This window comes from Vigna angularis, chromosome 3, assembly GCF_016808095.1.
Source record: "Vigna angularis cultivar LongXiaoDou No.4 chromosome 3, ASM1680809v1, whole genome shotgun sequence".
NCBI classification, from domain to species: Eukaryota; Viridiplantae; Streptophyta; class Magnoliopsida; order Fabales; family Fabaceae; genus Vigna; species Vigna angularis.
The window spans coordinates 6,238,598-6,308,954 of NC_068972.1; the positions used below are offsets into that span (position 1 = coordinate 6,238,598).

Here is a 70,357-nt window from a genome sequence, read left to right on the forward strand (position 1 = left end):
ATTATCAACATTTGCTTAATTTATGGTCATATTAGCCAAAACTTGCATAACACGTTTGAAGCATTAAAAAAAGGCAACGTTTAATATCATGAATACATCTCATTAAAATTCCTTTTATATATTAATTATTACCCATTATGAAATAGGTAACAAAACTTTGGTTAATAAAATCCATTTGAATCTCTCCAAACCAAGAATGAAACTCGGTACCTCAAATAAAAGGGTTTAAATTAAAGTGTTTTATTATTATTATTTTTTTCCTTGTCCTACCCAACACTGGTTTGATATTGGATTAATAATTCATTTTCGATAAAATTTTGTAAAAATAGAAAACTTTAATAAAAAAATATGAATTTTCTTATTCTGACTAATATGTTCTTTTTAAATTTTGAATGGATTAAATATACACAATATTTGTTCCCCACTCATAACAGACTTCCCTATTGGTTAAAACTAAAGTTATATATTTGAGTGCATTTTTTATGCACTAAAAATGCAATTTTTTATGGTTAACCAATAAAAAACCATGATATATGTGGTTTTTAAAATAGTTTTTATAAAATTCAAAGTTACCATTTACACTATATGGATTATTTTGTCATTGCAATCCAAAATTTGAATTTGAATATACGACATTAAAAAAAAACAAGCATTTAAAACCACCGACCAAAGTTCCAAAATACAAGCATCCGACAGAGAACACGTCGATGCAAACGTTCTACATTCACCCCGAACATGTAAATGTTCCCATTTCGAACCGGTAAAGACTACTTGACTGGTAAATGATAAACTAAAGAAGAATAGCCCAAAACTAATCTCCTCTACACTCTGTAAAGAACCAAAATTATCGTCTCATCATATTTTTCATGATGGAAAACACTTCTCAAAATAAAACCAACTACAGAAACAAAACTTATTATTCCTATATACAGTTACAAGATTTGGCTAACTCCTAAAGGGTGCAACAGCATTCATTTGTAAGAATCAAACTTTGTTTATTTGGATCTACACTTAAGGTAGCAGCATCAAACAACAGAAAATGTCACAAATGATGAAGACCAGATCACTATCAGATTGCTTTCTTTTGCTCAAAGCGTGAGAGACCTCACCTCGTCTGTTTTCCAAAGCCCTTCCTCGTACTTGTACCACCTAACCAATCCTTCGTCAGTTCTTGTTCGTTGGCACATGACGCAACTGTCATCCATGCATGTGAGAAATTCACGTAACCGAGAAGCCTTCTGACGAATAGTCACATCAATTTCCTTAACAATTCTTTTATGTTGAGGAGCTGGAAGGGCTTCCATCAGAACACAGTGTGATATATTGAGCACTTCTAAGTTTTGTAAGCTGTCAAGAATGAGAACAAGAACATCCGTAAAAAGCATTGAGCATCGAAGGCTCAAGACTCTCAAGTTTGGAAGAAACGCAGCCAGAGATGAAGCAAAGAAAACATCACATGGCCCCATAATCTTGAGTTCACTAAAGTTCTTGCAGTGGGTTGAGATTTCCTCCAAAATATATGGTGGATTTGCTATACTAGGCATTGTCAGGGACTCCAACTCTTTCCAGCACCGGATGGCCTTGCACATTCCTGTTTTCTTGATTCTGTTCCAAGCTGGCAGAACAAGTCGTTTGAGTCGCGGGCACCTGGCAAAGGGACATTATTAGCTCTTTCCACAAAAATACATATGCAATCTCTAATTTTAAGGTGTGTTAATTACCAACACTGGTTGTTTTGTCCCCTTCTTTTCTAAACAATGTAATACAACTACACCATCCTACTAACTTTCAAATGTTTTCCAGAAATCCAAAGGAAAGTTGATCAATCAACAAATCCTATTCCACAAGGTTATAAATATCATTGATTACCCTTCTGTGTGTATTCATTTCATATGGTTTATGCTAACTTTATACGTTTAACACATAGATATAATGATTTTGAAAGTTGAAGTTACCTTTCAGCGGTGTATGTCAACTGTTCATCACTTACGTACAAATTGAAATGGAAGATCAAAGTCATTATACTCTGCCGGCTGAGACCCAGGGAGATCTTCAACAATCGCGTTAATATCCTATCAGATCGTTCATCAACATAAACATATGGCTCTAATGGGATCTTGATGAAATTAGATTTTAGCATTGACAAATCTAGCGTTTTCCAAAGAAGTGGATCACAGCATGCCATGCGCCATGCACTACAAACACGAGAGATGCCAGACGTCAACTCAAAAATGTCAAGCAACTGAAAAATCTTCACCAAAATATCTATGTCCAGATCCTCCCATCTCCTTATGTTAGAGTCGTTGTCGTCCATAAAGTCAGGTTTTTCAAAATCCTCACTGAATTTCAGTGTAAAGAAATACCTACAGAAACCAAACCAAAAACCAGTTGCAAGATTAAACCATTAGAGTGGAAAAATAATAGCAGCATATGAAAAGGAATAATAAAAACTCAAAAATAGAGAGGATAACTGGAAATCCAAACAAGCTTTACAATCCCTGTTAGTAGTGTAACCACCGACACTGAAAACATTATAGCGGGATAGCTGTTCCAAAATTTTCTATATAGTTTACATAATGCAGACTATATGCATGTAAATACCATCCCCTAAATCCAAATCTTCTTTCTAATCATTTTCACTACTGTTTAGTGTTTTATTTTTTGTTCATCACGCTTATATATTTTTGGGTTCTCATCTTTTTCATTCCCAACCTTCCTCTTCTAGCCAATATGTCAAGTCTCCTTTCTAACATACTATGATATTGAAAATTAATAGATGCAGAAACATACAAAGATTTACTTTAAACAAAGATTACCAATATTATAAGCCACAAAAATTAAGAATGGTACAAATTTAAATTATTTAAGAATTTAAAAAATGAAGATTTTAGTTCACGAGTAAGTTCATATACCCATACTCTTAGGAGCCATTTTTTGGGAATATACAAGTACAGCTTAATCACAAATTGAGGAAGACAACTTTCTTTTGTTATTCAACAAATTAATGAGAGTGATACCATTCCTATACAGGGCACCTGGTATGCAAAATTTTATTTCTAACAACTGATGAATTATGTTTCTCAAAAATCAAGTTTCCAAGTAATCCTATTTTCCTGATATGTTTATCTTGTGCATCGCTAAAATTTACTCATCTTCCTCGGAATCTTGGATTTCTAAGACCCTCTAAAAAGGAATATTTTATTGAAAATTGAGAAATGGTTAAAATATTTCTCAATTTTTTTTCTTTAAAACATTTAAAAATAAATCATACAAATACAAAGTAAACACATTTGACATTCCCAACTCAAGATTTCTATGAAACCTAGAAGAATCCCCCTACCAAACACCCCAGCGCTAGTGTTAGTCATTAGTTAGCAGTACTAACTGTCATCATAAGTTCTGATTAATGTGAAGGGCTAATAATCTTTCACCCCATGCAAAATATTTCAGAGAGAAGTTCACACTCATCGTCAAGAACCACCATGGATACAACCCCGGCCAAAGGTTATTGAACTCAATCATTTCGGCCTGAACTCACAAATTAGGCATAAATGGAATACTAAATCACCAACATAGCATCTGCAGAAAGCAATTCACAATTCCCATAACCTCTTTACTAAAACATCATTAACTCCAGTCCAGGATTCTCATAAATATTAGATAAAAATCCTCTAATTCATACAGAATTTTGAATAGACAATATCATTGTAATCATTGTTAGAATTCATCTACATATCAGGATCACATGGGTCGGTCGGTCGGTAACATCAGCCGAAAAAAAGAAAATAAAGAAATAGAGATGTGAGAACAGAAAAGATGAACAAACCAAAGATAACAAAGAAACGAGTGGAGTTGATTATGCGTCCAAACCACATTCACTCGAAAATTAAAACTTTACCATTAAAAATGAAAATTGGATGTGAAATGAGTGGGAAAAAGAACAATTAATCAGACTAAACAATTGGCACTTGTTCAATTAAACTCTCCAGTCTAATTACTCGGGTTTCACTCGGACACTTACGCCAACTTACAAATTTCCATGACAAAACAATTACTCATGTTTCGCAAAGCATCATAAAAAAAAATTGTAACTCTCTCAGACCAGATCTCGAAAGCACCAAATCCGAAACAGAAGCAAGTGCGGGAACAATCAGCACCGCAATCATGAATTCTTGATCAAACAAATTCCAGAAACCCATAAATGAAAAGGCACAGAAAAAAACTCTTGGAATCTAAAAAAGTTCTGGGTCAATTGTTTAAGGTGAAGATCTAATCCTCCGCTACCCCAATTTTTCAACTTGTTTACAGACACAAACATGGGTATGTACTTTGAGATTTGTGTGTGTTTAGAGTAGGAAGAGGAGAGAGAGGGAGAGAAAGGAGACAGACCTTGAGACAACAGAAGTAGTGTGCGGAGTGGATGAGGATGTTGGTGTTGTTGTTGAGTAGCTGAGTTGAAGATGAACAAGTGCAGAGATTTTGAGGTGTTCGTTCTTGCTCTGCTTCTTTTCCCTTTTTTTATATTAAAAAAAAATCATGAAACATGTAAATTGTGAACAGAAAGGTGGATGTAGATGCGGATTCCAAGGGACCGTATGAAATTACGAGAAAAGCCTTGTCTTAGGTAATGTAATGTGGTTTCCGAAAAAACAAAACAGAACTTTTCTCTTGGAAAAAAAAGTCAAATGCAGATAATTAGATTTGTCTAGCACTGTTCTGTAATTAAATTCAGAGTTCCACATTCACAATTAATATAATATAGTAAATTTTGTATTAAAAACATATTGAATAGCGTATGGAAATATATTGCAATTAATTTTATATAAATCTAATGACACATTTATTTATTTTTATAATATTTTTCTTAAAAATTATCTTAACGTAAGTTCTTCTTAATTTACTGTGTAAAATATGTCATGATAATCACGATATTGTTATATAATATTTTAAAGAAGTAAGTGTAACGGCATTTAAACTATGATATTATAAATGATAATATGTTATAAATATTAAAACTTAGTTTATTTTAATATCAAAGGTTGAAAAAGTATATATAAAAATTTACTTAAAGAGTTTTATTATTTAAAATATATTATTTATTTGAGTCTTTTAACAATTAATTTGTTTAAATATTATAGACTTTTTCAGTGATTATTACGGCAAAGTTTTGAAGTTTGTCCGATCAATTCGTAAAAAAAGTAAATTAATTTTTTCTCTTATCTTTAGTTTACATTTTTCTTATTCTTGTGAAAAATTTAGTAGCGCATATGTCCTTTAAATTCTCCATAGTACTCTTTATTGATGAATGATCCTTAGTGTATCCTGATTATATTTTTGTAGATTGTATGGGCAGATAGAGTTTATCGGGCTAAGGGGATCATTCTAGATTCCTTAAAACAAAGCTAATTATCATTTTTTGATTTGATAAATTGTGATGAATATTTTATTAAGTCTAAAATTGATGTGTTTGTATGTAGAATTGTTGTTGTGATGGTTGATTGAATGTATGTGTGTTTTGGTTGTTTGATGTGAAATTAAGGAATTGAGAATCTAACCATTTAAGCAAATTGGTATTCATTATAACTTATAGTTTTTAATTATGCATGAATCAAAATAACAATTTGATCATTTGCATAAGTCCTTAGTTCTTCAAACCACAAAATTTAAAGGTGTGACTTTTCTGGTATGGCATTGAGCGCAATTTCGCTAAGCATATCAAAGTGTAAATGGTTTGACGTTAAGTGATGGCAGGCATATCTAAGCAACTGTTATCACTACAAGTTTAACATTTAATTCAAATTAATTAATCGAGTGAGAGGTTGTTAACACTGAATGAGAGAAAATGCAAGAGTTTTGACACTGAATTTGATATCTGTATATTTAGAACATAATAATTGCAATTATACCATGTATATTTCTCGATTTATTGTTACTCAATGTGTTAGAAATCTTATAATAGTTAAATACTATTAAAATATGATATTATATTAAGTAATTATTAATATCATCATATATTTTAAACAAATAAATTTGAAATATATATAAGGTATGATTTTTTTTTTTCAAACGAAGTCATGTTAGGTATTATTATAAAATTTGAAATCTTAATTAATATTTCAAAATCCATTAATTATTTATCATTGCATAAAATTTATTAAAAATAAATAAAAAAAATACAAAACATTAAAATCTACTTCAGATTCATAATAAGAAACATACCACAGAAAACATAAATAAACTATAACTATTACCAAAACATACAAATGAGTTTATTCGTATTGAGAGAGCAGTATCGATATTTGATGTTTGAATTAATTATATTTAACAAATAAAAACAAGTATTTATGAGAAATAAATTTAACATTTATATATTATTGATGCAAAAAAGTTAATTACTAATCAATAAAATATTTTCAAATATTATTTTTAAATGTTTTATTTTTTTTTTGCAAAAGTTGTATTGTCATAGCAACAACACACTTTTTAGTGATGGTGACATTTTTTTAAACATTTTATAAAATTGTTCACTCATTTTTTAAACATTTGTTAGTGTTCACTTGCATGATTTCACTGTTTAAGAAGATTGGGAAAGATGGATTGTTGGATAAATTTATGTTCACTTGCAACAATTTGAAAGGAAGAGAATAAGGTGATTTGCAGGATACAAGATCAATTTATCAACCGTTGATAGGAGAAGATTTGAAGGCCATTGATATAAAATATTAATTTTATCCTCGCTTTATTTCATTATTAATTTCAGGTGTAATTGATTTAAATGAATTTTATTTAAGGTGCAATTAAAATAATTAAAATTAATTAAAAAATCAATTAATCATAATAATATATTCTGTATAACTACTGTTAATAATAATAAAAAGGATTTAAAAACATTGGAAAACGTTTATTAAAATCTATTATAACAATAATATTAATTTAAGATGATAAAATTAATTTTAAAAATTTAATAGTCTATATTAATAAATAATTAAATAATTTTATTTTAATCTATATTAATAAATAATTATTTTTTTTATAAATATTTTTATAATTATATATAACATTAGTAATTATCATTTTACATTACTTTAATAATTAGGACATTTTGGTAATTTTCAATTTTTATCAATTAATTTTTTTTTATCTATCACATCAATGAAACACTAATCCTCATAAACGTTACTTCCAAATCCACTTTCATTTACCTCCCAATCCACTCAAATAAACAATAATTAATTAACTCTCAAATTTTCTCAAATACATCTACTCACTCTCCCCCAATTATTCTTTTCCAAGTGAACAAAGTATCATGGTTTTGGAATTTGAAAAAAAAATTAATAGTTAAGATGAAAAGTTTTATATATATTGATAAATATGTCAAGAGAAAATATATCGATGATTTTAATTAATTTCATAAAAATAAGATAAAATATAAAAAATCCTCACATCTTCATTTAATAAAATTCCTATTTATAACATTTTTCGGAAAATTATGTCACTATTTCAGATTTCTTTTGTGTAAAAGAAAGATGTATATAATGATCTTAATTAAATATTTAAAATGAGTCACAAATAGTTTCTCTCGTTTCTTTCGACTTGACAAATATAAAATTTGCTTTAAATATAATATACTAAGAAATATAGTAAATTTTCTTAACTTTAATAAAATATTTATAATTTTTTTATGTTATCTTTTAATATCCACATTATGTAAACTAATTGAATTGAAACTAACATTAATTAGAAATATTTATTTACATTATCTGATACTATAAGGATTAAGACGAACTTTTAGGTGCATTGAATTTGGTCAAACTTTTTTTAAAAAAAAGAGAGAAAATAAAAGAGGGTGGAATGTAGTCCTTTTCAAAAGTGGAAGAGAATACAAAGCTAAAAAAAAATTTCCATAAGATGCAATAATTATTCAATTTGATTTTTAAAAGATTTTTTTCATGCCATACATGTAAGCTCTTTAACTATTTGTTAGAAGCATACTACTAATTAAAATTAAATTTAAATACATACAAAGGAATTCTTAAATAATTTATCATTTTACGTTTAACTCCTTTTAGATGGATCTTATTCATATTGTAATTTCTCAATTTTAAGGGTATTTTTTTTAGGGTTATTATTTTTTAATTTTACCCATTCACAACATATTTCACTAATAACCTATTCTAGTCCCGTACATGAGTAAAATACTTTTCTTTCATTTTAACATTATATTTCTTTCTCTCTTTCATTCGTCGTTGTGAGAAGGTTGGTGGTGAAAAGAATTATCAAGCAGTCTCCCTCTCGTGGTGCAGTGTCGCTCTCGTGGTGCAGTGCGTGGAGTGGTGCAGTGCGTGTCGTGCTTCCTCGTATTCGAATAAACCTTGAAATAAAATCCTAAAATAAAAAACGTAAACGGAGGTGACATCCTTCAACGGATCCGTTTTTCCTTAAACGGATGTTGACATCCGTTGAAGATGTCACCTCCGTTTAAATGTTACGTTTTTTATTTTAGAGTTTGTTTTATTAGGAGACATCCGTTGAAGAATGTCACCTCCGTTGATGTATACTTCCTCATACTGGTTGATGCTCTGGACGCTCCTCGATGTTCCTCCACACTACGGCGACAATGGAAGCTTTCAAACAAAAAAAAAAACTGGAAAGAAAAAGGAATGGAAGTGCGGGAGGTGGAGAGGTGAAACCAAAATGGGGGAAAGGGAAGAGAGTTTTGTGGGTGGGTGCTGGGAAAGTAAAATTAGGGTTTCAAATTATATTTAAAATAAGGTAAAAGTAAAAATTTTTTTAATGTGGGGAGGTGGAGGAAGTATAGGGTGGTGGTGGAGGGACCAACACCCCAATTTTAATCTCCTTGTTAGGATGTTTATTTTCATGTGTCAGGAAGAAATTTTATTTTGCGAATTTTAATTGAAAAAAATGTTGATTTTAACTTAACAAATAAAATCAACTAAGATTTACCCAAAACATTATCGACATTAATATTTTTAAATTATTAATAATTATTAAATATTTAAATAATTAGTTTATGTAATAATAATTAAAATATTTTACGTAAATAAAAAATTAAAAAATGAAATTATACGATTCAAAACTTACAAAACTAATAGCACAGGCAAATGTATTAATTATAATTAATAATTTCATAACTGTTAAATAATTAATTTTATTTATCAATTAATACCAATCCACTTATTTTAGTTTGATTCAACATATAACTCATAGCTTATTATTTTTATTATTATCTTTACTATTTTGATTAAATCTAACTTCTTTTATATCATATCTTCTTATCTCTCCATTTTTTACATTCTCATTTCGTATTGGAACACCAAATTTATTTTTTTATTGATTATTTTACACTGTCAAATTTATTATTTTCCATTTATCTTTCCATTATATATTCCAATTCGTTTTCTTCTCCCTCGTACGTGTGTGAATTGTTGTATAATTTATTATACATAATTTCTCTTATAAAAGAATAAAACATATTCTGTTTTAGGCATGCAACCGACAACTCATCTCACACATGACATAAGTGGGAAGTGAATTGCAGCTAAAACTAACTATATTTAGATAACGAGTATTAAATTCTATACCTTAAAAGTATTACATTTTCAGCCAATAAAAAACCACGTTAATATGATTTTCAAAATAAATATTAAACGAAGAAACTTTTTGCATATACCCTGTTTGTAAATTGTAATTAGATAAAAGTGAATTGATACATGCATTGTTTACTCTTAAAAACATAATAAAATTTACAAAATTGATATCAAGTATAAGTTTAAAATCACATGCAAAGTTCAACTTTTCTTTATTAGTCTCGTTTAAATTAGAGGTTTTGTTCTTCGCATGCTTCTTTAAGTCGAACAAACAAATTGCAAAAATGCTTTACGTTTCGTGTCATGTGTATGGGATTTATGTATTGATTACTTAATTTGGTAATTAAATAAAGAAATTTAATTTAATTTTGAAAGTATTGAGTTACATTGCCCCGTTGCCATCCTCCATTTAACTTCTTCTTGTGGTAATTCAAACAATTCCATTCACGTCCGAGTTTGTAATAAGTAGGGGGAGAAAAAATATACTTCTCTCAATTTGATCCACTTTGTTTCAGTCCAATCCATTTAAAATTCATTTTATTCCATGGATTTCTATATGATATATATTTTATAACTTCGGATCTCCATCTGAATCCAGATTTTTAAATATGAAAAATTCAAACTTTTAATCTAAATTTTTTAGTTGGATTGACATGAAGGTTGAGATGAACCGGTCATAACGAAAGTCGAGATGGATCTACCCGAATGTAAGATCGAATCGGACAGGCCTGAGTCAAAATTTGGTTGAATTTAGCCGAGTCAAGAACGAACAAAATTTGACCTAATAACCAACTCGACCCGACCAAAGTTTGGTCGAATTTAGTTGAGTTATTTGTGTTGAAATTCGGGTGAATCATTCACGATTGAAATTCTTCTAAGTTTGATCGAGTCAGTTCTGACTGAAATTTCGTCGAGTAGGCACTAGACCAAATTCAGTCAAATATGGTTGAGACCAGGGATGACAAAAAATCTGCGCCCGCGAATATCCGTGAATAAAACTCGCGATGGATAGTTAATACTCCTGAATATTTGCTACATGCGGGTTACGGGTAGCGGGTATTTTAATACCCACTTATAAACGGGTCAGGTGCGGGTATTATACTATCCGTACCTGCGGATATCTGTTACCTGCAAAAAATAAAAATAAAAATTTAATTTATATTTTATGAAGTTAAATTTAATTAAAATTAACATTAATTTATATTTTATACGGTTAAATTTAATTAAAATTAAATTTATATTATATTATATATATATATATATATATTTTTTTTTTAATTTTAATTAAATTTTATGTTAATAATTTATAAAAATATATATTTTTAAATATTTGCTGGTATTCGCGAGTATTTTTAAGCGGGTATCCGTGCGGGTAGTGGGTCGGGTAGCGGATGAATTTTTTTTGTCAGGTCGAGTTGCAGGTTGGCACTATCCGTGCCTGACCCGACCCGTTGCCATCCCTAGTTGAAACTGCCTTGGTCGAAAATTGACTAAATCAACCTTAACTACTCGTATTTGATCGAGTTTGTCTAAGTGGAAATTAGGCTAATTCGATGCCAACTAAAATTAGGCCAATTAGACTAATTCTTATCAATATTTGATCAAATTCAACGAGTTGATCCTTACTGAAATTTGGTAGATAAACTAGCTTAGGTCAAAAGATTATACAATATGACTTAAATCAAGAATTGAGAAAGACTAATTTGGACCAAAGATTGATTTAGACTTACCAAAACCAAAAATTGGACTTATTGGACCGAATTGGAAATTGAAAGAGACTGAATTGAACAAATATCATAAGTTTTACAAGAATGACTTTTATTTGCTTTTACAAAAAATAAATAAAGATTTTAAAATTAAAACTTGATCCAAATATCTGAATCTAAATTTTAAGAAAATCCAAACTAATTCTGTTACAAAAATATATTTAGATCCAAAATTTGATCTAATGGTTTGGATCTAGATTGAATCTTTAAAAATTATATACATGCCCACACTACTAATATGTTATAAGTACGTGCGTCATTTTCACCCAGTCTTTTTTAAAAAAATGGAACATGAATCCGTTTAATAAACACATCTGTGATTGAAATTAACCATCGTTAACATGGGCACTATATTGCATAGTAGCTTTTTTAGAGGCAGAAACAATTTCCATTTCAGTGAAACAGTAATAGTTAATAGAATAGAAGGCAGTGTTGATCAATTTGATTTGAAGTCTTGGTTTTGGATAACTACTGATCGAAATATTCGACCACCCATTGAAACTATGCACATACAAATTTGTCGGTCTTTTCAATTTGAGAGGTCAAGTCCATTTCATAAACATTAATTATACAAATCCACCAGAGCCTGTGAAGACTTGAATGAATATCGTTGAAGATTTTGATTGAATCACAAACTTCCCATGCATGTTTGATGAGATTGAAACATAAAATTTCCATCACACCGTTCCTATTTCACTTTTAGAATGGATGGTGATCATATTCTACAAAGAAACACTGCGAGGGACACTCTGAGGGCGACCTTTATAAGGGAATAGCGTAAACAGACACGCTAAAAAGTTAATAGCCAAAATAAATGTATCTCGTAATATAAATAAATATTCTGAAATATATAAGATGAAATTATCATAACGTTGTTGCTTTTACTTCCGTAAGCTCAAATTAGAACATCAATATACATGGCGGTAAATAAACCGAAATTACAAATATAAACGAGGCAGGAGAAAAAATTGGAAGGTTTAGTTTGGACGAGTATACAAAAACCTATGCAAAAGATTGTCTACACTCTACAACACTGGAGGAGACCCGAAACCAGCCTCTGCATAGTTAGTTGTAGCTAGTTACCAACTCAGTTAGTCAGAAACCCCTCCAAAAATAATTACCAAGCTTCTCCACTGCACCCTCATATGTAGCTAGTTACAACTATTCCGATGGTAAATATATTATACAGATAATATCTGGGAAGAGAAAATTCAGTCAAAAGTCTAAACTATTAAAATTGTCACCATGCAAATCCACTTTTTCTTATTAAAGGGACATATTAGTGACGCCAAAAGAAGCTAATTAGTAGTAAGAAAATAAAAATTAGTTAGCAATATCCCTTCTTTAAGAAAAAGTAGAAAAAAAAAATACAAGGTACCTCAACTGCCAATTAATTTCTTTGCAATGCTTCTGGCATGTTTCAACAGGTGACAGCTTTTTGCACAGTCATCATCTTGTATTGCAGCTTTTAAGTTTAGATAGAAATCTTTGTAAGCTATACCAAACTCTTGAAAACGACAATGATGCGGTTCAGGCATAAGCTGTTCTTGCTCTTGCTCTTGACCGATCACCGGCGTATCCAATAATAGCTCCTTTCCCGATCTACTATGCATTCTACTATCTTCTAGTGCTTCTAATTTGGAAGCCATGACAAGGGCTCGACTGATGCAATGCGATGGCAACTGAAAAGAAAAAGATGTTTCCAACTGTCTTAAACGAAATTCAATATATAAGAAATTTCAACAATTTAATCATTTTGAGACCTCAGCGGTCAAACTCAAATGCCAAGGCAATCCCCAAATTTCCTAGCCCTAATGTTGAATTAACTAACACTACTTGAGGAGATATATCCATCATTGCCATCACATTTCTTTTTATCAACTTAGTAAAATCAACTAATGGCTCTGGCAGCAATGACTGGTAATACAACACACACATATATATAGATATATATTGACTTGTGTGAAATAATAGAGTATAATTTCGTGAATTTATTACCTGTGCAAGCTGGGCAACCTTAAATCCAAAACTCCTCTCTGAAACACCCGGTGCGAGCTTGTACAGATAAGTTATATCATCATCCAAGTTGGAATTTTTACTTGCATCATGTGAGGTAAGATGTGATACGTGATATGCCGCCACAGAGCCAGGAAATTCAGTTGACAAGCTGGCAATCTTTGGATAGTGAGTAACAAAGAGGACCATGCTTCGTTTTTCCTTCAGAAGATAATGCAATGTCGCGTGAGCAATGGCCATACCATCATGTGTACTTGTTCCTCTCCCAAGCTCATCAATGATAACCAGTGAATGTTCTGTGCAACAGTGGAGTATATGTGAAGTTTCACTTAGTTCTTCTAGGAAGGTGCTTCTCCCTTCTTGAATACTGTCAGAAGCACCCATTCGGGTGTAGATCCTATCCAGGACGTGCAGTTTTGCTGATGATGCTGGTACAAAGGAACCAACCTACAGAGATCAGAGATGTTTCAATAAAGCAACAGTCGGAAGTAAATTTTAGAGGGAGAAATACTTCAACAACTCTTTGCTCAAAAATGTCAGATACATTGAGTAAACATTGATATTGTTTGTAACAATATCTTCTATTTACCATATTTATGTTTGATTGTTATATATACTTGTATCATTCTTCATTATAAATATATTACCCTATGTGAATTTTAGACGCAAGGGAGATTAACTTTATACCTAATTTTTCACTACATTCAATAAAAAATACAAAGAATTTGAAAAAAAAAAGCTATGCTGATTTAAAAACACGAGATATCAGAACCTTTCACTTAGCTTTCAGTATTTACAAAACAAAGCGTAAGCACTGCACAACCTCAGCACCTTGTTGCATTAACGGCAGAAAATCAAAGCAGAAATACAGTAGACACCGCAATGGATCTACCTGAGCCATTATAGCAATCAGAGCCACCTGGCGAACATAGCAACTTTTTCCACCCATATTGGGTCCAGTAACAATCTGACAGTACTCTCCATCTGCATGCAAGTTTGTATCATTTGGGACAAAATTCTCTTGTAAGGTGGTCTCCAAAACCTGGAGAGAAATGACTTGCAATAATGAGCATCTGATTGCCAATCAACAATAGGAACTTGAATTCACTGAGTCAAAGTCAAAAGTATTGCACAACCCCAGTAATTTTGAGAGTGGAGCATTCAGATTCTGTTACACCAGATAGTTGTAACAGTCAAACAATTCTTCTGATGCACAAGGCAGTGCCTTGGCCATCCAAGAACCCGTTTGAAGGAAATAAATGCACATGATGACTTGTACTAAATACACAAACATCGAAACTACGAATATGACAAGCCAGTATTTGAAACTTAAATGGATTCAACAAAACATTCATTGAATTTGGCACAAAAAGTACAAGCAACAAAAGCCTTGTCCCAATGGATGAGGAATTTCATACAAAAAGTCAATGCATTAAATTCATACCGGATGTCTACCAGAACAAATTTGTATCTGAACAGGCTCTTGGTTATCTACAAACACAGGGCGAACATAGCCCTATCACAGAAAACAGACAAATTATATTACAAAACTACAGAAACATTTGAAGGCACTTGAAAATTTCTTTAACAAACCTTATTTCTTGAAAGAATGGCAAGTGAGTACAGACAATCTAAAGCTGCTAGTGCTTGAACAGCAGCTTGGAACTCAGCATAGTATTTACTGAAGTCCCTGAGAAAGCTATTCCAAGCAGCTCGGCAAGCAATGCTGAGCTCCTCTTTTGCTAATGATAACCTGTCCAATGCTGTTACTACTTCAGGAGGGTGATACCGAATTGTTTTCTTCGTGCTATTTACCTTCACCCAGTTTGAAGGAACCTTTACATCTGTTGATAACTGCAGCCCAAAAATATATTAAATGGCAGTTAAAACTTGTTCACAGCCAAGATTAACTCAATGGAAAGATACCATTGTTTGAAAACAATTGTAAAATTAGAGTTCTTAACTAATAAACAAGAAATGCGAAAATTGTAATTGTCTATCTTAAATTTAATAAAATAAAGGAAAATTAAATAGAGACACTTGGTAATGTCAGCATGAAAGAAGAAACAGTGTCAAATGGGTATTGAGAACATGAAACAAGCATTTTCATCCATCTTTAGTAGTATTTGACTGAATTTTGGGGCTTCTTTTCTCCTTCAAAGTAGAATTTTCTCAAGTAGCTTGTAAAAAAGCTCTATTTTTCAGTCTTTCGTGTATCACAAAAAAAAACTTTTAATTTAAGAGCTGTAGCAAATATGTTTGATTTGTCAGCTTTTAAGAAGAGAAGCCAAAAAAGGCTTGCCATTATCTTATCCCCTTTTTTGAAGTTAAATTGACTTCTTCAGTTTATCAATTTATGAATTAAGACACATTTGGAGCACAGGTCAATCACTACATAGTAATATTTAGTGAACATTTCAGATCAATTATAAAAATCAGTTGTGAATGAGCCAACAATCAGAAATGAGAAAGTAACAAGAACTAGAATACCAAATTTCCAGCCTCTGAAGCATTTAAATATTAAGGATATTCCTTCTAATTAGATTACCTCAATCAAATGAGTTGTTCCAGAAACAGTAATAAATTCCATTTTTTGCATTTTAAGCAATTTGCGATACAAGTCAATCAGTGAATCTAATTGTTCCACTGCCAGCTTGAAATCCTTACGAGCTTTAATGACCTACATGCATTATTATAAAATCAATATCGTTAAAGATAAAAATATGATTAAGGAAATTATAATTTTTTTTTTCACACAGAAAGGCATTGACAAACCTCTGGGAACTGTCCCTCCGAAGCAGTGATCAATTTTGTTAGATCTCCTTGATCAGCTGACTCTATGTTCAAAGATGACAACATTTTTGCAGCATTAGCAATAACACTGTCAGAGGAAGCAGTCAAAATTAACCTTTTTAACAGATTGGAGCGCAATGTGTTATTATTCCCCTCTCCTATGTTAAGTTGTTGTAGCTGTTTTCCAGCTGAGAAAATAGCTTGAATTACTGCAACAAACTGTATAAAGACAATTTTTCAAGTAATCAATGCCTAGCATCTTTCTGTTCAACTAAAATGCCTTGGAATAAATTGGTACCCATCATTATGATGAAAGAAGAATCCAAATGACTATAATTGTTCAGTAAAATTAATACAAACATTTACAACCATTTCCTTTGCACTGCAATAAAAACACAATAATTATCAACGAGAACATCTTCACACAAAAAAATCACAATAATTGCTTTACAGTTTATCACTTTCGTAAAGCTGAAAAATCTACTCATCTAAAAAGCAGTCTCATCTTTTCAAGGAACATCTAAAGGTCAATTTATTGAATATGCCTGAATACAAAATTTAAATACTCAAATTTTACAATTGGGTATACTCGTGTATTCCTTATCTTTGGTAAAGATTATAATATACTCATATATTAGGTCCAGGTCTCATCTAAACCACAGTCCTGTTACAGTTGGAAACACAATTGTGGTCTAGTCTAACTCACAAGGGTTTCCAAAGAAACATCCGAACATATAAATCTTGTCATTAAGTAATTAAAAGAATTCAACTCTCTTTGTCTCCCTATCTCATAAAGCCTACGTGTAAAAAGAAATTACAAGGATTCTTAGCATGTCTATTGTTCTTAAATTTAAAATGGAACAAAGAAGCATTCAAACATTTAAATCTTGTCATCAAGTAATTAAAAGAATTCAACTCTCTTTTTGTCTCCCTATCTCATACAAAGCCTACGTGTGAAAATAAATTACAAGGAATATGAAGACAATTGATTGAAGTACAGAATATAGGGAAATAAAAGAAAAGGCTAACAAGAAGCCATTTATCACCTCAGATGGGGAAGCAGTGCAATGGAAAATTCTCGTAATTCCACGTTGTATATCAGGTGCTCGGCCAAGAGTTGTCAAAACCAATGAAAGAATGTTTGCTAACTCAGGTTGCATGATTACTACATCCGGATTGTCTTCAAATTTTCCAAGATTGTTTGTGCCATTACAAGATCCCATGCACTCTGCAATTTCGGATACAGCATGAAGACGTGCAGAGATTAAGGTTCGGTCACATAATGGGTGAGATACCTGTATCGTGCACAAAAACAATTAAATAAGGGTCTCTTTTGGATGATTAAAAAAAAATCAACATTCAATGTCTGTATGAGGAATGGAAGCATATCATACCCATTGCCGAAGAAGTCTAGAACCAAATACAGTAAGAGTGTGATTCATAATTTGCAGCAAGGAACCAATCTCAGATCCATCGTTGTTATTTTTCAAAACCTGAAAATACAGCAAGCATTCATTGGCAGCAAGAAAAGGGAATATTAAGCTGGTATGAGGGGAGAAAACAACACTTCTAGCTTGTAAAAAAAAAACACAAGGGCAAAAAACATACATTTCAAAGTACACACATTGTAAGATATGAAATCATCCATTGTATTTTGACCCATTGTATGATAATACAGCTTATTCATGTTGTGATCCAGGACTTTTGATTGCTAGACCTTTATATGAATCTACCATGAGTAGTAGATAGACCAAAGAAAGAAAGAGCAATTCATGTTCTAGTTTGATCAACTCTATAAATAATGCCAGTTTATCCAAGAGCCACAGCACTACAGCAGCGAAAAGGAAATGATAGCTGAAGAGTATGTTTACAATAATTAAGTTCAACCTACTCATAGGAACAGTTTGTAATTGCCATACTTAAAAGAAAGTACAAAAAGAATTAAAACATTCTCAAAAATGCTCCATTCCTTACTAAAAATTCTCAAAAATCTACAATTTATAATTACCTCCAGTTGTTGAAGTGTATTGGCTGAAAGGGTCATTTCCGTATTGTTTGAGAAGGGCCTTAAAGAAACTCCTGAACACAAAATTTTTTCAAAACCAAATTCCTTTAAATGCCGAATGGTTAAGGCCAAAGCTTGGACAGACAAATCTGGCATGTTCATCACCTCCTTTATAACAAAAAGAGTAGAGACAAAAATAACAGGTAGTTATGAGTTGAAATTGCAACTACAATCAACTTAAAACTACAATTTATAAAGTAAATTTAAAAGTACAATGATAAGGGGAATAGAAAATTAAACACCGAAGTTAACACAAAAACAAGTATATGAAATTTTAGTACTTTGTTAGATCCATCACAAACAATGATAACAAATTACAATGACATATTCAATAATCACAAGATAGACGTTGCCTAAGGGAAAACTGTATAATAAAACCAACAAGAAATTCTGTTTTAAGGAATTTCCAAACCTGCTGCTCGAATAAATTTTTTATAAAATATCAGAAGTTGATACCTTGATTACTAACTGCTGACTTCTGTGCTCCCTCAAATTCTTGTTTTGTAGTGAATCTGGTTGACCGTCTACATTCATGTTATCATACAAGGTCATAACTTCAGAAAGAGCACCCCCATCAATGAAGCAATCTCGTGAAACATGCTCCGCACGAACATTTGAGGCAGGTCCAGCAAAATCCAGCAATAACTAATAACAGATCAGCCAATCACATAATTCAGGACAAGGGAGGTGGAGTTTTTCCTTGTGGATTATTACAGTAATTCATTTAGTGATTATAACTTAATTATAAGTATATGCCTCCCTGTAGGATAACATCAGTCTAATATTTTTGTTCTAAAAATATTGAGAATAGTAACTACATTATAGTTTCAGAAACAAGCCTTAGATGATTTTAACAAACTTCAAATTGTCAAAATACCATTTTGTTTGTTAGAAGAATTCTAAGAAGTAAGATATCCAAGCTGCACAGTATATAAATGGTAATTGGTTCTCTAAAGTCTGAAGACACACAGGATGTAATGGTTATCCTACAATGATTTTGGGCATCAAGTCAGTCCTTTAACGCTTAGAATTAAATAGGCATCAACTTGGTTACTGAAGAAGTGTTGCAGCCTCAAATTCATTCCTAAATTGAAGATTCGTTTTACACTAAGAAGGAACAACAAAGGAACAACGTTGATGTTCAAAAACCTTGGTGACAATTTTAACATCCAGTTAGTCTTAATTCTTAGGAAGACCAATTTCAGTGTTAAGTTAACTCAGCTAATCAGTCTGGACTAATTCATACCTGCCACAATGAAAACACCATCGCATTAAATTGTATTGATAAGTAGTTCAAATAAAATCATTCATTACTGGAAACTTCATTTCTCCATTCAGATAATTAAAATTTTCATTAAATGGGAACCTAAATTTTAATTTTCACACCGAAAATCTGAATTGAGACAAGGGATTTGCACTGTATAATTATCTTCTGTGTCAGAAGTTGAAATACAAATTACAGTGATTGACAAATCAAACATTTTCGATACTTAAAAAAGCATAGTAAAGACCCATGCCTACGTACATCGTGTTTATTCCACTAACCTCCATTCATGAAATATCGTTGTTAGAAAAACTCATCCAAATGGTCCCCATTTTAAATGCCTCATCAAACAATGCTAATAAACAGTACATTTTACACAAAATTGCCACCTCTTCATACAAGCAAGACCTGGAGTCAGGCCAAGAAAGAAGCTACCTTGAAACCTGAACTTCAAACTCAATCCTACATCATCGATGTATCGTCGAACGCAGTATCAAGCAACAACATTCCATCAAGCAAAACCATGACAAGTAAAGAACAGCAAGCAACTACACATAAGTTCCATTGCACAAAACAATGAGACAATAAAAGTCGAGATGTCAAATTAAATCGTTTAAAACTACCTTTTCTGTTTGCTTTGAAAGAGGGTCCCCGAGAAGCAACTCAGCCGGAGACAAGTTCACAACAACAGCCTCAAGCGCATTCCTCAGAAAACCATCACAAAACTCCCCATAAATAACATCCCCGGTCGAAATCTCCACAGCAACAATCGCAATCCTCACATCAGCACCACCCTCCACCCCACAATTCCCCTTCTCCCCCCCAACACTTTTCTCCACCACACAAAGCAAGTAATTACTCTCTCCAGCACACTCATCCTCCCCTCCCCCGATCTCCGGCGCCGCCTCAAGCGTAGCCTTCGTGTAAAGCGCCGAGAGCCCGCGCCCGAACGGCGCAGAGCGGTTGGAACCGTGGGCCTTGATGGCAGCGGTCTCGGTCTGCCGCACCACGCCGACCTTATACCCAGCACTGACGAGCCTCCTGACGTGGACATTCAATCGAAAAGTTGGTATGCTAGCGGTTAAGAAATTGTGATCCATGTGGGCGTAAATGCCTAAGACTCTGGCAGCGTTTTCGGCGTCTTGGCCGAAGAAACGGTATCTGTAACCGACCTCGACCATGAGGAGAACGTCGGGGTGTTTGGCTCTGAGGTGGAGGACCTGCTGTTCGAGAGGAGTGTAGGTTGGGCATTTGGAAGAGGAAGGGGGAGGGGGATGTTCAGGGGAGGAAGGTTCGAGAAACTTCTGGAGGAAGCGTTGGTGAAGTAAAGGGGAAGAAGGCTCCTGAAGCTTCTGGAGCTTGCGGGGGGGTGTGAGTTGGGACTTAAGGCGGCGTTTGGAAGGGGAGAATGTGGCGGTGGCGGAGATTTTGGGAGTGGGATGGTTGGAACGGAGAGAAGAAGGAGGAGAAGGAGACGAGGGAGACGGAGGAGAGGAAGGTTTGGCTTTGCGAGCAAAGAAGCGGGAAATCACTTGTTGCTTTTGCTTTCCCATGACTGATGTTCGATTTGGCGCGCTTCAGGATTCCACAAAGGACTTTCTTCTACTTCTTCTGTCTTGCAGTCGCTCTCTTCACTTTCACTCTTCTAAAGTCACTTTATCCATTCTTCACTTACAAAAATGAAAACAATAATTTATTATTCTTAAGATAAGAATTTTCTTATAATTACTTTTTGAGACCTTATTAAATTTCAAAACATTCCATTAGATTTCTATTAAATTATTTTTAATCTATTCAATTTTTAAAATTTTCCATTTACTTTTCGTAATAGTATTTTTTTATTAAATATATAATGTGACACCCATCTTATATTATTATTTTATTTAAATATTGTGAGTAATACATCTTTACATTAAATCATAATGACAAACATAACCTTCAATAATTTATTGAAAGTTAATCTTAAAATAAATTAAAAATCTAAAATCTAAAACTAAAAAAACAAAAGTACAAAATATAAAACTATAAAGTTAAATAATTATAAAACTATCAAATTGAAAATATATAAAACAACACATTATAAAAGTAAAAATTATAAAAATATAAAATAACAAATTACAAAATAATAAAATTAAAAAATCAAAAGTTATACAATATTAAAATTATAATAATTTAAAAATATATAACTAAAAAATTATAAAAATATATAACTAAAAAATTATAAAATTATAAAATTATAAAATTATAAAATTATAAAATTATAAAATTATAAAATTATAAAATTATAAAATTATAAAATTATAAAATTATAAAATTATAAAATTATAAAATTATAAAATTATAAAATTATAAAATTATAAAATTATAAAATTATAAAATTATAAAATTATAAAATTATAAAATTATAAAATTATAAAATTATAAAATTATAAAATTATAAAATTATAAAATTATAAAATTATAAAATTATAAAATTATAAAATTATAAAATTATAAAATTATAAAATTATAAAATTATAAAATTATAAAATTATAAAATTATAAAATTATAAAATTATAAAATTATAAAATTATAAAATTATAAAATTATAAAATTATAAAATTATAAAATTATAAAATTATAAAATTATAAAATTATAAAATTATAAAATTATAAAATTATAAAATTATAAAATTATAAAATTATAAAATTATAAAATTATAAAATTATAAAATTATAAAATTATAAAATTATAAAATTATAAAATTATAAAATTATAAAATTATAAAATTATAAAATTATAAAATTATAAAATTATAAAATTATAAAATTATAAAATTATAAAATTATAAAATTATAAAATTATAAAATTATAAAATTATAAAATTATAAAATTATAAAATTATAAAATTATAAAATTATAAAATTATAAAATTATAAAATTATAAAATTATAAAATTATAAAATTATAAAATTATAAAATTATAAAATTATAAAATTATAAAATTATAAAATTATAAAATTATAAAATTATAAAATTATAAAATTATAAAATTATAAAATTATAAAATTATAAAATTATAAAATTATAAAATTATAAAATTATAAAATTATAAAATTATAAAATTATAAAATTATAAAATTATAAAATTATAAAATTATAAAATTATAAAATTATAAAATTATAAAATTATAAAATTATAAAATTATAAAATTATAAAATTATAAAATTATAAAATTATAAAATTATAAAATTATAAAATTATAAAATTATAAAATTATAAAATTATAAAATTATAAAATTATAAAATTATAAAATTATAAAATTATAAAATTATAAAATTATAAAATTATAAAATTATAAAATTATAAAATTATAAAATTATAAAATTATAAAATTATAAAATTATAAAATTATAAAATTATAAAATTATAAAATTATAAAATTATAAAATTATAAAATTATAAAATTATAAAATTATAAAATTATAAAATTATAAAATTATAAAATTATAAAATTATAAAATTATAAAATTATAAAATTATAAAATTATAAAATTATAAAATTATAAAATTATAAAATTATAAAATTATAAAATTATAAAATTATAAAATTATAAAATTATAAAATTATAAAATTATAAAATTATAAAATTATAAAATTATAAAATTATAAAATTATAAAATTATAAAATTATAAAATTATAAAATTATAAAATTATAAAATTATAAAATTATAAAATTATAAAATTATAAAATTATAAAATTATAAAATTATAAAATTATAAAATTATAAAATTATAAAATTATAAAATTATAAAATTATAAAATTATAAAATTATAAAATTATAAAATTATAAAATTATAAAATTATAAAATTATAAAATTATAAAATTATAAAATTATAAAATTATAAAATTATAAAATTATAAAATTATAAAATTATAAAATTATAAAATTATAAAATTATAAAATTATAAAATTATAAAATTATAAAATTATAAAATTATAAAATTATAAAATTATAAAATTATAAAATTATAAAATTATAAAATTATAAAATTATAAAATTATAAAATTATAAAATTATAAAATTATAAAATTATAAAATTATAAAATTATAAAATTATAAAATTATAAAATTATAAAATTATAAAATTATAAAATTATAAAATTATAAAATTATAAAATTATAAAATTATAAAATTATAAAATTATAAAATTATAAAATTATAAAATTATAAAATTATAAAATTATAAAATTATAAAATTATAAAATTATAAAATTATAAAATTATAAAATTATAAAATTATAAAATTATAAAATTATAAAATTATAAAATTATAAAATTATAAAATTATAAAATTATAAAATTATAAAATTATAAAATTATAAAATTATAAAATTATAAAATTATAAAATTATAAAATTATAAAATTATAAAATTATAAAATTATAAAATTATAAAATTATAAAATTATAAAATTATAAAATTATAAAATTATAAAATTATAAAATTATAAAATTATAAAATTATAAAATTATAAAATTATAAAATTATAAAATTATAAAATTATAAAATTATAAAATTATAAAATTATAAAATTATAAAATTATAAAATTATAAAATTATAAAATTATAAAATTATAAAATTATAAAATTATAAAATTATAAAATTATAAAATTATAAAATTATAAAATTATAAAATTATAAAATTATAAAATTATAAAATTATAAAATTATAAAATTATAAAATTATAAAATTATAAAATTATAAAATTATAAAATTATAAAATTATAAAATTATAAAATTATAAAATTATAAAATTATAAAATTATAAAATTATAAAATTATAAAATTATAAAATTATAAAATTATAAAATTATAAAATTATAAAATTACAAAATTACAAAATTACAAAATTACAAAATTATAAAATTATAAAATTACAAAATTATAAAATTACAAAATTATAAAATTATAAAATTATAAAATTACAAAATTACAAAATTACAAAATTAGAAAATTATAAAATTACAAAATTACAAAATTATAAAATTATAAAATTATAAAATTATAAAATTATAAAATTATAAATTATAAAATTATAAAATTATAAAATTACAAAATTATAAAATTATAAAATTATAAAATTATAAAATTATAAAATTATAAAATTATAAAATTATAAAATTATAAAATTATAAAATTATAAAATTATAAAATTATAAAATTATAAAATTATAAAATTATAAAATTATAAAATTATAAAATTATAAAATTATAAAATTATAAAATTATAAAATTATAAAATTATAAAATTATAAAATTATAAAATTATAAAATTATAAAATTATAAAATTATAAAATTATAAAATTATAAAATTATAAAATTATAAAATTGTAAAATTATAAAATTATAAAATTATAAAATTATAAAATTATAAAATTGTAAAATTATAAAATTATAAAATTATAAAATTATAAAATTGTAAAATTATAAAATTATAAAATTATAAAATTATAAAATTGTAAAATTATAAAATTATAAAATTATAAAATTATAAAAAGAGGTTAATAACTAAGAGTAATTTATTATATTTTAAAGAAAGATACTTAAATAAGTATTTTTTTAATCATAAAGACTAAAATATAATTTAAATTTAAAAAATAAGAATATGTATAGGTCCATGTCAATAGATCATTATTTGTCTTAGTAGTAATTAAAAGTTTTCTTTAAGTAAGTTGAAATGTTAACTAGTCTAACGAAAAAAAGATTATAGTTTTTTTCCATATTGAATTTTAAATAAAATTTAATATAATACTATCTAAAATATTGTAAACTCTAAATATAATTTAAAATCACAAAAATTTAATACAATTTAAATACAAGATATATAGTATTTTAGGTTCTCATATTTTAATATAATTTAATATTTAAAATTTATGCGTGATTCAGTGAATTATAATTCGAATAAACTGGATTATCAGTGAATTAGGTTCATTTTTTTTGTCCTTATCAAAATTTACAATATTTTTGATTTAATCCGGTTTAAATTCGTGATAGTTCTAGTTGACTTGTGTGTTTTAAATCATTTTGACAACTTTAATTGTCAACAATGTGATGTTCAGTTGTATGTGACATTTGGGAAATAATAGTTTTATGTGCATTTAACATTTTTTATGGTGATATGTAAAATCTCAATTTTGTTTATAAAATTAAAGTCTATATTAATTTGTCTAGAGATTACCTTTAATCCATACCAGTGTTTGAAGAGTAATGTATGATCATTTTCAATTTTACATTGAAAAGTCATATGATGTGTTTAAGTGTCTATATGTTAGGCTAGAGTACTTTGTGAGTGATTATTATCATCTATGTAAGTTAATGGGTGTTTATCAAAACATACCTATTTTAAGTTTCATTTGAGTATTTAAATAAGATAGTGAAATAAGTATTGTAATTAATATATTTTCTCAAATACCCTCACTTAACAACTTCATTTTGAGCCTTTAAATAAGAAAATCAAATGAGTATTGTAGTAGTATATGTTGGGAATCCAAGTGTGAGTTTAAGTCCCATATTGGATAAAAATGATAAAGTAGAGCAGTATATAAAGGTAACAGACTCATTAACTCATTGTCTTAGGGTTTTGAGTGACGAGTGGTGTCTATTTTTTATTTTGTTGGCTCCAATGTTATTGGTGTTTGGTAATCCACAACGTGAAATCACATGTTTTTTTTTTCAGTGAGATATTTCACCCATCCTATGTCCATATTTCATTTATAAATAGATGTTCTACTCCTTTTTCGAATATATATTTTTTTCTCATTTTTTTAATCTTCTATATTTACCTCTTCTCTAATATATTTACCTTTTCTCTAGATAATTTTCAAAGAGATAATCTTACTAGTTTTGAAATTATCAAAATATTCCAAATATTCATTTTGTAACCTAGAAAATTTGCATATTCACAGAGGATAAATTATTGAGAACAGTAATTATTTACGCATAAAAAAATCCATCTTATTAGTGTTCTTACGAAATTTAATGGTATATATATATATATATATATATATATATATATTTATTTATTTATTTATTGTAGAAGATACAAAACCAAGTTCGTGTAAGGCAGATTTTTTTTTTAACACGACAAAAACATGTTAATGTAGTGATAAAAGAGAAAGAACTTGAAAGAAAACTTGACAGATTGATAATCTAAAGTGATGATGCCAATATATTCAAAATACTAATTAAAAAAAAAACTGTAATGCATTATATTGTGCATGACATTTGTTAAGAAATTTTATTGCCAGCAAGCAACGATTTGAGATTAGAACAATATCTTGATTTTCTTTTTTAAGCAGGGGATTAGAGGGGTTTTGTTCATATAAAACATGATCTCATATGTAACTAACGGCCATACTTGAATTGGCTTGACAACTTTATCATATAACATATATTATTATTGTTGTATATAATTATCGTCATCAATCTCTTAATCTTATTCAATCATGGGTTTACCACACAGCACATAGCAAAATCAAACAATGTCACCGAACACATGGCAAAGTACCATAAAAATATGTTCTAAATGTTAAATACTTATGAAAAATAAATTAAAAAAAACTTAAAGTGCACACATCTAGTGTGGTTTGGTTCGATTAAACTAATTATGCCATCACCACAACCAAACTTTTACAATTTGGGTTGCTTCGGTTAATGTGGTTTTGAAACAATTTTGCTAGGTTGAATAACCACTTAACTTACAAACATTACTAACGAATAAAGTTAAAACAAAATATTATACACACTTTCTTCTCATATTCAAAGATAATTTAAAAAATAATAAATATACAATTTAATTGAGATTTGAATAATTAATAAATTTATATATTTTTAATTTATTTTCTTTATAAATTTCTATGAGATTGTTTTTTTTTAAGATTATAGGATTTGAAAAACAATATGACCTAATAACGGTTAATCTTATTTTGTAGTTTTCAAGTAGTTTGTTCACTTGTTTTTGTTTTTGTTTTTTTTTTCTTTTTAACATTCTTTAATATATCCATTAATTTGTTTCTAGAAAAAAAGAATGAACTGATCAATGAGCTGAATATGACTATACACAAATAAAACAATATTTAAACAAATGAATTACAAAATTTTGGATACGGAAGAAAATGATTTTTTTTAATAAAAACTCAACAAAGAATATTCAAATGAACGAGTGTTTACAATCGGTCCTTACAAAGGATTTATAATTGTGAAAGAGTAAAACTGATTTTTTATACACATGGTAAAGTAAAGGAATATTGTATTTTGAAGAATAAAAAAATTACCAAGACTGTGTATATGCTAATTTATTACTTATTTTCTATTTTGCTTTCTTCTAATTAATATAGTAATTGCACTCATTATCATTTTCTCTTTTATGTCAAATGTTGGCCAAATATTAAGAGTTAAAAAACCTATAAAAACCTCAATCAACCAGGAAAAAATATTTGCATTGGTTACAATTTCTCACCCCAAAACATTAAAATGTTAGATATTGAAGTCTCTTTTCCGTCGATTTCATTTACCTATCTATTTATTTTTATCTATATTTCAATATATATATATATTAACATTTTTTTGTTGATAACGTGAAAACACCGTTTCTCTAAGGACCAAAATATGACATGAATAACCTTATAGTTAATAAAAGGGCATGCAAACAACAATTGTAAGATTCCTTTGTTCCATGGAAGATAATGGTCGGCAAATAATCATTCTTCATCCTTTCCACAAGTTTTAGGCAGAATAAGATAATTAATTGTTCCATGAGTTTAGGCAGAAACAAACAGCTGTAGAGCAAAGCATGCTTCAACTTTTGTTATATGAAAATACATCCTTTGGAGCTTCAGCCACGCCTACAATTTTATTTATGTAATTTTATTATTATAAGTTTTTGATAATTGAAATTAAGTTTATTGAGGTTTTCTTATATGTATTTTATTGAAGGTTCAGAAAGGTCACACAGAAAAGTCTTTACATGCTTCTTCGTTCTCATCAATATTATTGTTGTTTAATATTATTTGACAAACTGAATAATTCTACCTACTTAGAGGAGGCCAACCTTCAACCATGCGTGACAATTTTTTATCCCCATTGAACTTTGAGAGTGTAGTTTTTCAACCAGTATTTTTCTTTAAATTTTTAATATTAATGAAAGTGTAATCTGGCAAAGGGACTTGAGTGGGTATATATATTAATTAAAGATAGAAATAAAATATGGTTTTGTTTATATAATGAAGTAGCTGATTGTCCAATTCTGAACAATAATTGTGATTCCTTGTCGATCTCATAAAGTGATTAATTGATTGAATAATCTGAAATTCACGAACGCTGTACCTTTGTCGTGTCTGAGTGGGATTCCTGTGTTTCTTCACAAAGTAGGATCATTTTCTTAGTCAATGACTTGTTCTGGTTGGGTATATGGCTGATTGAAGGGACACTACCAACTCCAAGATATACATGGGGTATCTTCTGATTCCTTTTCGAGTTCTAGTATCAAACATCATCATACAATAAGTTAGGCTCACATCTGCATCTACCCACTAATTTCTTTACAAGTTTGTATTTTTTATCCTCTCAAGTGTTCAAGGAAAATAGTTTTTGCTTCATATTTATTTCATGGCAAATAACTTTTTCAAAAAAAATTTAAGAAAATGTTTGCTAAAAAAAGAATCGAGGTTTGATATTTTAAGATGTCAAATATTTTTAATAAAAACAATAATTATAAATGTAATGTATAGTATGGTGTTCTGATTAGTTTAGGATCGGACGATCTACGTAGTCAAAAACATAAAAGAGATCACTTCAAATTGAGTCACTGTATCAAACATACCAAATGATTATCTTTAAACAATGACTAGATAAAAATTAACTTACGATAAAACATAATTAATACTAATTGGATCATGATTAGATTATAAATATTTTAAAATCTATAATAAAAAAATAAACTATTATATTTATTACTCATTAGTTATTAACCCAGTCGAATCTTTATTAACTTTTAATATTGAATATTAATATCTTTTATAAATATCATTCTAGCTACGAATCGTGATGAAGATGAACGTTAAGACACATTATCCTCGAAGAATAACCTCGACCCATAGTCGAAAGAATAGATGTACAGTTTCATTTTATCTACATCTATTGTATATTTATTTTTTCTTTCTATTATTTTTACTATCTCTTTAAGTATATATTAAGAGTTAAAACACTTTTATAGTGTCCATGAATAACTTTTCTTTTAAGATGTCCTTAAAGAAAACTTGACAAAACAATGGATATCACATTTGTGGGTTCATGCTCTTGTGACAAGGATGAAGATTTGTGGTGAAATTTTACCCACCTATTTCATCCAAGTTTACTTATTTTTATATTTTATCCTGATTTTTCCAGCATCAATCCAAAAACATGTTCCATGCTCATCCAAATTTGTAAGATAGTTCTTCTGCAATAATATTGCAAGCGTTAATGGCTCTAGTAAGGACAGTTTTCTCCTATTGCAACCTCTTCAGCACGCACACGCTTACCCGATTCGCTGTTTCTACCGTTTATTTCATCAACTGCACACATCAGTCACAGAAAGAGGACAAAGACTGATTTCTTAACTGCATAACTTTGAAATAAAAACTTTTCTATGAAGAAAAGTTTGATTAGTTTTCATTATATTAGTTTTTTATCCTCAGTTTTTGCTAACCATATCGTGCACTCCTTCAATTCAACAGTGGACACCAGTTAAAAGAACCACGTCCTGCCTCATTTGAAATAGAGTTATGCATTACCTGAAAAGCTAGATGCAAAACCCAGTTATGAAAACGATAAAAATTCATAACCTAAAGCATATTTACAGAAAGGGTTTAAATTTACACATGAAATACATATATTATGATATGCATGGTAATAAAATGATCAGTTTTGTAGAGTCTTGCACGTTTGTTGTGTGTTTTGGCGTTACAATGTGACAATCAATGATCAAGTTTTATACACAGTCTGTTAATTGTTCTTGGACGGTACAGAATGTGTCGGCACGAGAGACGAATGTTGACTTGAATAAGCCTTAACTATTGGGTCTACTATACCAGTTCAATGAATAGTGCCCTCCAATTCATAGCTGTTCTTCTATTATTACCTCACTACCATTCACTCTACCTGGCTAAAGAACAGAATGAAGTTTCATCTGTTAAAATTAATTTATGTTAAAGGTAAAGTCTGAACACTCTTTTCATACCTTTCATAAATTGAAATAAGACTTTCATATTTGTCATAGAAGTATTCAAAGTATGCAATAAAGAACTCCAAAAATACTGCACCTAAAAACAAATCATGTAACTTTTGGGGATTTTGGACATGTGGTCTACTAAAATTGGTAGCAAACATTGATACCACAAATTCCAACATTTTCCAAACTGCCACCCTTTGAGTCTGCAAAGGTGAATTTCAGGAAGGTGGAACAAGTTTTCAACCCTTTGGAGCAGGACAGAAATATTTTATTGGGTTTATCATTTTATTTTGTTATTTCAACGCTTGTTGTGATTAAGTAATGGAAAAAGAAATGCACAAGCACGACTATTTCGTGGAATTTTTATATATAAGTCTGTTTGTGCACTGTTTCCCTGTCAAATACTTTCCCTTCCTTCTCTTAGTCTTCTCTGCCACCTCTGTGAGTTCTGTTTTGGAGATTCCAATTCCAAGCCTAACATTGAAGTGAAACTCTGTGAGGCAAGGCAAAATGGGGTGCCAGCCATTGGAAAAGGGAAAACCAAAACATAAGAAGGGGTTATGGTCACCAGAAGAAGACAATAAACTCAGAAACTACATCCTTAAACAAGGTCATGGCTGTTGGAGTTCTGTTCCCATTAAGGCAGGTTGGTTTCTTTCTTCTTTCCTGGTTGTGACCTTTTGTGAATCATACTACAGTTAGCATATTCCTTTTATGTACTATACAAAGGGGCATTATTCCTTACTTTTAATACTGTTATATTATTAAATAAGAAAGGTCTTTCTTCCTTTATTTGAAAGTATGTCTACTACTTATTTGAGCAAAGATTATGTTATCAAATTGAAATGTTGGCATCTTTCACTTCAGTAAATTTCAGATGTCTTAGTAAGCTCTTCTTTGCCCTTTGTTTGGATTAATTCTAATAAATTTATCCAATCAATTCTGCATATGAAAAGGATACATTGGTAGGGAAAAGTAATACTTGTGAATGAAGTGTATTTTTCAGACTAAGTTAAGCTAACTCTTCTTCATATGTCCTCAAATTACACTAAAACTCCAGTCTTTTAAAACTTTACACAAATTTTCTATTTTGAAAATATCACTAAGACTTCTTGACAAAAGAGACCACTGTAAAGATATAAAAAAGTTGATGACTTGGTAGTTACTAAAAATTAATAATCCTGCTTGCTAAAGTAATTTGATAATTCTGGCTTGCGTAATTTTAACATCTTATGGTAAGACTAAACGGGCATTTTGTGTAAAAGTATATTTGCTGACAAAGATCAAAAGTGTTTTAGTCAGACCAACATGCATTTATATAATATTTTCAATGTTTACCTGACATTGATGAAGAAAATACATTTATTTGAAGGCTTGCAAAGAAGTGGAAAGAGTTGCAGACTAAGATGGATAAACTATCTGAGACCAGGACTAAAGAGAGGGAAGTTCACCAAACAGGAAGAAGAGACAATCCTCACCCTTCACCACATGCTAGGCAACAAGTAAGCCACAAGAGTAAATCTTCTTTCACTTTATCAGTTTAAAAGTTTCAGTTTTATGACCAAGTTAACACAGAATAAGTAAACTCTGTAATTTTCAGTCAAAAATATTGAAGACATGTCAGGAGTAGGTGTTAAATCTTAATTGTGCATTAATTAGTATAAGAAGTTATGCAAAGTAAAGGAAAAGACAAAGTCCCTTAGTTCAATATTTGAGGCTGAAGCTATAAAATGCAATTAGAATTGGAAGGAGTTTAATATTTGATTCAGTTTTAGAAAAGCAACTAGGGCATTTAAAATGAAAAGTAAAAGGAAAAATTTGATAAGTAAGTCAAGTCATGGATTGGCTTAGATGCCATGCTTCATTTTTTAAAGAGGGATGAACATTGAAAACAATAAAAAAAGTCTTTTCAACTATTCCTCAGTTCTGTTGTATATTAAATTTAAATCTAGTCCAATACCATTTGTCTAGTGTTTCAGAGTGTCCCTTCTTATATTCCAATCAGTAAGACAAACTATTCACATAAAGAATGTGTGTCTGTAAAACTCAGAACAGAAATTCAAACTACTGTTTAAACTCTTTGTCATAATTTCTCTCACATGTAGTGAAGATTGCTGAGAAAAACTGGAATTATATTATTGGGCAGGTGGTCACAGATATCACAGCATTTGCCAGGAAGAACAGATAATGAGATTAAAAACTACTGGCATTCATATTTGAAAAAGAAAGAGGCAAAAGCTAAGGAAATGGATTCTCATAACCAAATAAAGTATGCTAGCTCAAGCTCAGATACCATGGAGTCTTCAAACTCTCTCAAAAACCTTGCAACTCAAGGTACACAGAGTTGTAACTTCACCAAAGAGGCTAGCCAAAGCTCCTTGCCAAAACTGTTATTTGCTGAGTGGCTTTCATTGGATCAAGTAAACTCTGCAAATTCAGTTGACTCTTTTGGTTTGAGGAATGGATTTGATCAAAATTCAACTCTTCAGGAGGCTGCAATCCATGATATGTCAGATATACCCTTTGGTGGAGGGTACCATAGATGCTTGGCTAACATTTCAGCCCCTGAGATTTTGAATTCAGAGCTGAAGTATGCAAATCAGATGGCGGAAAATGGTTTCATCCATTGTGTGCCTGGAGTTGACTTGATGAGTAGCAATTTCAGCATGAGCAATGATGCGATAATGTACATATGAGAAGTAAGTTTCGGAGTTGGTCAACAAAGAATAATATCATTTTCTAATTTTATACATACACAAAACAATCAAACTTAAGCTATATAAAATAAAAGTTGCATTCCAAGTTGTATGTTCTATTCTTCTACCCACTTCCAATTATTTCAATGCGATACAGCTATGTAATTTCGTTTCAGTTTAAGAAGTCAACTTCTGATGGTCTTCGTTGTTTTTACAGAAAATCACATTTGATTAAGTGCTATTTGGCTAATGTCTACAGTTTTGGACATGCATGTGAAAATTACTACGAAATATCACGCTAAGGTTAAAACGAAGTAATTAAATCCTTACAAGTCAATTTTACAAACACTCCTTACCACTTCTATCAGATACGCCAATACACAACGTGAATACCAACTTATTAGAGTATGTTTGGGAAAGCCTTTTTTTCAAACATTTAAGTAGTTTCCCAGAATAAGAAAAAACAGTTCAAAAGTAAGTTGAATATTTGGAACTACAGTAGAATAATCTACTAGTGCTGTAATAATGATTATTATTTTTCACCCGCTTAAAAATCTGAAAGTATGGATATGATATTTTTAAATAATTAAGAAAAGTTAAAATAGAAAAAGGGAAATATAATGAGAAATTTGACGAAACAGTGAACTCTGTCTAGAAAATTTACTAGTTTGATAGATATAAATTATTTTCTATATTTACACGCCATTTAATACATACATATAAATATCAATTGGCAACTCGTGTGAGTACACAAGTCAGAGTACTGGTTCATTTAAAAGGAAATATTTCACTTTCAAGGTAGAAAGTAGAAACTCTGACAAATCAGAAATTTTCTTCTTCAATTTGGATCTCTCTCTCTTTCTCTGTGTTTCCTGGATTGCGTGGTGGCGGAGGGGCCAGTCCATGTCTTTATATTTTCTGCAACTTCAATGTTGCATCATATTTAATACCAGTGGACCATTTCTTTAAGTTCCTGCATGCAATGTTGAAATTTTATGGTATTAAATCGTCATCTTTTGGTCTTGAGATGAGGAATTCTCACCAGCATTGAAATAATAAAGTCATCTGTGAGGACTAAGGTAGCCCATAGAAGAGCCATAGAAGTAATTACAAGGATCATAATAGGTGTCCATTCCAAAGCAATCGCCTGTGGTGAGTGGTCCAAACAATAAAATGAAAAATTAACATTTTTTTCTTCTTCATTTCTTGTCAAGAAAACAGGGAATCAAAATTTGGAGATTTCAACTTCAGCATACCTCAAGACGTGGAGAACACCATATTGTGGATTCAGGTTGAGGAGTAACCGGTAATCTTCTCATTGTTTCTGTCATTATAAGATGTTGTCATGTGACCAAAAAGGTTGCATATATAACATGTTTTTCTTTGTTCATGCTTCTAGTTCTTACCGCAGCTAATCAAAGTAAGATATGAAAAATTTGAGGAGGGGGAAACTCTTACCTGAATTTCTCTTCCTTTCTACAATGTCGTAAAAATCTTGACTAGCAACATCTACATCTTGTTTCCGGTTAGCATTAAGTTTTGACAGGTTGGCCTGAGTTCTTGTGTCAATGTACTGTCTGCTGATGTTTGCAATTATACCATCTGACAGAAAAATTGTGATTTGTGTGGCAAAAATAAAAATTTCACAGGGAGGAAATAATTTTAGGGCGATGGGTGGTTTAAAAAAAGTGGACCTCTACTTCCTTATTCAGCAAACATTATCCCAAAATACTAGACAGAGATAACATTGTAGCGGGGTAATGGTTCAAGGGAATTACCAAATTTGATAAAGCTGTATGGGCTTGTGATTTTGCCAATGAGGGTTTTATCAAACTTCTCAAACTCCTTTTGAATATCTTGTAGGTAATGAAAAGCCAGTTTTCTTGGGTACGTAGACTCACTTAATACAATGAAAACAACTCCGTTCTCGACCATGTAGCTTTAAAAGAATACATATTTTATCATAATCAAATTTATTGCAATAGAATTGCGACTTTAGAAACAAGACAGGAAAACAAAGCCTAAAGGCAAGTTCCATTAACTTAAACTCTATGGTTCAAATGGAATGTTTATAGACTCAACATAAACTCTGTTTTCTGAAAGATTAGCCTCTGATAAAGGGCATAACAGAAAATTGCAACTTCATCGATATAAGAACCAAAACGGACTTCGAAGGAAATTGTAAGAACTGAACAAAAATTAAGAGGGAAGGATACTTGAAGCAGAAATTGTGAAATGAATAGTCATCTTGGAAGCTATTAGTGCTCCCCTTGAAATTTCTTGGAGAATGAACTCTGCTTGTTGCCTGTAACATGAAAGATATGCATACTCTTCATTCATATATCTCAGTCCTTGTGCTAGAGGCAATCCATCGCTCATTCTTCCAACTATGGTTACCTTAACCATTCCCTCTGAGGTAAATGGTTTCTAAACATTTCCCTTTTATCTCAAATAACGGATCGGTTCTTCTTTCTCAATGACTAAGATGGATGGATTAATTTGTGAAGGCCCTTTTATAGAATGTGTGAGGTGAAGGAATGAGAAGAGAACTTGGAAAAGAAGTTATTCGTAGTGTGTGTACAAAAGGAACCATTGTGGGTGGCAAAAGCTTTATAAGATAAACTCCTTTAGAAGAATATGCATTTCCCCTCGTCAGCACTTTTTCCATCTTTTCAAATGTCATGCTCCTCGTGGCAAATTGTTACTTTAATTTTTCATTTTTTTAGTCCAAGCTGAATACTTTGATCTGTGTAATCTACCATTCACAATCACAAGAGATAATACAATATACATTTTGAATCAAATTAAGAAAATAATACCCCTTAACGTAAACTCATTTTAGGATAAACTTACCAACTTTCTTACTTAATTAGATTGATAGGCACTGTGCTTAAATTTGAAAAGACAATGCAAGTCTATTTAGTACTTTGAAAGAATTTTAAAAATAGTCGTTAGCTCAAATCCCTATATAGTTGTTTTAGGGTGGAAGAGATATAATCTTTGGTATTTTTGGTCATTGGGAGAAATGTCGCAAGTAGAATGTTTAGGTTAGAATCTGGTAAAGTAACACTTTATTTCGTTTTGTTCATTTTAAATTTACATAACCATACAACATAAATCATACCAGTTTTTATATGATAAAATGAACATACTGAAGGAAAGAGTAACAAAGAGTACGTTGTATCAAAGCTTTAATAAAGACTTTAAATTTAAGATTAATTTATTTATTGAAGCATTCTTATGTGATGTGAATATATATCAAGATTAAGAATGCGTTTTTTATTTTAAAAATAAAAAAAAAGTTTAATAATTATAGCTTCAAAACTAGCGTTGTCAAAATAGGTTAGAACTTGTGGGTCAATCCGGTCCACCACGAGTTCAGGTCGAATTGAATTTGAAAAAATGATGTTTTTTACATAAGTCAATTTTCAACTCGGTTTACTTAGAACCCGACTTACCAGACTTATTTGAGTTAAACCCGTGGTGAGTCAGGTTGCTCACTAATTTACCTAGCTTAATTTAATTATTTATTATTTTGTGTTTTAATATTATTAGTTAACATTTTTTTATTATATATTGTAATTAGGAATAAAGAAAAAATGTTTTCCCAAGATAGCAAAATTTTATAAATTTATCAATTCAAGACTCTAATCTTATAAATGACAATATTATAAACTTATTTATCCATTTTTTGGATTTGCTTTTGGATTACATTTGACTTGTATAATTTTTTGATTTTGAATTATTTTTGGAGTTTAATGTTGAAAGTCTCACATCGACCAGGTCAATTCATAGTTTATAAGTGGGTGTAAACCTCATTTTACAAGTCGATTTTGTGGGGTTGAGTTAGACTTAAAGTCCACTTCTAACATTTAACATTATTTTAGAGTAAAATTATTTAAATTTAAATATTTTTTTTTTAGATTTTAAAAAATACTTGTAATTAAATGAATTAGTGAATCAATCTGTTTAATCTATCTCCTTATAATAAACTAAGTCAGATTCAAAATTTTTCGATTCCTTAGTAAATAAATTGGATTAAATTAACTCATTAATGTCAAACCAGATTCCGTTTGTGTTCAAAAGATTAACTTAAAAAAAGTTATTGAAAAACTCAAGGCGAAATTTGTAAATTTTATAACTTATCAAGAATAAAATGATACAATGAAACTAAATAAACTAATATTATTGTATTTTTTTTGTCTTTGTTTTCTTATATATATTTTATTATTTTGAAAAAAGTAATCAATATAATAAGTTTTAAATTTTAATAAAAGAAATGCGTATCTATGTAATCATTATTTAAAGATTAAAAATGCAGGAATATAATTTTAAATTTTATAAATAAACTAATAAAAAATAAAGAAAGAAAATGGTAGGAGAAGAAGAAGATGGAAGAGGATGTTGACCAAGGTTTAACTCATGGGCAGTTAGGAACATAAATGCACCTCGTTCCCACCATCATCTTCACCTTAACCAATAAACATTCATTGGATATGGTTTTTATTATGCCCTTTCAGTTCCATCCATCACTCCCTCATATCTTCTCTTGTCTTTTCTTCCACCGCCTCCATCTTTTCTAGTCTTTCAACGCAATCACAAAAAACCTCTCTTTCTTTCTGCTTTTCTTGAGTTGTGCAGAAAGAAATGACCTTCAGCTCACCCCACAGCTGCATTGCACTCAAGGTGATGATGCATTTCTATTCTCATATTTAAGTGCACCCTTTTGTTTTCCATCATCACTTCCCTCGTTTTCTGCATCACTTTTACACCGTCAAAACACCAGTAAAATCTGACCCCTCAGTGGGGCTTCCTGCGACCCTTACTCTCCGCACACCCCCTTCTCTCTTCTTCACATTCTCACTTTCTTATCTCTATTTCATGCCATTAAGAACCACACCACTTTGCTTTACAAGGGTATGTATGTTCTTTTTACTTATAAATGCGACCCTCTCTGTGTGCTGGACCTCTCTAAAGCCACCCCATTGTCCTATTATGCACACATGCATTTAATATTTAGCCTTTTCTTTCCTTTCCTTCTGCAACACTTTTCTTCTCATTTTTTACATCCCCTCTCTCTCTCTTCCTTTTTTTGGTCATTATGAGTAGACCCTGACCGACCCAATTGTTGTTGTCATCAGTGTGCAAGTGCAAGCTTATTATTAGCAGCACAAGGTAAAAAAAAAAATACAAAGCGGTGGTGTTAATTATTGTTGTGGGTGTGGTAATGAGTGGTGAAGATGGGTAAAACACCTTGTTGTGAGAAACATGGAGTCAAAAGGGGAGCTTGGACTCCTGAAGAAGACCAAGCCTTGGTTGACTACATCAAGGAGCATGGTCATGGAAGTTGGCGTACACTTCCCAAACATGCAGGTGCACTTTCTTATCATTCCTTCTTTTTTTCTTTATTTCTTTTATCACTTTCTTCTTCCTTACTTTTGCATTTCTTGTAAAGTAGGAGAACTTTTATTTATCTTTTTGAAAGTTTTGAAGATAGGGAAGAATAGAGCTCGTTTTCTTATGCCTGAAGTTTTCATTTTTCTCTTGGATAAACTCCAATCTCAGTGTGACTTGTTTTCAGAATGAAGAGAATCCGATGGTTGTTTTTCTATTGCTGTATTTTCGTGACACCAATTTCTGCATGTTATGGTACTTTTATGTTCTGCGCGTGCGGGGGTGGGGGTCGGTAAGTACAGTCCTTCTTAGAAATGGACCATTGAAAACAGTAGAAATCGTGTTATCATCCAGTACTTGTCATAACCTAATTTGTTGGCATATGCATAAAACTTTATCTTGACCCAATTGTACTTTGCCCTTGAAAATTGTTTTGGAAATTTGTGTTTGCCGAGGGTTTTGAAGCTTGCTATGCAGAGGGTGTAAAATATTGGCACACTGAAAGGAGAAAGGTGCAGACATGGTTATGACTTATAAAGATGGATAAAATTAGTCTATGAAAAATCATTTAATTGACCTTTGCTTACAACTAGGTCTCTTACGATGTGGAAAAAGTTGTCGGCTTCGGTGGATAAACTATCTTCGCCCTGGTATCAAGCGTGGCCCGTTTACCAGTGAAGAAGAAAGCACAATTGTTCAACTCCATGGCATGCTTGGCAACAGGTACCATATTGTTCCATTTGCTTGTTAAATTCAACATGTAGGCAATAGTACTATACACATGCGTATACCCAAACCCTCTTGGTCCTAAAGTCTTATTTTACTCATAAGCTGCTTAATAATTAGTAAACATGTTGCATCTTCAAAAAATGTGTCACTTTACTCCCAATGGATATTGTTTCTGTTTCATTGCTTAATGTTCTCATCCTGTTACCCTTTTGCAATTATGGATCCTTAATGTACGAATTAAAAACTTAAGGAAACTGAGGAGTTTCAAGTTTTCGACATGATAATGATAATGTAACCTAAGACCTACATTCTCATGCTTATAATTTTTTATATATGGTTGGATTAGTCTGTGATATTACATTCACTTGTTTGTATAAACTGGAAGTAACCATGCATTCTCTTAGGTGGGCTGCTATAGCATCCCAATTACCTGGAAGAACAGACAATGAGATTAAGAACTATTGGAACACCCATCTAAAGAAGCGTCTCCTTCGATCATGTCATTCCCTAAGAGAAAAACAGTCGTGTCTGGTTCTGGATCAAACTATTGTCAAGTCTGAATCTCCTTCTACGCGTCACATGGTACAGTGGGAAAGTGTAAGAGTTGAGGCAGAGGCAAGGTTGTCAATGGAATCCTCGTTCCTCAATTCATGGCCAAAGAGTTCAACATGCCCTGATCATTTTCTTCATCTTTGGCATTCTGAGGTTGGAAAGTCATTTCGCATGGTCAAGGGAAAGGAAGGGATTGTGAGTCAAAGTCCTGTTTCACATCCTTCATCCTCATCTAAATTGGAGTCTTGTTCAGATGTGTCATTGCAGGTGAAAAACAGTACTAGTAGCCTCTATCCATGCATTGAGGATGTGAACATGGTTCATGAACAGATAAGTAGCTACAAACCAAAGCTTGATGACACGGCTGGGTCTGACTCAGGCAATTATGAATTTCTTGATACTTCAGATTCTGCATTAAAGCACCTACTACATATCTCTGATGATGTTGGATTCCTGGGACAGAATGATAATTTCTTGAATCTCCTTGATGCAACATGTGACCAAGATAGTTTCTTTCATATCTCTTCAGAGAAAGGCAATCTTTGAACTGACAAGAAAATTTTCTTTGCCTTTTGTGATGATTTCTTCATTTTTGTAAATGCACTCACTATGTAGCTGGTTTTGAATAGTTGGTCAAGAGGGGAAAAAGATAGATAGAAGAATAGTTGCCAGAGTTCAACTTTACCTTCTACTTGACGCTTGAAGTTAAAATTAAACATTAATGGATTCAGAGTTAATGACATTATCCATGTCCTTCAATTGGTAATGTGTTCTTGATTCCCATAAGAGCTGGCATTCAATTGTCGCGTGAGTAAGAATTGGTGTTAACATGACTTAACAAATATTTTATTGAAAAATAAGTTGTCTCAACTAATCTTGTTTTGAAGTGAGTAAAAAGGTTTTAATTTTGAATTTTAACAAGACTAGATTGTGTTTTAATTGTAGTAGTTTATTTACTTGAATACAAGCTTAAGATAAATGATGCAACTCCTGAGCAATGTCCTAATTTGATATGTTTTTACACCAAGTTCACGTATAAACGAGTTTTTATCAGCAAACTTATTTATTAGCGTGGCGACAAAGTAAACTTCAGAACAAAATTGTACTTTTGGGTCATGAAATTGAACCTTTATCAACAACCATCATATTGTCCAATAAGGTAGGAGGGCTCGTGAGGGAATGAGAAAGGTTAGTGGCATGATGGTACAAGAAATTGGTATTACCCAAATTGAATAATTCAATTTCTTGTATGCACACAGTAATTGTTGTATACACACCACCAACATATCTCTGTGCACACAATAATAAATGAAGATGAACTAAAACTCAATAAAAGACAACCAAACCACACATGTACTGATATGAACTATCATAGAAAATAATAGCAATAGTAATAATAATAGTAATACTACATTTTTATAAATGAGCAGGCTTAATAGAAACAACCAAAGAGTTTCTTTGGGGCTGTTCCAGTTGCCCTGTACTTTGCAGCTGTCTCTTCTGCCTTCAAGAAATCTTCCCCTTTTTTGGCCTCAATAAATGCCCTCTTTTCTTCAGCTTCTCGGTGGATTGTAGCTATTTTGTTTTTCAACTTCTCTCCATATTCTGCCTTTTTCTTCTCCAGTTGTTCCTGCTCACAAACACAGTGAAAATCAAATGTCAATTTTTCCTCACCATCTCTGCCAACTTCAATGTCATGTAAATTGCAAAAGTTATTTTACTTTTCACAAGACATGTTAAAGTTTCGTGTAACTCTAAATTATTTCACGCCCAGATTCTTATCAGTGTTGATTCTCTTCATTTCCATTCACTCCTCACTTTTTCTTCTTCTAATCTCTCTCTATTTTCCAATGTTGTGTACGAAGTACTTAAATTCCTTTTAAGTTGACCTCAGAATAAACATTATTTGTAACAGAAATTCTTATTGCCTTCTTGTAAAAATAATGTTTGTGGGGGCTGAAACATTAATATAAGATCACTTTCCAGAACAAGGATAACAATACTTTTAGTTGTGGTTATTCTATTTCTATTGTAAGAAATGGTTAATCTCAGATCCATCCCAAACCCTTATTCTCTCAGTTTCTGAGAGGGTGGGTGGTGGAAGCTTGCTTGCTCCTTGATCATTTCAATTCAGAAGATAAACAAAAAAACGTTTAAAACCAGTTCCTACTGGAAAAATGGTATGGACGCAATTTCAGAAAGTACCTACAGAACAAGTTACAATTACTACGAATAATTTCTTAATACTAATAATAAAACAAGCTCTTACTTCAATCTTTCTCAATTCAGCCTCCGTTGCAGCTTTCTTACTGTTCTCCCATGCTGAAATTGATGAAATGTTTTTGTAAGCCCTGCTCATCAAATTCATATGAATTAGTTAATGACTTCAAAGAATTACATGATCAAATAATACGAACATTTGGTGTTAACTAACAACCTAGTTTGGCAAAACAAATAATTAGAACTCCATATTCACAGATCTTTTTTAAACTTCACAACTATCGTACTGTTTTCTAATGCCAAGTGCAGTACCAAAAACAGCCAAAGGTCATACTACAGTTTCTATTTGAGCTGAATAAGGAAATTAACAATATTTTATGCAAGTTCTTACTTGTTCTCAGCTTTTGACTTTTCACTTTCTTCCCATGCTTTGATCAGTGACAACCTCTTCTCTGTTGCAACTCTCGCAAGGACAGCATCTGAAGAAGAAAGAGAAGTCGTAGGAATTCGGATGTAAATATGAAATGCATAACGAGAAATAAAGTATCACGATGCAAACAAACTCACCTCGGTTCACAGATCCCTCAATTGGTTTCTCTACAACAACTTCACTAGTCTCTGACAAAAACCAAATTAACAACACAACGTAATAATTATTATTGTTTGAGCCTTTACAGCAATTATAATGATCATTAAATAGAAATATATAAATGTGTGTGTTTCTATATATATATATATATATATATATATATATTGTGGTGAACTAAAGACACAAGAAGGTGAATTTTTATGATATGATTGAACAAAAAGTTGAGTATACAGCATGCAAAGTGTATACTTTGGAATCCAAGGCTACAAGAAGTTGTAAAGAGATTATGGCTAAGAAAAAAATAATCAACATGGGAGATCTTAAAATAGTGAATAGAGTAATACTGTATGAATTACAAGACCAGGTGAAGATGTTTCTTCCTTTGAGTTTCCACATGTTATGAGCTCAAGTAAGAAAAAATAGATCTTTACTTGACGGAAAGAATCATATTATCATTCAGTTGGTAACCCATCAATTTGGTTTGGGCATATAACTCTTTCCAATAGACCTACGACAGGGAAATTCCAGCAGAGGAAAACTGATAATAAAAAATTAAAGAAAAACTAAAAAGTAAAAGTATTTTGAAAAAAAAGCCTCACAGAAAGCTTAACTTAACCAGAGAGTTTTGACATTTTCCATTTATATTTGTAAAAACACTTCTGGGAAACTCCATAGTACAAGTCACGTATATAATAAAAGGAATGAAAATGAAAAAAAAAAACTTCTTCCAATTGGAATACTTTTACACAGGAATAGGAAGCTGTCTAACGTATCCCAAATGAAAAAAATGAAGTTGCTACAGACATGAGACGTTAAAAATCATAGCAAAAGACAGAAAAACAAACATGAACAAAGATGCAGAAACTTTAAACTTTAATTATCTGAACTGTCCGAATTACACACAAGTAGGTAGATAGGTAGGTAGAAACATTTCACTTTATATTAAAATCATCATATAACTCCAAAATGAGATTAAAAGCATAAAACAAAAGCAATGATTTAAACACAATGATATCTGACCACCCTTTTGGTAGCAGATATTAACTTAATGATAACAGAAAAGCAAAGGTAGAGTTATATAAGATTATCATACTCTCAACAAGTAAAAGAGCTTTGGAGTCATCAGCAAAAGGAGAGGGTTGTGGAATAACAGATTTCTCCTGAGCCACATCCTCCTTTGGAGGGTCATGAGCAACAGGTTCAGGTGGAGTGTGAGAGGTAGTAATAGGAGTATTCTCAGACACAGTTTTGGATTGCTCCTCAGTCATTTTTTCTGACAGTGGTGACTCAGATTTGTCTGCAGAAAGTGATGAGAAAAAAGGTGTGAGTTGTTTGGGAGTGTTAAAAATAGTATGATGCAAATATATGTAGAGGAATTGAGGAAGAGGAAAGAGTTAGTTGGGATATTATGGTTGAAGGAAGGTAACTTAACTCAAATTCTAAAATCTTAGCTGTGTGGCTAACAGTGGTAGGTACAAGTGGCCTCCTATGAGTTGGCACAGCACACCAACAGAGACAGCATCTCCCTCTATTTGTACAAAACAACCATTAAGAGTGAGTATAAGATTCAAAACAATGATTAATTTTTTAGTTGATTAAAGCATCTAAATTTGTAAGAATATCTCTTTAATTAAACATCTTAATGTTGTTATTAATAACACAAATCATTTTAATTATTTGTTTCATTAATTATGTTAACGAGCTTTACACAAATATGTAAGCACTTAATGGAGAAGAAATCTTCATACTTTGACTTTCATCTTGTCTAAACAAAAAGGTTTTATCAACATTGACTGGTTTTTTAAGCAATATTACTGTTAGTTAGTAGACAACATATATTGAAAAATAATCAACCATATATTGAAAAAAATAGTCAACATTATATTGGGAATAATGTACATGAAATAAATGAACAGTAGAACCATGCAGAAAATAATAAGTTATATTAATAACAATAATTAAAAAAGACAGATTGTATGACATACATGCAAAAAATATTTATTGAATGTAAAACTTATGAATAAAAGAAAAACAAAAGTGATTGAACATGTTATAAAAACTAAAATTGCAACATAATTAAGTTAAGCAATATTATACTGCATTATATTTAAAATAAATGTGTTAAATATTTTAAATATGAAAATAGTCAAAGTGTCACATTTTTTTATAAACACATAAATACTTTTAAAACCTTTTAGTGATTGAAATTCATCACCATTAAATTGTTTGATGTTGAATATAACGCAATAACTATAATTGTAAATGTTTTTAAATGACTCGTTAAACAATACATTATTAGTTAAAAGACGTTATTTAGAACACCTTAAATAATAAACATTAATCACAATAATTAAAACTTTTCAATGACCCATTAAAAAGATATATAAATTAGAAAAATATTTCCAACTAATGTTTTATTTTACACAGATCTTGAGTTGATTCGTATATATATATATATATATATATATATATATATATATATATATATATATATATATATATATATATATATATATTTATTGGTATTTCTAGAATAAAAATATAATGTTATTTATATATGTATAGTCATAATGCTTGGATTTTATTGTTTAATTCATCATTATATTATTATAATATAATTATTAAATTACTGTATTGACTTTTAAAATATTATTTTTCGCCTTTCATTCATTAACAGGTTGCTCTAGCTTGGGATATTTGATGAAACATAAATTAAAAAAAAAAATCAAATATACCCATATTAAAAATAATTGTATGAAATTAATTTATATTAAATTTTTTTTTAGAAATATACATTAATGCTAAAAATAAGTTAGATGATCCACTTCTTTTATATATAATTAAGGTATTCAAACATTTTTATAGGATCCTTTAACAGAAAGAATTAAAGTATTTAAACACTTTTATAGGATCCCTTTAACAGAAAGAATATAAATACAATAAAATATTTTTAAAAGTGAGTAAAAACAATTAAGAAATAAAGTCTATAAAATGTTTAAAATTGAATAAAAATAAAGTAAGAAAAAGGTCAAACTTTTTTTTTTTATTTCTTTCATTCTTAACTCTGTCATATTGAAAAATCCTTACTGATTTATTTTTCCATTCTGATTTCTTTAATAAAAAATACCAAACAATGTAGGTACCACAGTATCTTAAACCCTATGTAAGACTAATTTTTAGGTGACAAATTAGTGATATTTAAATTTTCTTTAACAAAATATTTTGTAGGAAGAGTTCAAGTTTTCCTCACCAAATTAAGCATACTTGTTTTTTGTTGGAAGAACTAAATCTTTATTTGAAGTCAACAGAAACTTTAAATTCAATTAGAGTTTAGAGTATTTGAACTGAAAATAGTATACACCAATTAAGTCGGATTGAATTGGTAATTAATGTTTATATTCACTATTTTATTTATAATAAAGTTGCGAAAGTGTCTTTTCTTGTTGGTTCATCAAGTTTGAAATTTTCATTTATTCATCCACTTTTATTTTGATTAATATTTTTTAGTGTGGTATGAGGACATTCTTTCTTTGATGGCAATGGAATCCTTATGTGCTGCCATTTGTTGCAATCAATCATTTCGCTCAGCACATTGTTTAATTTCCCAATCCACTTGTAAAACCATCAGCTTTCAATCATCTAAAATTTGAATTTTTAAACAAGTTTGTGTTATTACTTTTTTTTTTTCCTTTTTCCTTTTTCCTTTTTCCTTTATTTTAAGCAAGTTCAGTTGAAACGCTATATTTATTTGAAGATTGATTGATTCAAATTTAATTTATTTCAAACCCATTGATGTATTACTAATCTCAATTTTTGGTTCGGTTATCATTTGTTTTTTGCACAACAGGTCAGGACAATAAGAGTTGGATACGGATAATGTTTCGTTATCTCATTCCAAAAAAAATAAAAATTCGCTATTCACATATATATTCGTTTAAAAAGTATATATTTTATGATTTATGAATATTTGTATAAAATATAATATAAATTAAAATTTAATTTTAATTTAATTAAATATAATTAAATTTAATTTAATTTAATAAAATATAAATTAAATTTTTATTTTTATTTTTTTTTATAAACGATACAATAATACTCAAATTCGATCGATTTATATATAATATTAAAATATTTATTATTCATTTATAATAATTATTTGTAAATACTAATTATTCGTCAAGGTTTTTTCTATTTTTTTTTCTAACTTTTATATATATTTCCGTATAATATAGATTTTTTTTATAAATCTTTGGTATTACTTTTTGTCAAAAGAGAAAAATGAGTTTGGAAGCATAATGTAAATTAATTTCACTTTCGAAAGGGAGTAAGAGTTAAAAGCAAGAAATTATTTTCCCTTGTTTTAGAATACCGTGGTGATAAATGTGAAGTGGGTTAGAAGCGTTGGGAAATAAGTATAAAGTGGATTATAAGGGTGCTGAGTGATAACCCACCAAAACTAGTGCAGCAAAGATTCATAAGAAAAGAGACAAGAGATTAAAACAACGTTTCCTTTATCAATAGTTCCTTCTGTTGTCTCTTTCTCTTGGTCACAGCAAAAATCGTCTTTGTGGTTATCTCATGTCAGTTCCATCATGAAAATGAAAGTGAGTCCATCATAGTTCAAAGATAATCTTGTTTTAAATAATTTTTTTTTGGTAGGAACTGTAGCAAGAACCACACACATACATATAATATTAACATAACTATAAAAAAATTACATAATTACTTTTATTTAGAAATATTATTAAATTTCTTAAAACTAATATCATGATGTTAATATTTTTCTTTAAAACTATGTTTAAATAATAATATTTTTTAACTATCATAATAATTTAAATTTATATGTGGATATTATACAGAGAGAGGGAAAGATGGACTTTATCTTATCCTCTCAAACCTAACCCGTCTTTTCTGTGGAATAAGAAATATACTACAGTGAAAGGATATGATAAGTGACAAAATGACACATTATATAATGTGGATGTATAACAAAATAAACATTTTTACAATAGAATAAAGTAAACACTACATAATTTTTTTTTCACTGAACAAACAAGTATTAAGAGAATAAGTTTATAACTATTTTTCACTTGTATGTGATTCAACTAAATGTACAATGTTGAACTCTAAAAAAACTTTTTATCAAGTGAGTTTCTCTTGCACTATAAATTATTTTAAGATTTAATTAGTCATTTGATCTTTATTATTTGTATTTAAAAATTTCAAAGTTAAGTCATCTAATTTTTTAATCTTAAGTTGATTTTGACTTGTGAAAAATAATATAATTTGAGTATTTTTATTAATTTTAATATCAATGGTACTAAAAAATCAGTTATAAATTTCAAAAGAATTAACGAAACAAAATTACATTAATTTTCACATATCAAAATCAAACTGACACTAAAAAAATAAAACACCAATTTAATATTTTTAAACAAAAACAAAAATCAAATAACTAATTAAATCTCAACAAATAAATCCTTAGATAGTGTTTCATCTGAATGACATGCTACCTCACTTATAGATTCATTAATTCCACTATATTCTTGAAAGTTGGTCACTAAAACAAATAAAAATAAATTATTGACTCTCACATTCCACTTTAAAAAAATCCAAGAAAAAGATAGACTTATTTAATATAAACTGACTTCTTGTTTAGAAGAAATTAAACTAACTCCTAAGTGTGATTTTCCTTAATATACTTTATATCTTTCCACTGTTATTTTTTTATAAACATCTCTTTTACATGTTATTCACGATCAATTGCTTCTACAAGTAGTAAGGGGAAATTTGTCTTCTTCCTTTATATGTTCTCTTCATTTTCATTTTGATGAAAAACTATCACATATTAAATTAAGGATATCTATTTTCAAAATATATATTTAATAAAGAATGTTGTTATTATTACAATTTCATTCAATAAGTTTTTCTTCTATAATTAAATAGCTTGTTGCTATCACATAAAAAATACCTATCATAAATGTAACTTCCCAGATTATATATGAACATATAACATAGTAAGTCCACATTTAAATAAGAGAGAACAGTTAGAGTAGACTGTAAATAAAGTTAAGCTTACAGTCATTCCAAAACCAGGCAGAATTTAGAACTTAAACAAATGAAGTATTTCAAAAGGGTGGGAATCACAGGTGGATTCATAACAACTGAATAGTAATTCCAAATACAAAAAACACAATAATAGAACCCTAAGGAGACTAAGCAACAACATCGTCTTCCTTCAAAGCCTGCTCTAGAGGCACCTCATCCGCCTCTGCTCACATCCAAATGGATGATCATTGCAAAAGAAAGCATACCCAAACAAACACAAACACACAAACAAGGGTGAGCTAGATATAAAAGTCATGTTATAGCAATCATACACAATAGACAGTTAAATATAGATACTAGACCATGCAAACTTGACTTGCTACCCTTAAACTTGACTCGTCCGGACTAGAATGATTGCCGAGCTATGGCGGGTTATGCACTCATGGTGGCCTCTACTGCTTTGCAAAGCCATTGTCAATGGGTTTCACCCTACCACACTCACGAGGTTAGTCCGTTATCACTCACCTTGGGTCATACTGGAAGCATCCAAAACTAGGACCTCCTGCTACTTCTCACCACATGAATCAATCATCTCTACTTGAGAATGAAAGACCATTGGAGCGTCAGGAAAACCTCCAAGACTGAGCTACCATGCAATTCATTCTAAACATTACTAGGGCACCACCATGAATTTTCTCCTGAAAGATCATGGAATTACGTCCAACACTATAGGGCACCACCATGTGACCTCCCTTTGTGATCCATGGAATTACGTCCATCAACCATACTAGTACAAGCACATACTTTTAACCACCAAACATGTTTCACATACTCGCATACTTGTAATATAATCACATTATCACATCATACTATGCATTGCAATCATCACACACACTTAATTCAACCCAAAACAAGAGCAAAAGAGGCTGGAACCGAACACTATGAGCTTTGGCCGAGCACTTAGGGCTTTGGCCGAACGGTATGACTTTGGCCGAGCACTGAGAGCTTTGGCCGAACGCTACAAGATTTGGCCGAACACTACAAACTTTGGCCGAACACTATTGAACTTGGTCGAGCACTTAGAACTTTGGCCGAACACTTAGAGCTTTGGCCGAACGCTATGAGATTTGACCGAACGCTATTTAGACCACATACCACTAAGACCGAACGGTACCAAGACCGAGCACCATCAAGACCGAACGCTACCTATGACCGAATGGTTTGAACTGGTAAGGCTAAAGAGACCGACCACTCAAAGCAGAATAAGGCCGAACGCTAAGTCAGGACATGACCGAACGGTCAAATCAACACTTGACCGAACGGCCAAATCAGGGCATGACCGAACGGTCAGCTATCGCGTTCTGCAGAATTCTACCTAATTCTGCAGAATTGCAACCAGACTCCAGAGTACCATTTCTAGCCATTTTTACTAACTTCTAACACCCTTAATTCTTGTTTTATACTTAATTGGACTTATCTAAATGATTCTAAACATTCCTACTACCATTCTAAAGTGATTAAAACTCAAATTCAACTCTAAAACACCAATTGCCACAACTTAGGTACCCAAATCCAATTCTACTACTTTGCACCTATTTTGATCAATTTAGTGACTCAAACAAGTCACAATACAATGGCTAAGACTGCCTCAACAACCCAATCATGCTTTAGACCTCAAATGCCCAAAATCACTACCTCACTTCCTCTCAAAGTGACCTAAAAACCACAAAACTCCAAATTTCTATCCAACCAAAAATATACCAGATTTCACACTTAAATCACTTTCAATTGGTCAATTATAGCAATTCAAACCCATTCAAATCAATTCCAAACAGCTCAACACAGTTTCATGGATTTCACGTATCAACACATACATTACAACATACTCAAAATGCAAAATACAACTCCAAACAATGCACCAATTCAGAATCCAATATACATACATTTCATACAAGCAATTTAAAGAAGTATTCTAGCTCCCCTTACCTTGTGGTTACAGTACAGTACAACTCACAACAATAGCAAGGCTTTGATAGCTACACAGCCAGCACCCAACAAGACCCTACAATCCACTGAAGTGGGGACAACACAACTCTTAGAGCTAGAATGGACAAAAATCGAAATGGGGCACCACCAGTTGCATGTAACCAGTAGAGTTGCATGCCCTAGGTTCAAGAAAAGTGGAGGAATTGACTTACCCGTCCAAATCAGAATTTCAATCGGATGAAAGGGAGGCTCTCAACTCCGTGAACGAGAGCACACTACCTATTTGAAATTTCAACGATGGAAAGTGGTGGAAAAGTAGAGAGAAGTCAGAGCAAGAAGAGGAGAATGGAACTGAGTTTAGAGAGAGAAAGAGTAACTGGAAAATGAGTTCAGAGTTGGAGAATGAAGGAACACCTTCTAAGGTCATGGTGCCTTTGACCCTTTGGGCCTGGCTGCCTCAGAAAATAAGGCCCCACAGCCCATACAGTTTTGAAGGACCTTACAATAAAACTTTTTATAATATTTAAGTACTCACTTAAACATGAATAAAAAAAATTCAAAATAATATTGTTGGCTGTAAACTTCAAAATAATTGCCCAATGGCGCGTCCAACAATACTCAGGTGTCCAATACTATTTATTTGTTCTAGTTTTTAAAAATCTGTGATATTCTTATTTTGCAACATTATTAATATTTTTATTTGTTTTGCAATAAACATGAATTAGTATAAAAGCATACTAATTTTGATACTTCTTCAACCTTTTACTGTTTCAAAATTAAAATATAAGTGGATTATTAGATTGGAAAAACCTATAAAAATATGAAGTAGTATATGGAATGAATTAAGAATTCAAGAGTAAATACTTCATTGCAAAATATTATTTATGGTAAAAAAAACTACTTTGTTTCAGGATAATAATTTTGTTAGTTTTTTCCTCTAAAATAATAATGATTTTACTTTTTTATGTTTTTTTTCAATAGTATATCAATATATAATTAAGAGTAATTAATATAATATTATCTATATTGAAAATAGACTTAAGAGTAGTTGAAAAATTAAGGATATTGTTATTAAAAGTTATATTAAGTAATTATTGACGAGTGCCAGCCACCTAACCTTAAAATATTACTATTCCATTCCAAAATATAGTCTTCCTAGTGTTTTTTAAACTGTAGTTATTTTAGTGTTTTTAAACTGTAGTTTTTCAGATAATAACCCTGTATGTAATTAAAAATAATTAATACAAAACTACTCACGTTAAAAAAGAAATATAGGAGTAGTTGAAAAATTAGTTGAAAAATTGAAGATATTTTTTGTTTAAATTTATATTAAATGTTTGTTAATTTTAATGTCACAATAGTACTTTTATTTGAAACCGTGGAAGTTGTAAGGAAAAATCAAGTTAACATACACCCTCATAAATATTTCAACCCGAATTATAAACCCATCATTTTAAGATAAAATAAAAGATGAACATGAGTTTATATACACATAACATACTTCCATTGTTAAGAGGTTTTTTGAAGTGATACCAAAAACAAATCCGTGAGAACTTGGCCCAAAACGGATAATATCTTATCACTATATCTATGTGTGTGTTGAACCTCCCTAGTTCTTTATACTGAATATTCCTTTTTAGGTGACAAGGAATGATCAAAACTAATTTTGGAGTTTTTTTTTTGTCACAATTGCCTCGATCTTTGTGTACCATATAAAGCGTAACAGGTCTTTTTCTTTTATCATGTTTTGTTTTTTAGTAACACACTCCCTAGGAAACATGAAACCACTCATTTCCAAAGTCAAGCAGATAAACATTTGAAGCTTTTGTAATGCGTTGCAAGAAAATGTATCTTTTTGGTACAAAAATATTGATAAATACATTTATGTTATCAATTATTAACCCTCAAACATACATACTTTAGTTTTTCAATCTCTAATATATTCACTTAATCCACTTATATCTGTTCTTCAAAATTCTCTAAAAGCCACATTTTACTGGTGTCTTGTCTCATATTTTGTTAGAGTGACTACTCTCCAACCTAGTTCGTAGGAAGTACAAAATTGAAAGTAAATTATGTAAAAATTTGAAATTTCTACCTTATACCTATTAACAAGAAAGTGAAAGTCAGAGAATAAAAGAGTGTTTAGAAACTAGTAGAAACTCCACTGAACATAGATTTCTATTATTTTTCAATCCACAAAACTTGTATCAAAGTAAAGAGCTGAATTCACATTCAGATCAAACTTGACAGAAAAAGAAACATGCACTAAAATTACAGACTGATTTTTCAACATTTGGCCGCAATTTGACCAAGTTTAAGTTGACAACTAATAAACCTTACGTAAACCAGTGACTGATCACACACTTTTGGGTTGATGTGTTGATACTGATGATCAAATCACAGACTTTATTATGCCCAAAAATACAAACAACAAATTGGTTCCTTCTTCCTACACCCAATACACACAAACTAATAGCAGACATGAGATTATTTCATAAGAATAAAAATATGATACAGACAAAAGTTTATATTGCTTCATAGTCATCTGCTGCTGCAGGAGCATCAGCTAAAGCAGATAGCACAACAAAGACACCAAATAAGATTGTGATGATAGCAGTGAAGTTCACAAGCAAAGCCTCAGAACCATACTTATCCAATCCTGTGCTCTCCAAGAAAGTGAGCTTCTCCAGAAATCCAAGAGTAGCTGTTCCCACAGCCAAGACAAACACAAAGAGCCCAAACAGTGCATGCCAAGGAAGAGAGAAACGTCTAATATCTGGAGTCCCACCAGGGTAGAAAAAGATCACAAACCCATATATCCACTGCAGGTAACCAACACAATGTTAGACAAAATTAGTAAATAATTGAGTTTCATTTGGACACAAGCAAAGTCCACATTTTTAATTCATAGCTTGCACCATAGAGTATATGTCTGGTGCTTAAACTAAAATCATAAACTTAACCATAATCATATCCTGTCTCCAAGGTATACTACATTCATAGGATAGCCTGGTATATACACCCAGTGGTTTACCTGAATGCCATAGAGGACAATAACCCCAATTCCAAGCCATGAATGCAAACTGTATAGGTTGGCAATCCCACTTTCATTGTGATACTTGAAGGCAGTATAAATTCCAATTATTCCAAGTGATAAAGCGGCTCCGTGAAGACCAAGGTGTACCACTTTCTTCACTTCCTTCTTCAGAGGAAGAGCTTTGTAACTTATAATAGCTGAATATATTTTCCGTGTGAGAAAATCAGAGAAACAATTAGTGGGTTAACAAATCAAATGGAATTGATTAATGAAGAAATTCCTTTGAAAGTATTTTGATTACCTTCACCTCCATGAACTATGAGGCCAAAAACAATAAGAAATGGATGAATCTGTATAATGGAAAATATACGTAAGTTATAGGGACTTCCAAAAAGTAATATCAGAATTCAGCAACAAATACTCTGTACATCAACCAAATTGTGTAACAAAATATTCTACAGACATTTCTTTGATCTCTTGATGCATAAGCCATAATGTTAATTCAGATTAAGAGAATTTAAAAAATTATACTTTTCTCTCTTCAAAAAATAAAATTCAAAGGACTCCATCTCAGAGTATCGCGTTCTTTTCTAATCACAGACGCATGCAAATGTAAAGGAGTGTACTGATAGGCATACTGATTTTCTGCCTGAAGGAAACGACATGTGCAAATGGCATGTTCAAATAATTAATCATAGAAGATAGACACCCAAAATTCAAAACTCTTGACCAAGAAAATAGAGACGCAGCCATAGGTGGCACATGACGGCTAGTTTATTTCTCACTCAAGTCCAAAACAGATAAGCATGTCATGTCTGTCCATGTGCGTTCCACAAGTGAAAACATGGTCAATAATTAATCGACAAATAATAAAATAATAATAAAGAATGCACACGCAAAGCTTCCGAAACACAGTTTTCATTTTCCAGTTAAGCTTAGAAAGCAGGACTTGACCGACAAAATAGGAAAACAAAATTAGGTCCCAATTCTATTTTATTCGCATATAAGAGTATATTCTGATACTGAAAGATTACATCAATTCAGGCTCTGTTCAACCTGTGAATTCAACATTCTTCATACTAGGGATTCAATTTGCAATAGCAACACTCAAAGTGACTAGAGCAGTAAAACAGAAACTTGGTAATAATTACCTAAACATTCCCTCTTAAATTATTAGATAAACATACCAAAATAAAGCTAAAGTAAGTCAGCTTCTTTAGCCATCATTTAGCTAGCCATTAAAACATATCTTAGCTTATTTAATTTATGGGACAACCAAGGGATCTGCTACTGAATATTGTATTTCCTTTTTTTGAGCAGAGTGATCTGGCACTGGTTTATATGAATGCCCTCTTTTAGATATAAAAATAATATCTCACATTGAATTTTATGACAACTAGCAGCATCCTCATAAATATAATATAGGTATACATATCACACGAGGTTCACGCCCTTAAGAAACATCCCAGTTAGTACAATTTGCTATAAATGAATCATATCAAAAGCAACGTTTCAGAGCTTCAGACACAAACTAGTTTAACGAATCAAGTATTAAATTTGAGATACTTCTAATGTCACCTCTTGCCACCAACGCTTTATTTTTAAATTTGAGAAAGTATATATATATATATATATATATATATATATATATATATATATATATATTTTTAATTTAGAGTAAATATTCACTGCAATACAATAATAACAAACATGTCTTAATATAACATTTAACTTAGTTAATAATTAAATAACTCCAAACATGATTGGTCTTTAATATTTGTGATGTGTATTTATTAAAAACAAGATCAGTGTTAACATAATTAATTATAGGAATAAGCAGGGAAAGAAAGGGTAAAAAAACTGTTAATATTTTTTTTTTTACACAATTACACATGTTCAATTACATACTTATAAAGAAGTTTTACTAAGCATAAAAATATCTCCATACTTATCATGGTAAAATATAATTTGAAAAGATAAAAACATATTCATCTAAGTTAAAAAAAACATTATTAAGGTTTAAAAACATACAAATCATTATCCTTTGAAACTTACTTCGAAAAGAAATGGATAAGAGTGACAGTAAAGGGAAAAACTAGAGTTGGGGAATGAGGAAGAAGTAGTCTAACATGTAAAGTTATCTAAAATTGAAGAAAGAGAGGGTGGAAGCATACATTGAAGATGAGTTGCTTGTTTTCATCTTCCCAAGCCAAGCCTCCCCTGAAATTGACGAGCCAAACCAATACGAGAACGGTGGCAACCACGCCCAGAACGTGAGTCACGATCGTCAAGGGAAAAGCAGGTATACCTAACCCCATCTTCTCTTCTTTTCTCTTCTCTCTGCCTTCTCTTCAATGGAGGTTATTACAAACACTCTCTCTCTCTCTCTCTCTCTCTCTCTCTCAATCTGTGAATTCAAACAAACTCCAATTAGTATATAAGAAGATATCAGGAGCCTCCACCCTATTTGACCTTATCATGCGCCCCATCTAGATCTTTTACATTATCCGCTAGATCGTTGCCACGTGTCACCATCTAATTCCTCACTTTCCATCCGTTGTTTTTTCTCTTGTGTACACTGTGTATTAACTTCCATTTTTTTTTTTTGGAAATTAGACAATCTTCAATGACACTTATAATTTCTGATTTTAAAATAGATACTTGTTATTTTTTTTTACGAAGTAATATCAATTTTTTATGATCTCTAAATAGACATATATATTCGTTTTTTTTAATTTATTTCAACATTTTATTAAATTTCAAATAAAAATAAAAAATTTAAAATATTAAAAGTTAAATAAATGTTTGTAAAAGATTATAAAAAATATATATTTTAAAATAAAATAAAGATGTGAAATTAAAATAAATAAGAGTGTGATTTAATATAACTTTAAGAAAATTAAATTTCACATTTTTGGTTATATTTATTTTACAAATCATATAAGTATATTTTTTTATTGGTCAACAATATTAAAAACTTTACATTCATACGCTTTTTTTTTCATTTAAGCTCTTTTTCTGTACTTGATTGATTTGTTTATTTTTAGTTAAGTTATAATTTTGATATCCTTTTAATTTTGAATCTATTGGTTTCTCTATTTTTTTTTCACGGTCTTGATTTTTACGTTTGAAAAGTAATTTTTAATTTATCATATATTTATTTTCTTTTTTCATATTTTAATTAATTAAATGAAATTTCCAATAAATACACTAAATCTATGGTTAAGGAAAATCAAATAAAGTATATAAAAAATCAAATTACAGACTTTTAAAATATAGAAACTAAAATGACAATAAACAAAAATGATTAATAAAAAACAAAATTTTCATATGTTGCTCAGCCGCCCCGATCCTAGACCCGGCTCCAATCAACAAACAAATGGCCCCACTTTTCGTAGTATTCAATTAATCAGGGTCACTGATTTATACATACATTTTTCTTCTTCTTCTTTCATTTTCAAATAATTTAAAAATTTATCAATTTTTATCTGTTTTCTCTTCTAATTTTTTTAGCTTTTCTTTTCTAAACCAAAGATGAGATATTTATAAATTTAGAATATAAATATGTTGATTTTTAAAAATGGGGAACTTTGCCTCAAATTTTTGACACCGACAAGGTTTGGAAGCTAATTTGAAATAAGGTTAAAATGTTCTTTTAAAATTTTCAAATATTTTCAGAAAAAAATTAAAGAAAATAAAGATTTTTAATATCTCAATATTTAAAAAATTATTTTATGCTTTTTTATATATTTTAATTGGAAATTTAATGAAAATAAATTATAAAGAAAAGTTAAAATTGTTACCAGTCTATGAGGTTGGTTTTTTCTTTTTTACAAGGTAGTTCTTTACTTTTAGTCTTTAGTTTTTGTTCATCAACATTTATCGAAAAGTATTCGATAAAAGTTGTTAAATGTCAGAATTAATTCGATTTAGATAATAAAGATAATAAATACGTAAATTATTATTTTTATCTTAATTTTATTTATAGATTTTTTGATGAATTTTTTTTATTGAAATGCATCTTAATTATAATATAAACATAGCTAATAATAATTAAACCTTTAAATAAAATAGTTTAAAGATAATTTACTTCAATTTAACACGTTTTATCTAATTTCATTTAATAATGAGTTGATTATCCAAAAATATCTAAAATTGATTATCAACTAATAATTGATGGAAAGAGATATATTTTTAAAAAAACATCTAAAATTGATTTTATGTTGACTATTATACCAACTTTAGTTTATAATTATCGAGGGCTCAATCTCCAACGCTTCTGTTATAAAAAAGCGAAAGCAAGCAATAACTATTATGTTATTCTAAACCTCACTAATTATTATTAGTCATCTTTTTCACTGATTAGTCGCGTCCAGTGAATCACTGATACACCACTTTTTCATTGTATTTTTTATTCTCCCTGGACTTTTTTATCCGATCGTTGATCACGTCCAGTGACAAACTTTTAAATTAAATTAAATTTATAATATTGATTTTGAAGTTGTTTGATTTATGCTCTAAATGTTTTTGTTCTAAAAATAAGTTACCGCGAAATTTAACATAATATTTATAAACGTTAAAGAAGATTGTTTTAATTTAAAAACAATCATGAACATAACGTTAATTTTTCAACATTAAACTAAAAATGTCATAATTTATTGCAATATATACCTTTTTTATACTTATACAGCGCAATTACAAAATGCATACAAAATTTATTGAAATTAATTAGCTGCTATAACAACACTTATAAATGATAGTTTAAAAATTATTGCTTGTTAAAAAAATTCTAAGGGTAAATCTATGATTAAGAAAAAAACAATTAACCTTGAAATTAATAAATTATTTTTAAATAATAATAATAGTTAAAGGGCCATGGACGTGGGGTATAGGAATTCATTTATTTGTGGTTGGTGTACGCTGGCTTGCATGAACTTGGACTTTTATGGCAGCAAAATCCACTCATCTTCCTCAACTAGTGCCTATAAATTAATAAAAAAAACAAAACATTATAAAACACAATTTTAAAATTCATTCAAACATTTTTTTTTCTTTTTTTGTACTAGTTATGATATTAAATATTCACAACTTTATCTACCACTTTTCATAAATATAATATATCAAAGTTCAACCATCAGACGCTTAGAAAGCTCCCTTTTATGACCTCATAACTCGTATTCCCTTTTGGCGACTAGGAATACCTTGTATATTCTTTTTTTCACAAAAAACATCATTAATCGTAATTAATTATTTTTATCATACTTTTCTAAATATTACTAACAATTAAACTAATATAATCCATTTTTTCACTTATTGTTTCGTTATTTTAAAATATACAGTGATGAAAATTTTGTTTGCAGCAAATAATTCATTGATTTATTAGAGGTGTAATTATCTTGTTATCTTGTGAAAGATTGAGTTAGTGAATGACTGAAAAAGACGTTTAAGAATTTTCAAGATCTATTATGCGAAAGTGAGAATGTTTAAGTTTATGGGCCATTCTGCAAACTTATTTAGAAATTTTAGGTTTATTGAATTGTATGAGCGGACATGTTAGGCTTTTGCTATTGACCCAATAATGAAGCCTCAAGAGCAAATTAGGCTTTGGCTATTGACTCAATAATAAAACATCACAGGCAAATTAGGTTTTTGCTTTTGACCCAAACTTTTTCTTGGTCTCATTTCTTCATTACTCTCTTACTGCAAAATATTTGCTTTGAATTATTTACTTAAAAACTTAGATAAAGAAAATTTAACATTGAAGTTGCTTTAGTATTTGTTAACGAATAAAATGTTTTAATGCTCTTATGAATTTTGTAATTAAGTAGGTGAAAATTGTTTGAACTGATCTAAGTAAGAATTACGCTCACTAAAACAAAAATAACATAAATAGAAAAGAATGAGCAAAAGAACTTGATTAGTTTTTCCTATTCAAACATAATAAAGGTTTTGTAAAATGAACTTTAAAGAGTTTGGTGAGTGAATTATAAAAATAGACGGAATTTTTAAAGTGATGGGTTTGAAAACATTTCAAAATACGTAGCATGGATTATATTTTACTCAGAAAAATATTTTTATAAAATAAATATGAATGACTATTTTTTCACTTGTTAATATTTGATTTAATAAGAATAAAACTTACATCAATTTTCAATTTTATGGATCACAAATTTATTTAATTGTTTTATTCTATGATTAATGTTTATATAGTTATAATCATCCTTTACTAGTCGATCTTTCATTAAAATTACTTTTAAAACTAATAATTTGAAGAAGAAAATATCTAATCAAAATTAATGTCATAAATAAGTTAATTATATATATATATATATATATATATATATATATATATATATATATAAATTATATCTCTCTATAACTGATTAAGTAATACTAATTATCAAGAATTCAAATTATAATAATCTGATTCTTGATGGGTAATAAAGTGAGTTGATAATATAATATGCATACAACCAAATATTTAGTAAACTTCAAGCTTAGTATCTCATATATTACTTTTATTTTTAACATTTAACATATTTAAAACGCTTTTGACTTTGATTTAACAGTTAAAAAAAACACGAATTCATTAAAAATAGAATTTAACCAAACCAAATCAAATAATAATTAAAAAAGAACGAAATAAACTATACAAACTACCATAAGCAAATGGATTTAAATAAAAAATACTTAAATAAATATTTAGAAGTTGGTGGTGTAAAAAAGTATAACACCCATAACTACGTCACAACAACCACGGGTCTTTGAAAGTCTAAAATTTAGAAAAGAAAAAATTGAAAAGAAAGATCTAAAAATGGGTCTTTGTCTTCTGGAACCTCATTATTACTATATCTTGACTTTCGTATTAATAGCGAAAAAAATTAAAATTCTCTCTTTTAACTGTACCATGCTATCACTTGGTTACCTTCATTACCTCTAGGAAAGTCTGGAGTCTCACTCGGGGAGATGTCGGGGAATGTAGGAACGAAGAACGAGCAAAAAGTTATTCGTTGAATTTGGTGGAAATTATATAGTAAAATGTAGTTTTTTTCTTCTATATTGATTATTTCTTAATACTTTTATCCAACCTATTTCGGATGTGAATGATTGAGTTGGTCCAATGTCTTCACGTCCTTCTTTGTTCGTATTTCGTGTCTTCAGTTCTCCGTACTTATTCTTTAATTTCCTTTTTAGTCCGCGGGTGGGAGACCTGCAAAAGATTCTCTAATGCCAAAGTCAGTTGAAGGTAATGACGTTTTTCTATGAAGCAGTAATAAATGTGCAGTAAATGCAACCTACCACTCACCCTGGATCTGTATTTATACTTTTCGTGGTTTGAGATTAGTGAAAAGTTAATCATGTCCAATAGGTTTTAACCACTCCGCGGCCTGGCCGGCCGGCCAGCTTCTCGTGAGTTGCTTTTCCCCTAGATGTCAAGCGGTAAGATTGTATGATTGTGGATGCACGGGCGTCCGCCCTACCGTGCCCAAACCTTCCTGACAATAAGTAGAAGGGTAGTTTCCTGGGTTGCATATGGTAACATGAGCGTCCGGTCCGTTTGGTGGTCCAATGACGTGGTCGTCCGTCCTGTATGACGTCCGGTCACTACTGGTACACAGTTATATCAAATTCTAAAATCTTTATTTTGAAAAATTGAATATTTTAGAAAGTTGTTCAAAAAAACTTATTTTAAAAAATTATTTTGAAAAATATAATTCAACTACAGGAAAAACACCATAAACGCAACTACTAAATTGACCCTACTTCTTTGTTTGATACCTGTCCCATAGTTAGGTTATTTGATCATTTTAGAGTTGTTTTTCTTTGTTTGCCTCCTGTCAGGTTATTTGGTCAATTCATAGTTGTTTTCGAAAATGTCTTTTTTGTCTTCAACGTATCAAACCTTTCTTCATCCTCTGCAATGGTATTTGTGGTTTTTACCATTTTACCGCTCCTTTCGTCATTTTTGAGGCTGTGAGTGTGGTTGATGGACGTGGTGCAGAGGTCGAATAGATTGGTGTGGAAGCTTCCGTTCTCTGCATAATGTTCATTGTCTTGTAGCTTGGTTCAAATAGCTTAGGTTCTTCTTCAACCTCCTTTCTAGTTACCATTGCATTTTAGGTCAGGTAATTTTTGTTGTTGTTGTCTTCGTTGTGGAGGTCTTTATTTTCGTATCTTGATATTTCCGTTCTCATAGTTGATAAGTAATATTTGTATTGTTTGTTCAAGGTTGAAGCTTTAAGGATTGTTTCTTTTTCTACTTATTTCCGGGCACCATAAGGTTGAAGGTAAGTTATTTTCTTTTACCTATGTTGGTATGTCCGTTGTGATAGTGTCGATGAAGTTTGGGCACTTACTATTTTCGTATTCTTTGTCGTTTGTTGGGTTCTTAAGTGGTGTGATTAGTTGTTTGTAAACTTTTGTGATACAAGTTTTGTTTTTGTCTCTCTTTTTTTTTTTTTTTTCTGTTTAGGATTTTATCATACAAGTTTTCTGTTTTGGTGTTTATTGATTTATTGATTGATTTCTGGATACTAGTTCCTTACGACAACACTTTTCTTCCATCTGTTTTCATCATCGTCATATATTAGTAAAGGAGTTTGTATGAATTGGTTGAGTTTTGGTCTATATTTATTGGTTTGGTTTTTGTGTGGTATAGTTTTAGTGCATAGTTGATTTGTGGATACAAGTTCGGTTTTTTATCTGATTTCCATTATTCTATTTTTTGTAAGGTACCTTTTTTTTGAATTTTATCAATTGAAAAGGTTAGATTTTTGGATTGTAAAGCCTAAATATTCCGTTTACTATTTTTTTTTTCATTATAAACCCTAAATACTCTAGATTTTATGGGTTACTTTGTTCTTTGAAAATATTCACATGTTATATGTATTATTCATTTTTGAATGTGAAGTGTTATATGAAGCTTTTATGAGGTTGTAAGATTCTTTGTGCCATGTGTTACTTGTTTTTTCTTTTGTCTTCTTAGAAAAGGTGAAGCAGTGGTATAACCCATCTTTTGAAGATGTTTACTGCTTTGGGAATTTATTCAGAAAGCTTTGAGAAGTCATTCCTTGAATGCACATCTAAATTTTATGCTGCTGAAGGTGTGAAATACATGCATCAATCTGATGCTCCAGATTATTTAAAGCATGTGGAGGTGTTTTCTTTTTCATAGTCCGTTGTATTATTTTATTGGCTTTAGTTATTTATGTAATTCTTTAATAAATGGATTGTGTCATTCAAGAGTTTAATCTTCTAAAAGTTATCTTTCTTTGTCAATTCTTTCCTTGCCCATATATGTACTTATTGCAGGGATGTTTGTGGGTGCTCCTTCTACAGATATGATTGCAAGAAGAACATAAAAGATGTTTGATTTTGCAGATAAGATTGCCCACATTAGTCCAAGTCTTTCTTCAGCAGTTACCAAGTTTTAGTGGATACCACCCTCATCGGGATGGTGCCAGTCTCGGGTATATTATCATACTTCCCATTGAAAATGTTTGGCACCCTTGGTTTTCCAAAGGAGAGGTAATATAGAAACAATTTATTTTCCGAGTGATACTTTCCAGTGATGGTAGTGAAGTATTTTTGGCTGGTGCATGATTGGATTGATTTTATATCCCTCTTGTAAGTATTGTTGTGTTAATTTCCATTTAATAAATATTTGAAAGTAGTGCACGACTAGTTGTTTGTAAATCATACTTAAAAGACATGAATCTGATTTTAAAGTTGCTTGGCATTTGTTTCTGCAACTTTTATTCTCATAATTTAATAAAAGTGGTTGGCAGATTGTTTTACTATAAGATTCTGAAGTTCCCCCCTCTTGGCCTGTTTATATTTCCTCTATTCTTCCTTGGTTTTTACTGCAATTACTCAATTGGCTTTTCTTTCTGTATGGTTTAGTCGTGACCGCTCAAATTCCAAAATGATAACCTACAAAAGTAGAGCGTCTAACCCAAATAGCTACATCAATTTAATCAACAGATTATTTACATCTATTGACCAAATTTCCAAATTTGATGAAACTTCATCCTTAATCGAGATATCAGATTTATGGGACTACATTTCAATATCGACTTAATGAGCTGACCAAAAGTGTTATTTGGAAGACCAGATTGGTGATAAATCAACCTTTTAGAAACCAAATAGTGTTATTTGTGACTTCCCTTATAATTTCATATGCTGACTACAACAAACTGCAGTTTGTCGGCCTTAATTGAAAACAAGATTTTCAGTGTTCATGGGGGCCATTTCCTGCAATTTCTACATTGTATCAGGCTATAAATTTTACCGTCTCTGTTTAGATTGTATACTGGCTATATTTTATGCATTATTTATCATTCATATACAGATACGTACTATTGATCGGAAGCAAGAAGTACCTCATGATGGTGCCATATCCAGAAGATATTGTGGATGGATGGGGTCTCAGTCCTTGAGGTGCTAGTTCCTTATTTGGTGGCAGTGTTCTTACTTCCTTTAACCACTCAAACAACATTGACTAAATATGTCGTACTCATCCGTTGGTGATGGTACCATTTTTCTGTTTTAAGTGCAAAATGACTCAGTTATTGATTAAGGTATGTAGTTGTTGCCATAAAAATGTGTCCTTCTCTTTATTGTGTGTGCCGACTGCTCAAGATATCTGTTGAATTCTGCAGCATATGACCACATTTCTTCTTCTCTTTGTTGCTCATGCCATGTGCTGTCTCTCAGATCAACTCTACCTTTATGATGTCAAGAAACTGTGCAACAGTTTTGGAGATTCCAATTGCAAGTAATTGTAAAGATAAGGTACCATCTTCTAAGCAAAGGGTGTACCTCAGTTATCAGATTTTGGTCCAACAGTCTTAAATGACCATCTGATAATTCCAGATGGTTTTCAGGAATTTAAATTCAAACATACCTTTGAATCAGTTCTGTGTTAGTCAGAACATGGGAACTATCTTTGTGAAACTTAATTATGGTAAAAAAAGTCACCAAGTTATGTCCTTGATTTTGAAGATTGAAGATGACCAACTAAAGAAAAAAGTTCATCTGATTGTAGAAATAGCAGTGTTGTTAGTAATAGCAAGGTTTTCTCTCTGTGTATAAAAGATGTTAGTGCAGCTAAAATACTTTTTATATTTCATTATTTTAGCATAAACAATTAAATATTTAAATTATACTATATAAGTTTCATTAATTTCTTATAAAACAATCATTATTTTTTTTTCATATCACCAAAATCTATATTTAAATATTATCTTCATAAATATTAATGATTATAACATTACCTATAATAATGGAAACGTTGTTCAGGACAGTTTGCTCTGAAATTTTTATTATGAAAATTTTATTTAAAAAACTCAAGTAACACGGCTTTAGTTTTGAAATCTTTTAAATTAGTTTTAAAACTCTTAATCTAATTAGTTATTTTCTTCTATTGGTTTAATTTGTGTGTATTATCAGAGTAATTATTTCAATATAATTACTATATCAGACGAAATATTTAAATCAAGTGCAAACCTCACTTCCAGATCGATCAAGATTCTCCATCTTAGTATTTATGAAATTGTGATCATTTTAGAAAGAAAAAAAGAGAACATATTATTAATATCATCTTCTATATGTGACATTGATAAGATGACGACAAGAAGCTAGGAACAAAATTCACAAGTAACGAATTTTGTGCTTTTACAGAGTCAGAAAGAGACATTTCAAGGGCTTTCGCTTCAATTTTGGTAATCCAGAATCTTTGCCCATAGACACAATCCCATCTTTCTCTTGCTTTCTGCATTTTTTTTCAATGTCAAAGATGAACCAAAGTCACAAATCAACAATGATCGAAACATCTAAATAAAATAGATAATGATATTTTGATAATATTTTTTTGACAACATTTTAACATCATTTACATGTCATCTTGTGATTGGTCCAAAATTACTTCACAATCAATAATAATAATTATAAACACTAACACAGACCAATCACAGAATGATATGTAGATGGTGTTAAAATGTTGTAAAAGTATCATTATCCAAATAAAATGTAGGCTAGACAAATCAACAATGATCGGACTCTCACAACTTGTTCACCCTTGTTTAGCATAAATCGTACCGGAAGACAATTTTTTATGTTTGCTAAATATAAAAGATTTCGATTAAAAACAATGTATTATCCTGAGCAGTACTTAAGTAATTGTATGAACTTTTTATTTGTAACTAAATTCATCGTACTTTTATCTCTCTCTGCTTGAAAAAATATAAGGCCTTGTTCACTTGGAGGGATTTGGGGGAGAGTAATTGAAGGGATTTGAGAAGATTTGAAGATAATTTTTTTTGTTGTTTATTTGAGTGAATTTGGAGGTAAATTAGAGTGTATTTGGAAGTAAAATTTGAGAGAATTAGTGTAGGATTTTATTGACGTGACAGATTAAAAAAATTTACTTCCAAATACACTCTAATTTACCTCCAAATTCACTCAAATAAACAACAAAAAAATTTATCTTCAAATCCTCTCAAATCCCTTCAATTACTCTCCCCCAAATCCCTTCAAGTGAACAAGGCCTAAGTTTAGTGCGGTTCTTATCATTAACACCATTGAACAGTGAAAAGAAAAGAGAGACAAGGATAGAACAAACATTTTCCTCTTAAACATAATTAAAAACATAGTTAATTTTAAAACATATATTAAATAGATAAAACACGCCCTATGTACTATATGCTAATTTTTGGACAAATATTGTCTAACTAGTATAATTTTAAAAAAAAAATTATATTTGTTTTTAAAATTAATTCTTTTGCTCTTTAATATTTTGAATTTCTAATACTAATTTAGGAGCCTGTGTTGTTTAATATTTTAAAAGTATTTAATATCAACTCCTGTAATTTAGGAGCCATTGAAAAGTCTATTATTTTTATTTAGACTTATGAAGTTGAATTTTTAAACACAATTTATTTAATTTTTTTTAGATTAAATTTATTTACATTAATATTTATTGGATAATTTGATTTGAATTATACTTAAATATATTTTTTTCTCATTTAAGTTTATATTTTAAATATTCGTTTTTAAATAATTAAATTTAATTTTTTAAAATTAAATTATAAAACATCGTAGGCATCTATGAATAATATCATGTATAAAAAAAAGTCGTGGATATTTTTTCACATATATCTAATTAAAAAAAATCTCCTTAGACAAAACAAATAGCAGGTAAACACTATCATACGACTCGTTTTCAAATTTATTTGAAAAAGTTTTAAATAATAAACTTAAGATATAAGTTTTGTAAAACTTCTTATTAGAAAATGGGAACATATAAACTAACTAATTCTTAATTACAGTGTAAATTTTGTAAAATTATAAACAGGTTTTAAAAGGTAACTTGTCATGATATAATAAGAAAAGAATGTAAATGAAAGCATTATCTCTTACAACGATATCAGTTTATGTACTTTTAACTACAAAATTGTTTTTTCACATAAAAGAATAACCAAAAGACTGTCTATAAATTGTAGAAAAGCTTCGATGAATAATATTAGAATCAGATGTTATATTTTTAATTTCTTAAACTATTCTGATTTAATATTACAAGAATTATTTATATAAAAAAGTCTTTACTGATAACACAATTTTTAATAATTCTAATAGAAAATTCTTTAAAATTTCAATTCATTAATTCCTTTCGTTAAATTGTTTTCTGTTTAGACAATTTGTTTACCTTTTATAACGGAGATAGTTGTCATAGTAGCCAAGTTTAAACTTTCTTTTTCCAATTTTTCCTCTTTAAGCTACACGTTTTTTAATTTCTAAAACTAATTTAGGAATTGTGCATTAATTATTAAATATTATTTAATAATTATTCAAAGCCCTTTAAAACTTTAATCAATACATTCCTCTACTTAATTCTTTTTTTTTATGTGTAGTAAGAAAAATAGTATATTAAATAAAAGAATATCATATATATATATATATATATATATATATATATATATATATATATATATATGGGGTTTGCTAAATACCCTTGACCTTAAAACTTAGAATCCATGATATATAAGGATATTTTTATCTACTAAAACGTACCAACTGAAAAACAGGCGTACGCGCGTTAGCAAATATATATATATATATATATATATATATATATATATATATATATATATATATATATATATATATATATATATATATATATATATATATATGCTCCTGAAGTAAAACTTCATCAAACAATTGAGAAACGTACGTAACTTACATCGCCTTGTAGCTGGCAAAATAAATGCCACCATTACACTGAAGATTTTTCTGCCTATAAAATAAAATCTCCGAAGATTCCCACATTGAATAGGAAGAACCGATTTCATTGCTTCATGAAATCTCAAAAGACTTTTCATTCTGCTTTTGCATCTCTAATTGTGGGGCACTAATCTTTAATTCTTGTTTGCAGCCTTTTGGTTCTCCATGACTCCATCTCCATGATTGTCCAAGCAGCCAATCATTCTTCTAACCAGTGCTTGCTAATCCAAGACGAGTGCTCACTTTTGAAAAGGTAATTAAACTTTTATTTTATTTTACTACTGAATTATTTATTATTATTAATATTATTCTGAAGATGCAAACGAAAGTCTGGGACGGGAGAAAAGTTGTAGCGCTCAGTGTGGTGGGAAGAAAGTGAGTTTTGTAGAGTGATGCTTTGGACAGGTAACCAAGAAAAGAAATCGAGGATGGGTTTTCCCATTTCTTTTTTTCAAGAAAGAAATAAAAAGTGAGAAAGAAAGTGCCTCGTCTTCTAAATTTATGGCAAATCAATGCCTTGAAGGGTTGGTTGGTTACACGTACTGACCACACTTGACACTGATATCTCTAATGGAACACGGCTTCCAAACCACTCATGTAAGACAACATGCTTTGAAACAAGTGGTTTGGTACTATGATAGAATTCCCCAACCTTTTATTTATCATCAATGAAAATATTTCTTTAGCTGCAATAGTCAAATGTCACACATTAGGTTAACATAAGGAGAAATATCAATCAATGACCTAGAGTTGAATATTTGATTTTATTTGAGGATAGGAATCCAGACATTGTTGATAATTTTCCTTTAATTTTAACTATTCTTTTATCCTTAAATTACAGAATATTTTTGATTTTTGTCTTTATATCAAATTTTAATTTTAATGTATTCTCATTTTTAATAATATGAATGTAATTTAATTGTTTTTTGATATAGTTAAAAAGAATTGTATAAACCTCACTACTGCTGCTGCTGCAACATGTTAAATTTGTAAGGAGCCATGAAGTCAATGCTGTTGTTTCTCATTCTATCTCGCAAGGTACCATTTGCTTGTGGACCACACTAGCCGTTTGCTTGGGTAAGTGAAGGTCAATTATTTTATATACTTTTATTTTTTGTATTTTATACATACCAATTTATTTTTTAAAGAATGGCCCATATTTAGTTTCAGATCTTATAATGCGAGTCTCATGTGCGAGGAATCTGAAATTAAATTAAATTGAATTTTTTGTTTAAACTTTCTTTTCAATGATACACATCAAATAATGTGTGAGTTTTTTAAGGGTTCTTCTGCCTTATCGTTGACGTGTTTCTTGCTTATTATTTAACACACATGGGAGAAATAATTTGAATACGTTAAGGATCTGTTTGGTTGCCGACACTGGCATGTGCTGGATGTGTGTATACACAAATACCTTGTTTTCTTTGCCTTGTTTTATGAAATTAGGGTTTTTTATTAAATCATATTTTAATTTATTAGCATATTGTCTCTTAAATAGATATGAAGAGGGTTTAACAGTTGTGGGGACCAAAGCTCTTTGCATTTACAACTCATTTTTCTGAGTAAACTTTCTTCATCATGCCCTTACAGCAGAAAGGTGCTACATTTATGTCTTGGTGGGTTGTTGCTTATCAAAGACAGCACAGAAGCACATGGACGCTGCTCTCCACTTTCACTTACCCTTTGGAAAAATTAGATTTCTTGGTAAATTTGGTCAAATGAAATGTCATTCTCATGCTCTCATTATTCCCATTTAAATGTTGGATTGGAACAATTACAATCCAGCTGCTGATTTCAACCTCTTTTCCTAACTCTATTTCTCATATTATTTTTTTCTTTTAATTTAAGTGTAAGTTCTCTCAAACCCCATTTCACCATAAATGTGAGTTTGACAAGAAGTAAATGTAGTTATTATCTTGGAATTTTAATCAGAGCCAAACATCAATTGAAAAAAGAAAACAGTTTACCGTGATTAACACTCATGTGTTTGGTCAATGTTGTCATTTCAATTTTCCCCACTCTTTTGTCCTTGCAATAAAGCA

The 70,357-nt window shown here is 29.3% G+C and overlaps 8 protein-coding genes and 2 long non-coding RNA genes across 24 annotated transcripts in view; 4 read left to right on the forward strand and 6 right to left on the reverse strand.

The window, feature by feature from the left end:
• Positions 1-802: 802 nt before the first annotated feature.
• LOC108324262 (F-box/LRR-repeat protein At3g48880) lies at positions 803-4,539 on the reverse strand. Of its 2 annotated transcripts, none has more exons than XM_017557164.2 (3): positions 4,390-4,539; positions 1,956-2,363; positions 803-1,647 (listed from the first exon to the last, which is right to left on the reverse strand). In XM_017557164.2, the coding sequence occupies exons 2-3, from the start codon at positions 2,312-2,314 to the stop codon at positions 1,089-1,091; spliced, it is 918 nt and encodes a 305-aa protein (XP_017412653.1). In that variant the 5' UTR covers positions 2,315-2,363; positions 4,390-4,539; the 3' UTR covers positions 803-1,088. The 2 variants fall into 2 exon arrangements, with proteins under 2 accessions (XP_017412653.1, XP_052731175.1); XM_052875215.1 differs by having other exon boundaries at positions 1,956-2,195; positions 4,390-4,525.
• Positions 4,540-12,298: 7,759 nt separating this feature from the next.
• LOC108326678 (DNA mismatch repair protein MSH3) lies at positions 12,299-21,170 on the reverse strand. Of its 4 annotated transcripts, none has more exons than XM_052875180.1 (13): positions 20,136-21,170; positions 18,705-18,893; positions 18,192-18,356; positions 17,578-17,676; positions 17,230-17,478; positions 16,166-16,402; positions 15,939-16,070; positions 14,984-15,244; positions 14,835-14,906; positions 14,283-14,432; positions 13,373-13,837; positions 12,753-13,056; positions 12,299-12,431 (listed from the first exon to the last, which is right to left on the reverse strand). In XM_052875180.1, the coding sequence occupies exons 1-12, from the start codon at positions 21,063-21,065 to the stop codon at positions 12,754-12,756; spliced, it is 3,252 nt and encodes a 1,083-aa protein (XP_052731140.1). In that variant the 5' UTR covers positions 21,066-21,170; the 3' UTR covers positions 12,299-12,431; position 12,753. The 4 variants fall into 4 exon arrangements, with proteins under 4 accessions (XP_052731140.1, XP_017415779.1, XP_052731139.1 ...); XM_017560290.2 differs by having other exon boundaries at positions 12,299-12,570; XM_052875179.1 differs by having other exon boundaries at positions 12,299-13,056.
• A 10,033-nt stretch (positions 21,171-31,203) lies between these two features.
• Positions 31,204-33,715, forward strand: LOC108325773 (transcription factor LAF1). The gene is made up of 3 exons (XM_017558861.2): positions 31,204-31,424; positions 32,151-32,280; positions 32,925-33,715. The coding sequence occupies exons 1-3, from the start codon at positions 31,289-31,291 to the stop codon at positions 33,472-33,474; spliced, it is 816 nt and encodes a 271-aa protein (XP_017414350.1). The 5' UTR covers positions 31,204-31,288; the 3' UTR covers positions 33,475-33,715.
• LOC108324004 (uncharacterized) lies at positions 33,700-36,013 on the reverse strand. 4 transcript variants are annotated; one of them, XM_052874019.1, is made up of 5 exons: positions 35,253-36,013; positions 34,933-35,076; positions 34,731-34,798; positions 34,517-34,621; positions 33,700-34,447 (listed from the first exon to the last, which is right to left on the reverse strand). In XM_052874019.1, the coding sequence occupies exons 1-5, from the start codon at positions 35,407-35,409 to the stop codon at positions 34,418-34,420; spliced, it is 504 nt and encodes a 167-aa protein (XP_052729979.1). In that variant the 5' UTR covers positions 35,410-36,013; the 3' UTR covers positions 33,700-34,417. The 4 variants fall into 4 exon arrangements, with proteins under 4 accessions (XP_052729979.1, XP_052729980.1, XP_017412271.1 ...); XM_017556782.2 differs by having other exon boundaries at positions 33,822-34,447; positions 34,586-34,621; XM_052874020.1 differs by lacking the exon at positions 34,517-34,621 and having other exon boundaries at positions 33,701-34,447.
• A 1,975-nt stretch (positions 36,014-37,988) lies between these two features.
• On the forward strand, positions 37,989-40,894 carry LOC108324002 (transcription factor MYB17). 2 transcript variants are annotated; one of them, XM_017556778.2, is made up of 4 exons: positions 37,989-38,391; positions 38,616-38,847; positions 39,462-39,591; positions 40,002-40,894. In XM_017556778.2, the coding sequence occupies exons 2-4, from the start codon at positions 38,715-38,717 to the stop codon at positions 40,693-40,695; spliced, it is 957 nt and encodes a 318-aa protein (XP_017412267.1). In that variant the 5' UTR covers positions 37,989-38,391; positions 38,616-38,714; the 3' UTR covers positions 40,696-40,894. The 2 variants fall into 2 exon arrangements, with proteins under 2 accessions (XP_017412267.1, XP_052731155.1); XM_052875195.1 differs by having other exon boundaries at positions 37,989-38,160.
• Positions 40,895-41,270: 376 nt separating this feature from the next.
• On the reverse strand, positions 41,271-44,355 carry LOC108324003 (remorin). Its single transcript, XM_017556780.2, has 5 exons — positions 44,052-44,355; positions 42,937-42,987; positions 42,761-42,848; positions 42,419-42,500; positions 41,271-41,779 (listed from the first exon to the last, which is right to left on the reverse strand). Exons 1-5 carry the CDS (start codon positions 44,224-44,226, stop codon positions 41,582-41,584), a joined length of 594 nt encoding a protein of 197 aa, XP_017412269.1. The 5' UTR covers positions 44,227-44,355; the 3' UTR covers positions 41,271-41,581.
• A 4,678-nt stretch (positions 44,356-49,033) lies between these two features.
• On the reverse strand, positions 49,034-51,383 carry LOC108325779 (uncharacterized). Its single transcript, XR_001831864.2, has 3 exons — positions 51,205-51,383; positions 50,993-51,078; positions 49,034-49,229 (listed from the first exon to the last, which is right to left on the reverse strand). It is a non-coding gene; the product is annotated as an uncharacterized LOC108325779 (long non-coding RNA).
• Positions 51,384-53,152: 1,769 nt separating this feature from the next.
• Positions 53,153-56,466, reverse strand: LOC108324059 (transmembrane ascorbate ferrireductase 1). The gene is made up of 4 exons (XM_017556857.2): positions 56,207-56,466; positions 54,334-54,382; positions 54,030-54,229; positions 53,153-53,817 (listed from the first exon to the last, which is right to left on the reverse strand). The coding sequence occupies exons 1-4, from the start codon at positions 56,348-56,350 to the stop codon at positions 53,521-53,523; spliced, it is 690 nt and encodes a 229-aa protein (XP_017412346.1). The 5' UTR covers positions 56,351-56,466; the 3' UTR covers positions 53,153-53,520.
• A 5,390-nt stretch (positions 56,467-61,856) lies between these two features.
• On the forward strand, positions 61,857-65,128 carry LOC108325567 (uncharacterized). 5 transcript variants are annotated; one of them, XR_008247632.1, is made up of 5 exons: positions 61,857-62,158; positions 62,262-62,320; positions 63,019-63,560; positions 64,384-64,612; positions 64,694-65,128. It is a non-coding gene; the product is annotated as an uncharacterized LOC108325567 (long non-coding RNA). The 5 variants fall into 5 exon arrangements; XR_001831842.2 differs by having other exon boundaries at positions 61,858-62,158; positions 63,019-63,189; positions 63,345-64,612; XR_008247631.1 differs by having other exon boundaries at positions 61,858-62,158; positions 63,019-63,189; positions 63,372-64,612.
• Positions 65,129-68,371: 3,243 nt separating this feature from the next.
• LOC108326374 (uncharacterized) overlaps positions 68,372-70,357 on the forward strand; it is a 7,348-nt gene continuing 5,362 nt past the window's right edge. For 2 of the 3 annotated variants that reach the window (XM_052874387.1, XM_017559851.2), the window contains exons 1-2: positions 68,372-68,568; positions 69,251-69,392. The gene's annotated coding sequence lies outside the window, so the exon portion shown is untranslated. Of the gene's footprint in view, positions 68,569-69,250; positions 69,393-69,854 lie in introns of those variants that run through there. The other variant, XM_052874388.1, reaches the window with a different exon arrangement.

What these genes read in the sequence shown, in the direction of transcription:
- LOC108324262 (XM_017557164.2), bottom strand. Translation starts at nt 2,314, where the DNA reads ATGGACGACAACGACTCTAACATAAGGAGATGGGAGGATCTGGACATA. An exon ending in TTGACATACACCGCTGAAAG is followed by an intron (nt 1,648 to 1,955) that starts GTAACTTCAACT and finishes TCCCTTTGCCAG; the next exon opens with GTGCCCGCGACTCAAACGAC.
- LOC108326678 (XM_052875180.1), bottom strand. Translation starts at nt 21,065, where the DNA reads ATGGGAAAGCAAAAGCAACAAGTGATTTCCCGCTTCTTTGCTCGCAAA. An exon ending in CTAGACTTCTTCGGCAATGG is followed by an intron (nt 17,479 to 17,577) that starts GTATGATATGCT and finishes TGCACGATACAG; the next exon opens with GTATCTCACCCATTATGTGA. An exon ending in TTTGTTCTGGTAGACATCCG is followed by an intron (nt 14,433 to 14,834) that starts GTATGAATTTAA and finishes ATTTCTCTCCAG; the next exon opens with GTTTTGGAGACCACCTTACA.
- LOC108325773 (XM_017558861.2), top strand. Translation starts at nt 31,289, where the DNA reads ATGGGGTGCCAGCCATTGGAAAAGGGAAAACCAAAACATAAGAAGGGG. An exon ending in TTCTGTTCCCATTAAGGCAG is followed by an intron (nt 31,425 to 32,150) that starts GTTGGTTTCTTT and finishes ATTTATTTGAAG; the next exon opens with GCTTGCAAAGAAGTGGAAAG. An exon ending in CACCACATGCTAGGCAACAA is followed by an intron (nt 32,281 to 32,924) that starts GTAAGCCACAAG and finishes ATTATTGGGCAG; the next exon opens with GTGGTCACAGATATCACAGC.
- LOC108324004 (XM_017556781.2), bottom strand. Translation starts at nt 35,409, where the DNA reads ATGGTCGAGAACGGAGTTGTTTTCATTGTATTAAGTGAGTCTACGTAC. An exon ending in ATACAGCTTTATCAAATTTG is followed by an intron (nt 35,077 to 35,252) that starts GTAATTCCCTTG and finishes TTTTTCTGTCAG; the next exon opens with ATGGTATAATTGCAAACATC. An exon ending in AGAAAGGAAGAGAAATTCAG is followed by an intron (nt 34,799 to 34,932) that starts GTAAGAGTTTCC and finishes TTATAATGACAG; the next exon opens with AAACAATGAGAAGATTACCG.
- LOC108324002 (XM_017556778.2), top strand. Translation starts at nt 38,715, where the DNA reads ATGGGTAAAACACCTTGTTGTGAGAAACATGGAGTCAAAAGGGGAGCT. An exon ending in TACACTTCCCAAACATGCAG is followed by an intron (nt 38,848 to 39,461) that starts GTGCACTTTCTT and finishes GCTTACAACTAG; the next exon opens with GTCTCTTACGATGTGGAAAA. An exon ending in CATGGCATGCTTGGCAACAG is followed by an intron (nt 39,592 to 40,001) that starts GTACCATATTGT and finishes GCATTCTCTTAG; the next exon opens with GTGGGCTGCTATAGCATCCC.
- LOC108324003 (XM_017556780.2), bottom strand. Translation starts at nt 44,226, where the DNA reads ATGACTGAGGAGCAATCCAAAACTGTGTCTGAGAATACTCCTATTACT. An exon ending in TGAGGGATCTGTGAACCGAG is followed by an intron (nt 42,849 to 42,936) that starts GTGAGTTTGTTT and finishes TTTCTTCTTCAG; the next exon opens with ATGCTGTCCTTGCGAGAGTT. An exon ending in CTGAATTGAGAAAGATTGAA is followed by an intron (nt 41,780 to 42,418) that starts GTAAGAGCTTGT and finishes GTTTGTGAGCAG; the next exon opens with GAACAACTGGAGAAGAAAAA.
- LOC108324059 (XM_017556857.2), bottom strand. Translation starts at nt 56,350, where the DNA reads ATGGGGTTAGGTATACCTGCTTTTCCCTTGACGATCGTGACTCACGTT. An exon ending in CATAGTTCATGGAGGTGAAG is followed by an intron (nt 54,230 to 54,333) that starts GTAATCAAAATA and finishes AAATATATTCAG; the next exon opens with CTATTATAAGTTACAAAGCT. An exon ending in TTGTCCTCTATGGCATTCAG is followed by an intron (nt 53,818 to 54,029) that starts GTAAACCACTGG and finishes GGTTACCTGCAG; the next exon opens with TGGATATATGGGTTTGTGAT.